Raw genomic sequence first — 72089 nt, forward strand, 5'->3', positions numbered from 1 at the left:
AATCATCAGTCGGTATCTAAGGATAGCACGGTATTCCACAGCCGACATGTGTTGCCCCAAGCCTTCAATAGGTGCGACAGACAGAAAGTCCTGAGCATGTGGGGCACGTAGACATTCAAACACAACTCTTTGCCGAGGGGATAAAACAAACTTCTCTTCAAACCTGTTGACAATTTCGCCATATAAGGCATTCGCCAGAATTTTTTGGGATTTAGGAGGGGCGGTGTCTTTAATGTAGAAACCGCCAATATCAAGGCCAGGAAGAGAACTATTCAAAAGGTCCAACGCACTCCTGTAATCGGAGTCTAAAACATCCCCACCACATTCTCGGAGTATGTGGTCTTGTAAACCCCAAGATTGGGCCCTTGAAGCCACGAAAGCATATGAAGAGGCATCCTCGGCCGTACAAATCCCTAAGCCTCCGAACCGGGTCGGGAGAGAAGCCACCCTCCACTGGAGATCTCCAAAAAAGGCACCCCCACAAACAACAATATCCTCTAGTGCTCCCCGGAGGCCTTCATCAAAAACAGAGACAGCTCCCCCGACCAAAGAAGGTTGACACGTTCGAAGACCAAAGAGTAATTTAGCAACACCCATACAAGAACGAAGCAAGAGGAGCTCGCTCTGAGGGTCCCGTAGGCGTTTAAGGCACCTCATCAGCTCGACTGCACAGTTCGCTCTTTTAAGAGCCATACTACTAATAAACTCTGCATCACGACTAACAGCACCCCCATGAGTTTCACACCCAGCACCGGCCTCCCAATCCCCCGAGGGAATAAGCCCTCCTGAACCTTTACACCATTGCAGGTTGGCCAGAAAACTCCATTTTTCTTTATATTAAGTTGAAGCCCTAAGGGAGGACCCTCAGCTCTGATGATATCTAAAGCATTAGCCACTTGGGTGGCATCTCCAATAATCGTTCCGTCATCTAGGTACCAGGCGTGAAATAGAAGTTTGCAGCGATCCTTTATTCGGTGAACAAGGGGGTGTAGAACAAGGGCAAAAAGGAGGGGCCCCAAGGGGTCCCCCTGCTGAACGCCAGTAGTAGACCAAATATACTCATCACCCACATATAATCTATCTGGTTGACCATATAAAAAATCAACCCACGTAGAAATAGAAGGACACATTTTCCTTACCTCGTACAGTAGGGCTGTCCTATCAACCAAATTAAAAGCGTTCGAAAAATCAACAGTAAGCATAGCAAGAGACCCATCTTGGTGGTACTCATTAAGGAACCTGTTCGCACTATGAAGAACGACCTCTGCCCCACATGGAATCCCTACCCCAAACTGGAAATCGCCAAGGTAATTGGCCATCTCCTTCCCAACACCTTTCATGCCCACCTTGGAGATCACCCTCCTCCAAATCGACCCAACAACGATAGGCCTAATCCCATTATCTGGTTTGAGAAGAGGTGTAAGAGGAGCAGAAGCAACAAACTCCGCCAGACTCCTCGGGCACCTCCCCCCCAAGCATAAATTAACCATAGCTGAAGTAGCCCTAAGCAGGCTACCAGCAATCACAGACCCCTCCCCACAAAAAGCATCTAAAAGATGTCGGGCCCTTAAGCCGCCTCTCCAGCATGACGTACCTTTGGGGAAAGATTTAATACACCCGAGCACACAATCGGACCCTACCACAAGAGGAGACTCAGAAGGCAAGGAAGCAGGCATGGAAGAAGGGGGCATACATGGGTGCTTAGCCACTAAAGCCTCCAGAGTATTCTTATTGAGAGGGGCGACCCCCGAGGAGCATAAAACCTTAATCGCTGCAGTGAAATGACCATCAGCAACTTTACGTAAACATTGTTTCACATTGGTCCCCCCCACACTCATTATCATTCTCAGTGCCCTTTTTGATTCCATCTGTAACCCCCCTCGCGGGTTGATCAAACAACGACTGGACAAGAGTGGCAAAACCCTCACGATCACCCCACTGAGCCAAAGACCGCTGGATGCTAAGGCATTGGCCCGTCTTCCTATTGCCCGACCTCTTGTACTGACGACCAACAGGCTTGAACACCCGCAAGGTGCAACGTGGTAATATCAATAGTCGAACCCATGCCTCAACAGAATCAGGCATAGCAACCACCTTGTCCAAAGCTGCAGTTAAGACTTGGGCAAATGCCATACGACAACTAAGTGGGATACTCTTAACAGTCTTGATGGGGAGAGAGAAAACACGGTCAAGCAAAGCAATATCTACACCCAACTCTTCCGACGAGGTATCAACGTTTTCAACACCGGGTCTAGTGATGCCAACAATAAAATCCTGTTCATCTCTCTCACCTGGCACAAACCGAATAACCTTATCCTCATGGTGGCACGCCCGACTGAAAGCACGAGGGCACATACACTCACCACATAACCATTGTCCGGACACCTTCAAAGCTTCACAAACAGAGGTAAAAAGATTAAGATCGTCAGCAATTGCACATCTCAAAGTATCTTTCCTCTTGTCTGAGCCCAAATGGTGACTCTTGATATGTGCCATTAACCCTGGGAATCCCTTAGCCCCCACCAAGCCATCGGGGCAACAATGAAACCGTCGGAAAGGACAAGGCCAGAAACCGCTACCATTAGAACCAACCATACCAAAGCTAGTAAGCGGAGTCGACACTTAGATAATGTCGGGTACGCCACCACCAATAAAGAAAACCCAACCCAAAAGGAATCGCAGCTGATGGGTCAAAAGGTAATTGAACCGCTACGCTAAAAAACCCCGAAGAAATCACCTAGGCATTTCGTCGAACACCTTGCGTGCGAAGAAGAAAAACAAAGATCGGTGCTTTAGATTTTGAGAAAGTGTCCATGAGTCACAACTTAAACAAGAAGAAAAAGCCATCAGATTATACAATTCAGCAAACCAGTTAAGGATAAGAAGTGAAAACTCATTCAGGCATTTTAACAAACACCTGGCGGACAACAAAAAATTCTGCAATTTCAAATAGTTTTAACAAAATAAACGAAACCCAATTGAGGAAATTCAATAAAGATTTGACTTACGCTATCAATAGCACCAATTTGAGGAGTTAATGTTGATTTTTCTACAAGAGTTTGACTGAAAAAGGTGAAATAGACGAAGAAACAGAACCTGGTTAGGTTACGAGCGATAAGAAATTGACTGAAAAAGGTGAACTTATTTAAAAGGTGAGCTTATTTATGATCAAACTGAAACGAAATTTGTGATATTGAAGGGAACCACGTTAGGATTTTGAAAGGTGAGCTTTATACCTATTGCAGTTTTGCTCGTAAAAATTACGTTTTGTCTCTATATTAGGTTCGAGACACTAGTATATACATACATACACACGTGTGAGATTCACCTATATGTTTATCTCCATTATAAAACTTGAGATAATATTATTTCAATGTATGTATCTCTTAAATTAAACAAAATACAATGTACATTTTGGAGGGAACATGTCACACAACATTTTGACATCAACCTAAAAGGGCCCAAAGGTGTAACTCCAGTTCCGATCATCTGCTCAACTTTTCTACAAATTTCACCACCGGCGATCTCATTTCCAGACGTATGCGTGATTTAATCTGGTCATTACGATGCTACACGAACTCCTACTGTCACTGTTAGGGTACACCGGTGACCTAGTTGTCGACGACAAAGAACACCGGTTATCCGTCGGCCTCTCTTCTGAAAACTCCATCGCCGATCAATGTACCTTCAAGCTTGCTTCCGACATATCTTTTATTCAGTCCAGCGAAAGGTATTTTGTAATTCTTTTCTATTATTCTTCTTAATTCTCGTTTGCCCCAAATATCTAGGGTTTTACAATTTCAATCTCATTTATAGTTTGTTTTTAAGTTAGGTGTTATAATATTTTTGGACGTGATTGTAATTATTTAATGAATGCTAATTCTACAGGCCATAACAAACTTAATTTAGAATTAGGGCTGTAAATTTATGTTTGGATTATGTTTTTTTCTTTTTGTTAATGTGTGGTGGGGATTATGAAATGTAGGGATATTATAGAGAAGACGATTACGTTAGGGTTTTACTATCGTGAACTTGATCGATTCGCTACAAAATCACGGAATTTAAGCTGGATAAGGTGTGGGAGTGAGCCTTCTAAGAAGAATCAGAGTGTTTATAGGAGGGCTATTGCAAATGGATTAGTGGAGGTTCTTTCAGTTTATAGATCTGCTGTTTTGCATGTGGAACAGAAGTTGCTATCCGATCATCTACCGATTTTAGCGACAGTTACCCAATCTCTGAACAAGGTAGACTTTTGAATTTCATGGTCTTTTTTGTTTTAGTTTCTTTTTCTGCTTATTAGGCTTGGTTTAAAAAAGCGCGCCTCAGGCGCAACAAGGCGCACACCCTAGGGCTTTTTCGCTCAGCGCCTAGAGTAACTACAGGAAGCCCCAAAAAGGCGCGCTTTTTTTGGGATTTTTTCTGGGCTTTTTTGGCCTGAGCCGTGCGCCTCTTGTACCCGATGCGTTTTTATGCATCTAACTGTTGTACCTTGGGTTTTTTTTGGCTTGTACATGTAGCTAAAATCATACAAAAACCTTACTTATTGCCTATGTTGTCAAAAGCGCAAAAAGCGCGCGCCTAGGCGCCCGGGCGCAGCGAGGCGCACCAATAGCGCCTGGTGGCAGCCTAGGCGCAAAAAGGTTTTTTTTTTGAAAAAAACGGCCTGAGGCGCAAAAAAGGCGCACAAAAACGGCCTGAGGCGCAAACAAAGGCGCACAAAAAACGGCCTGAGGCGCAGCGCAACAGAAAAAAAAAACGAAACTGAACCGAGTACGAATAAAAACTGCCTCACGCGGGCCCGGGCTTTTCGGAGCTGCATTCGTGTCCGCAGGTGCGGGCACGCATGAGTTCAACCAAATTCCAGCTCAGAAACTTAAAGCATAACATATTTTTTATATTTTTTTTCTAACTATTGCTACTAACTATTAGCTCCATGATCTTAAATGGCATGTATAATAGTTTTTTTAATTATATATGTGGAATCTTATTTATTTTCAAAGCATAACATATTTTTTATATTTTTTTTTCTCTATGTGCGCTTTTCTTAAAAAAGGCCACGCTTTTTTTGCGCCTTGCGCCTAGGCTCCGGGTGAGGCCGATGCGCCTCGCCTGCTCCTTGCGTCTTTGACAACATAGCTTATTGCTATATTTTGGGTAGGGAAAGCTAAAAACCTATGTGATAGATGTGGAATATATAAAAAATTTATATAATTAGCTTGCGCCTTGGGTACGAAAAGCCCGCCGCTTTTGCGCTTTGCGCTTCGCGACTTGATTTTAGACCTTGTTGCTTTTGTGTGTCTCTCGCTTTTTAAAACCAAGTTATTAGGAGATATATCGCAATTTGGATCGTGCATCAGTCATCACACCATCGTCACTATGTTTATTTCTGCATTAAGTTATGTTATTTGATGGTGCACTTCCACATTACTAAGTTTGATCATCTGTTGCATTAAAGCTTTCATGAAGTATTTCTTTTCCGTTTTGTGTTCTTTGAGCTCTAAACAATGGAAGGTTATTGTAGTTTTTTGTTCTTTTGCCACCTCTGTATGAGCTGATTCTAGAGATTGAACGTGACGGTATCTCTGGAGGGAAACTTCTTAATCTTCTACATAAACGCTGCCACTGTGGTGTGCCAGAGTTGCAAACATGCATTCAAAGGTTTTATTTTTAATCAATTACAGAGTTGATAACACAAGGGAAATAAATTATAAATATCTACTAACTTCATGAATTATTAAACACACAGACTTCTTTGGCACGGACACCAGGTCATGTATAATCAACTTGCTTCTTGGATGGTGTATGGAATTCTTCACGATCAATATGGAGAGTTTTTTATATGCAAGTATGAGTCATCTTTTTTTTCCTATGTACAATACGTTTGACAGCTGTCAGATGAGGATTTCTTTTTGTTCATTTTAATGTTTTTAGGCAAGAAGGAAACTCAGAGCGAGACTCATCAAATATGTCCGAAAAGTTAGCACGCATGTCGGTTAACGATGGCTCTTTAAGTGATTGGCACTTGGGATTTCACATCTCTCTGGTACTTAATATAGATATTGTTTCAGAAGCTGATTTTCATTTTCTATAGAACGTGTAGAAGTTTACTTTTTTTTTTTACTTTTATTTTTTTTTGTGTTATAGGATATGTTGCCAGAGTATATTCCAATGCACATCGCAGAATCCATCCTTTTTGCTGGAAAAGCAATTCGGGTTCTTCGTAATCCAAGTTCTGCATTCCGATCTGTAGATGCAAGACATAAAAAACTGATGGGTGACGAACTACTGCCACAATCAGAGGCTGATAAGATCGAATCGATGCTTATAAATCTTAAGGTCTTTACACTGCTATAAGTATTATTACTATTTCTTAATTCCATTTCCACCTTAATAAAAGTTTTGATTTGGGTAGGAATCATCTGAGTTCCATAAAAGATCATTTGAGGGTGCTGTTGATTCAATTAGGGCTATTGCAGCTAGTCATCTTTGGCAGGTAAAAATATTTGCATATTATTCTCATTTGTCTTTATATTCAAGTTCATTTAGTATCCTTTTAACCGTTTTAAATTCACACATGCAGCTTGTGGTTGTACGCGCTGATCTAAACGGCCATTTGAAGGCTATAAAAGATTACTTTCTTCTAGCAAAAGGTGATTTCTTTCAGGTAAACAGTGAGCAATTTTTGTTTATTGGCTTTTATTATATCTTTTTTTTGTGTAATTATGACAAGATTTTTTTAATTGTATAATAGACTTTTCTTGAAGAAAGCCGCCAGTTGATGCGTTTACCTCCTAGGCAATCAACTGCAGAAGCTGATCTTATGGTTCCATTCCGGCTGGTAATTTTATTCTGCTATTACTATATATATATTAATAATTAATATTAATAATTAATAAACGAATTGAAATGAATAGTGATTTTAATATTATAATTGAAATGAATAGTGATTTTAATATTATAATAAATATATAGTTTTTTTAACACTTTTATTATTTTCATATTATAATAATAGTTATTTTATTTACTTTTTAACTTTAATCCTTTTTTTAATTCATATTAGTATATTACATTGTTAGTATTTAGAAAAGTTGAGTGTATTAAAAGAAATATTTGCATACTTATCATGCAGGCTGTAACAAAGACTATCAGTGACGATGATAAATATTTTTCAAGAGTGATGTTACGGTAAATAACGTCACCTTGCATTTAGTAGTTCTCATATAGCTTTCAAATACTTATACGATTAAACCACTCTCAGGATGCCTGCAATCGGGGCCAACATTAAATCTTCCAAAGTCGATATACCAAAGTCCAAATATGCTGACGGTGATTCAAGTTTATCATCTGATTCTTCATCGGAAATGTCCCTTGACGGCTGGGACGGTATTGCCCTAGAATATTCCGTCGATTGGCCGTTACAGTTGTTCTTCACACAAGAAGTCCTCTCTAGGTAACCAATTGGCTCTGTAAATTACTCAAAATGTAATCTTTTGGTGATAAAGAATTTCAACGTTCTAGTAATGCATATGGACAGGTACTGTCGGATATTTCAGTATTTACTTCGGCTAAAGCGAACGCAAATGGAACTAGAGAAATCATGGGAATCTGTAATGCAACAAGACCACTCAAATTTTTCCAAACGTCACATTGAACGTGTAAACGGTTCAACATCTCAGCAGAGACGCCAATGCTTTAGACCTATGTGGCGGGTTAGAGAGCATATGGCCTTCTTGATTAGAAATCTTCAGTTCTATATCCAGGTAGGATTCATATAAACTCTCATAAGGGTCTCTTTGTATTATATATAAAAACAATATATAACAATATCCCTTGTTTATACCATAGTTATCAAATGCGCTAGGCGCACTCTAGGCGCATAGGCCTCGCCTGTCGCCTAGGCGAGAAGCGAAAAAAAAGCGCGGGCCTGAGGAAAATAAAGCGCAAGCAAATAAAAACATAAAAAAATAATATTATGTATTGAAAAAACACTTTCTTAAAATTCCTAAAGTATTCAAATACCATAATCCTTATAATAAAACCAAAATCATTATGAATCACCAAAATATTCCAAAACCAAATTGTTCAAACTTGAAAACAATTAAACAAATAAAGTTCAAAAAGTAAATTAAATCATAAATAATTTATATGAAGCAATGAGAATGGTTGAATATACTGCATAATCCTCATAAGGTCAAAATATACTTTGTAGTATTGCATGTTTTTCCCGCAAAAAAAAAAAAAAAATAGCAGAAGATTATGAACGTTGTTTTATCATATTAGGTTCTTATTTGAATAACAAGATATGATATCTCTAACTTTTTTAAATTTCAAATATATTTTTTTTTAAAGATGTATAAGATTTGATTTGATTGAGATATGATTTCCAGAAAATAGATAAATACCTATAAATATCATCTGGTATATGTGTATAAGAGATAGGATTTCAAAAAAAAAAATCACGGGGCTTTTTTTACCTAGGAGGGAAAAGCGCATACAGGTCGACTCGCCCAGAAATATCGCCTAGGCGGGAAAAGCGATCGCTTTTGATAACTCTGGTTTATACATTGTTTAATATATTTCTTTTGATATTTCATATACACATCATACAGACTAATCAAAGTAGAACTCATTAAAAAGATTAATGTAAGGGTGTAAGGAGTGGTTAAACACTTTGGAGTGGTAAACCAAAAAACCGACCAATTAGAGCGCGCCATGTCAATCAGTCAAAAATGTTTAAACTTTGCTGAAAAGTGTTGGCAATGGTTTAAACATTTGGTGAATTGGTAAACTTTTTAAATAAAAAAAAGGAAAAAAAATGTGATTGGTTGAGATTGGAATGGACCCCACCCCATACCCCCCTCTCTCTTTCCTTTCTCCTTTCCCGCATCGGTAAAGCTTCACCGATTTTATACCCATTTCGTCAAACACTTCATGTGGCAAAAGGTTGGCAATGGTTTGCCAAAGTTTACCGATCGGTAAAATGGCTTTACCGAAAGCCACTCCGTATCCCCTAAGTAAAAATGCATATTTTTACTGTCACGTGTGTTTTCTAGGTGGATGTGATAGAATCTCAATGGAATGTATTACAAACTCATATAGAAGAGTCACGTGATTTTGCTGAGTTAGTGGAATTCCATCAAGAGTGAGTGATTATTATCTTTTTTTTCTTTCATCTTGTAAATTGTGACGGGATACGTTCGGTAAAATTGGTATTTTTTTTTTTGAAATTTTGGTGCAGATATTTGTCGGCTTTGATATCACAATCGTTTCTGGATATCGGTTCAGTATCAAGGATATTGGATGGAATCATGAAGCTTTGCTTGCAGTTCTGCTGGAAGATTGAGAACCAGGAAACTAATGCTAGCACCAATGAACTTGAACGAATAACTGAGGTAATTTTACGTTATGCATTGGTTGTGGTGATCAGTTGAGCTGTTCATATTTAGTACCGTTTTTAGCATTTGCATCGAGGTAAGTTGGTGGTTTTCTTTGTTATCATTTTGCAGGAATTTAACAAGAAGTCCAATTCCTTGTACACTATATTGCGTAGCAGCCGGCTTGCTGGTAGTCAGCGGGCCCCGTTTCTTAGGCGTTTTCTTTTGCGTTTAAACTTCAATTCCTACTTTGAGGTAACAACTATTTATATAATTATGTATTTTAGTTACAATCCAGATTTTAGGTTTTTGACTTTTGCATCCAATGTCAATAGCAAACTGCACAAGGAGTTATGAATGTCATCAGGCCAACCCCAACTATCCCGCCACTGCAACGATAACTCGATCAGATTTTTGTAACATTTAATGCCGGAAAACTAGCCTCAGGCTGATTTTTCAGATATGTTGTTTTTTGTGCTCTGAGTGATTGTATTAAATTTGTTTGTAACCTGATATGTTTTTAATCGTACAAAATAGTGTGAATGTTTATGCATATTACGTAACAGAGATGATAAATGTCATCTATGGCGGTTGCAAAAATACAATAACCAAAAATACAATTTTTTGAATCGGTTAGAGCTCCTCAAATCCATCTTCATCGCCTTCTTCCTCCACTCGCTGAAATTCTCTCCTCCAAATCTCCATCTGTTAAGATTAAATAGTAATGTAAAACTTACATGCTTTTAGTGTTTGCATATTAAATTGAATTTAACTGTTATCCCACCTCATAATCAGAAAACCGTAGGTGTTCTGCAACAAAAAGCACGTAATCCGAGTCTCCAACTGCATGTTTTTGACCAAGGTTTTTTGCAACCTCATCATACCCTATCATTCGCACCCGAAAACCATAGCTCATGAAAATCTCATACATCCATTTCTCCACACTAGACTGCAATGAAGCCATTAAAAGTTAAAATGGTAAAGGTGGCAATTTTTACCAATTTACTCATGGGTCGATTTGGGCTATGCTTTATATCAGTTACATCAAAGAGTAAATTACTATTTTGACCCCTTAGGTTTGGTCCGTTTAACTATTTCGGCTCAAACATTTGTAACAGTTTTAGCCCCTAACGCTAACTATGTTATTTTATTTTGTTAAGTGTTAGGATATTTTAGTACATTTATGTCTCAGGGGTCGTTTATGTAGGTTATAATATTTATTTTAATATTTAAGAGACTATTTATGTAATTACTAAAATTAACAAAAACCAAACCACAATTTCATTCTCTCTACATAATGAGTTTTTTATTTGTACCAAACTTTTTTTTTGGATATAATGGTTCCATTGCCATTATCTGTTCATACTTGCCAAGTTACATCAAAACAGAGGGTAGATGGGCAACAAGCTGCGCCACCACCCCTTTCTGAATTTAGTTATTTTTATTTTTAAATTTTATTTTTTTATTATTTAGTTATTTTTACAATTATTATTTAATAAAACTCATTTTAAATATACAAGTAAATATATCTTTCCTAAATTTTTCTTTTATAAACGTCTTTTTTTGATCGTTCGTTTTTCAAACTTCTTTTTAAACCATTCATCTTTTTTTACTATATCACTTGTTTAAATCGTTCATCTGTTTAAAACCGTCCGTTTGTTTAAAAGTCGTTAATTTTTAAACCTTTTGTTTATTAAAATCGTTCGTTTTTTAAATCAATCATTTTTTTACTTGTTTTTAAACCTTCTGTTTTTTATAAACGTCTTTCTTAAAAAGTTTAAAAACGAAACCATTTAAAAAGCGAACATTTTAAGAAAGATGTTTATAAAAAAAGTTTATAAAAAAAGCTTCTAGAACATTTTAAGAAAGACGTTTATAAAAGAACGACAGGTTTAAAAACAAGTAAAAAATGATCGATTTAAGAAAAAACCAACGATTTTAGTAAACAAAAGGTTTAAAAAGTTAACATGCTTTAAACAAATGGACAATTTTAAAACAAATGATAATAAAAAAAGATGAATGGTTTAAAAAGAAGTTTGAAAAACGAACGATCATAAAAAGACGTTTATAAAAAAAGCTTTTACAAAAGACATATTTACTTATGTATTTAAAATGAGTTTTATGAAATAATAATCGTAGAAATAACTAAATAATAGAAACAAAATAATAATAAAAAGTTTAAAAAATAAATAGATTTTTTTTAATATAATAATAATCGTAAAAATAACTAAATAATAAAACAAAATTAACAATAAAAATGAAAATAAAAACATTTTTAATATATACAAATAAAAAAAAAAACTTATTTTATAGAGAATAAAGAATGAGATTGTTGTTTGGTTTTTGTTAATTTGAGCAATTACATAAATAGTCTCTTAAATATTAAAAGAAACATTATAACTTACATATACAACCCTTGAGACATAAAAGTACTAAAATACCCCTATACTTAACAAAATAAAGTAACAGAGTTAGTGTTATGGGCCAAGACTGTTACAAAATGCAACGTGAAGGTTTGATATGTCAAAAGATTCCTTTTTGGGCCGAATGAGTTAAACTGACTAAACCTCAAGGGCCAAAATAGTAATTGACTCTACGTCAGATAAAAAGTTTAACCAAAGGGGGTTAGAACGATTTGAAAGTTGCTTAAAGTCCATTTTCAAGGCATGCACAATCTTCTAATCACTTTGTTTACAGATTTCGGATTTTTATTGCAATCACATTGTTCTTGTACTCAACTTAGCATTAAAAAGTGTTTGTGGGTCAACCGGGCTGACCCAAATTAAAGAGTTACATGCTTCAATCAGTGGGTCAACAGGGCTGACCCAAGTTAAAGAGTTACATGCTTCAATCAGAACATGTGTTGACCGACCCATTACCCAACCTGCCAATCTTGTCACCTCTAAAAAATGTATAATAGAAATAGAGTATGTACTAACCTTGACCCCCACTTGGGTTTCAGTCAACCACATTGGAAGTTCACCCAAGAACAAACATCCCTTCATGGCTAAACTACTAACCATAAACAAAATCTCTTTAAAAGCAGCCAAATTTGTGATCGGGAACCCCTATAGACCAAACAAATAAGGAGTTTATCAGGGCAACTAATCTTTTTCAATTTTATAAGCTCGTTTACATGAAAATACACTCGTTATTCCATGTCTCATCTCCTTGATGTGATAAAAAAATCAAGAACGAAGAATGAATGAAAATATTACAAAAAATGTAGAAAAGATACGCTTGTTCACCTGGAACACCCATATACTTGGCCTGCTACCGTTAAATCCTTTATCACATAAAAGCTGTTGCATATCAGAGGACTCCAAAGGAACATGAAGATGCAAGCAGCTTCTTAGAATCTTAGCACCAACATCTAATAATTTCTTAAAAAACCTTCATAAGGTCATTTCAGTTAATAACATTCCGACTCAGGACATCTTTAACAATAATCTTTTATCAATAAGTCAAAAGTGTAAGCTCTAAGTATTCAATCTATACGGTGTTCAAACTAATTATTATGATTGATGTTGCAGCAATCAGCCTTTTTAGGTTTGGGTAAATGACCATGACTATAAGTTTTTAATCATTTTAGGGCTAAATAAAATAATCAAATTCAAAATGTAGTGAAATTTTCAATGAAAGTTATGAACCTTGGAGCTTTTGAGAAGCTGTATTAAAAACTGCTTGTGGTGATACATCAAAGATTACAGTTGAAGAAGGCCATTTGAGACGATAAGCCCTTGTATCCATTCCATCTGTAAATAAAACAACCTGCAGATACAATACAGGCCAGAAAGCTTCATAAATAATTCAGTAATTTAAGTATCAATTTTTAAGGGATTAAAAACACCTGTTTGGCTCCATCAACGCCCTTCGTTGCACTTAGCAACTGATCATCGATAAATCTAGTACCAACGCAGTAATGGTGCAGCTTCTGATTCCAGTTTTCATCTAACTCAAGGTCAGGAGGTGCAAAGCAGCCAGCATAGGGATCGACAAATAGAGGCTCTACATTACAAATCCAAAACTTAAACGAATTGAAACAAGGAGTTCGATAAAATAATTGTTCACAAGGTGTTCGATGAAATGCCAGAAAAAGAGGTGCGTGCGTGTTCACAAGGTGTTCGATGAAATGCCTGAAAGAGTTGTGTGTTACCTGATCGAAGGGATTCTTGGAAACGAAAGGAGGCGCGAGTGACAGCGGATTGGAAGTAAGGGTGGTGATGGTCATTGTCTTGGTGGAAGTGGGTTTTAGCTGTAATTTTGAAGCGGCAATTTCTGCTCTTTCTATGATTTGAAACAGGAAAGGGTGATTGAACGATGAGATGAATTGCTGGTGCTTGTACCATAAACGGTTTAATTTCCATGAGAGCTTGTTTCATCTATCTTCTGTTATCTGTTTGTTATTCTGATTAAACCCTTGTTATTATACATTAGATTTAGAGTAAACTGCTAAAATGATTAGATTTATAATCTACATAAGTTTATAATTAACAAATTCAAAAAATTAATGCAAGTCTAGAAAAATTATATACCTAAATAAGTTTATAATCTACATAAGTTTATAATTAACAAATTCAAAAAATTAATGCAAGTCTAGAAAAATTATATACCTAAATAAGTTTATAATTAACAAATTCAAAAAACTTGATTTTGGACTGATCTAGCAACTTGAATCAAACCTCAGGGACGAATTTAGCAGTTTTACCCATTCATTAACGGAGGTTCTAACGGTGTTAATTTATTGGACTGAAATAGCAACAGAAACTAGGCTCAGGGACTGTTTTAGCAAAAAAAGTTGATTTTGGACTGATCTAGCAATTTGAGTCAAACCACAGGGACGATTTTAGCAGTTTACTCTTAGATTTAATTATTCTAGGGTTATTATATCAAGATTCAATCATTCTAGCATTTTTAAACCCGCAAGGAAGCTTATTTGGCTAAACTAGCTTGATTGCGGTGTGTGTATGTAATGTATATATGTGTGTATGTTCGGGAGGCAAAAATGAAATTGCACTAATTTTAACATTATTTTATTAATTTCGTAAAAATAACTTTAAATGTTGCGGATGGTTAATCATGCATCATTTGGTGACGTTGATAGCCGAAAGACATGGGATACATGCACTAATCAGCCTTCGTATCGATTGCTATGTATCATATGTCTTATGTCCTAGGCTTGATACAAAACTACTATCGAGCCAGGTGCAGTCTTGCTATTCCTATGACGTAGAGACATACAAAATTATACAAATTAAGAGAAACTAGGGTTAAGACCCGACCGCGTTGCGGCACGGGTACATCGTAAACATTGAATGGATTAGTCCAAACGTTATATGATGCATTAACCATATGAAAACACACATTTCGACGTATCCAGTTGAACTCAATGTAACCTGTATAAACATTGTGATTTGGTCAAACGTAAAGTAAATGGAATTCATATCGAACAATCATAACGTATTATATGTGACCCAACTTATACAAAGAAAATGTAACAGGTATGAAGGAAAATATGCACATGTAATCGAAAGGGATTAATTAGAGTTTTCGAAAAAAGGGGAGAAAAAGAAACCATAATTTGACTCCACTCGGTTCGAAACAAACTTTACGAAACATACATAAAATAAACACGAAAACATATTATATTTGACCTGAATCATTTCCCAAAAAAGTTTACGTCGAAATGTCGAACAACTTGACTTTATACGAAAACGTACATAGAAATATGCACGTAAAAATGGTTTCTTTAAACGAAAACGTATTATATCTGACTTGACTCGTCAATAAAAAAAGTTTACGTCGGAATGTAGAAGAAATCATATTTACACATAATCGTACATAAAATATGCAGGTAAAAAATAGTTTTTAAGTAAAGGAAGTATAGGGGTAAACTGAAACAAAAAATTAGTAAAAAAATTTAATAGGTTAAAAACGTTCGTAAAACCGTGCCAAGTAGCACCAATGCCACAACCACATCGACTCTCAACATCGTAAAAATAAAAGAGATAAAATGATAAAAATTACACTGAACGAAAAGCAGACTAAAATCGTTGAACCACGCACACCCGTTACAGTGTCTTAATGCGAAGAAATTAACCAGAAACGTAAGACGTAGAAAATAATAACTTAGTTGATCTACGACCCGCCCGTTGCGGCAAACTTTTCAAAAGGGGAAAATGGACGAGTTGCGACGGGTCTGTCAAATATGAAAAAATATAGCAAAAACGTTGAACCTCACATGCATGCTACGACATGTTAACTCGCAAAATTTAGAATGAAACGTAAAACGAAAAACTTGCGAAAGATAAAAAGTATGGGGTACGAAAGTTGTAAATAATAAAGTGTTGTGTTAAATTATAAAAGATGGAAAACTTTGGGGTAAAAGTAAAAAAAATGAAAAGGGGTTAAAATGTAAAATATGAAATGTTTGGGTTAAATGTGAAAAACCTAGTATTTTTTTTTTGAAACACTCTCTAAGCACAAGATACAAGTCATGATGCACATATAAGTTGCTTATTTATATACGGAATAATGAGTCAACTTATGAAGGCATGAGTTAACTTGAGTCGAGAATAAGCTGAATAAGAGCTCGTATCTAATCTAAACTATATAATAAAAGAAACCAATAAGTGGACACATGTCATTCATTGGAGCCATCTATTTTTTAGTTTTTTCCTCTCTATCCTACTTAATTATAAATAATTAATATTAATTAAAAGATAATTATAAAATTAAATTTAATATAAATTTAAACAATTCGTATACGAGATAATATAATATTTTGAAATATTTATTAGATTTTAAAATTATTTATTCTGAAATTAACAAAAGACGTACACTAAATATAAATTAATATAATGTAAATGATTTATTCATTTTATAAAACTAAATTAGTTAAGGGTAGAACGTATTTCAAAAATGTTTATAAGTGGTAAACAAAAACATTAATCAATGTTTATTGGTTCTATATTTTTATTTTCGTGTTAAACTCTCAACTCAAATACGGTATTCACTATGTTTACGTGACATTTATAAGAACTATCACCGTAATCATCACATCCATCATATATCGAGTATATCTGTTAGTTTTCTAAAAAATATAATTTTTATTAGATTCATTCAACCCGTGTATTAAATGAGGTTTTTTAAAGATGTAATACTTTTATTATTTACTATACAAAATTACATTTATGGAACTCGTGTAATACACCGGGTTTCTAAAAATATAACTTTTTTTTATTATGTGGTATACAAAATTAGATTTTTCAGTTCGTATAATACACAGGGTATATAAAGATATAACAAGATATAATTTTTTATTGATTTGTATATAAAATTACACGTGCTCCCATACAATGCACGAGGTTCTTAAAAATGTAACCTTTTTCATTATTTAATATATAAAATTAAATTTACGTAACCCGTACAATACACAGGGTTCTTAAAGATAAAACTTTTTTTATTATTTAATATATAAAATTACATTTATTCAACTCATGTAATAAATGAGATTTTTAAAGATATATTATTTTATTATTTGATATACAAAACTACATTTAATTCAACCCGTGTATTACACGAGGTTCTAACCTAGTATGGTAGATATATAATTGATTATTGATTTAGGACAAGTACCATAACAAATGATACCCATCTATCTACTGGGCACTAAAATCCAATATGTTAATGCATTATTTTGTTTTTTAGACCGAGTAACTCAACCTTCTAAACTAGTTTATCTATTCATAAATCTATATATTTGTTCATCAGATAAGTTGGAGCCTCACCACTAAGGGTATGTTTGGCTAAGGTTTTTAAAACAATTTATTGACTTATTGGCTTTTTGAAAAGTTATAAGCTCTAAAAAGTCTGTTTGGCAATAATGTGTATGTGAGGAGAAAAGTGACTTTTCCAAAAAAATCACCACATCCTGACTTTTCCAAAAAATCATAAGCCCCTTTAAAAAGCTAAGCCAAACATGCCTTAAAGGAAGGTTTTTTTTTCCAAGAGCTTAGTTTTACTAAGCTAAAAGGCCTTTGAGACATTTTGTCAATATCATATTTGTTTATTGAATTTGTTAGGAAACTAGAGTTATTAGTAGGTGTGAGCAAAAGAAAAAATCTGACCCTATCCGACCATTACTCGACCTGACCTGAGAACCGATCAAACATAAAATACAGAATCGGTTCACTAACCTAAATATAGGGTCGGTTCCGATCCATAGGTCCAAGTTGGGTTTCACCATGAAAAGAACCAAGAACCGACCCGACCCGGCCCGATTTTATATGAAAAATTGGAACCGGTCTAAATACCTAGGTACTAGGTTTGGGTCGGGTTAGGTATATTTTCGGTTTGGTTCTCGGTTATTTTCGGTCCGGACCTAAACTTGCTCACCCCTAGTTATTAGTCGTAAATGTGTTAAGAAATATAAAAACTGGCACCGGTAAGTATTAGACTAGGTGTAACACACAATTTTACAACTATGTAGTCATGCACAACTATTTTAAAACTTGTAAGCTTAAAAAAAGGTTCAAATTGGTTAGGATCACATTGTTGGCACCCGCACCACTCCACCTCATTGCTACCATTAATGCGCCCACTCTATCGGCACCAATGCTGCCACTACACTAACGCTATTGTCATGTTTATCAACATTGTCGCCGTGTTTCAATATGAAGCAACTGAAGAAATGAAGAATGCAGAAATTGAGGTTGAAGATGAAAATGAGTAAATTACATTTTTTACCCCATGTGGTTATATCACTTTACTATATTAGCCTAAGATAAGATTTTTTAGCATATGTACCTCATGGTCTCTTTAACTAACTATTTTGGCCCCTGAGTCTAATCGAACACCAAACTCTGGTTAATTATTATTCACATGACAAGCACATGATGGCTAATATGGTAATCCCCCCCCCCCCCTACTAACACATATTAAAAACAAATTAATACTCATTTACACCACAAAACCCCTAAATTCCCATCATCTTCTCCAAGAAAACCCCCAAATCTGCGATTGGAATTCCATTCAGCAAACCACGAGATTAACGACGACGATCAAGCTTGACAACAATGGTGCTAACCCTGTGGTGGGTACGTGAGAAAAAGGAGCAGTTTGACCACTAGCCTCAAATCTCACCACTGCTTACAATCAGATCTGCATTTATTAATGATTTTTCAATGAATTTCTAGAATTAATAACGAGATGCACAAGCTCCGATTCAGAATAATGATACTACAGGTTATGGTGAATAAGCTGCTGACGTGGCACGACGCAGAACAAGTGCATTAACCGTTTAGCTGCGTGGCGGCCGGAGGAAGGATCGAAGATGGCGAGGTTGACGTAGGATTTAGAGTAGGCGGAGCGGAAGAGGCGTACGACTAGGGAGGAAGCTTCTGTACTTGTGCCAGCATTCGACGGCACTGGCGGACTTCAGGACAACAATTAGGGCAAGGAATTTGTCGTGTTGACTCTAGAAGATTATTATTGCGGTGCAGTTGGCAGGTTGAAGACGACATCGTTATGGTTTGTGAGGAGTGAGAATTCGAGGGATGATAGCTTGCCAATGAAGAAAGATGATTTGTGCATTAAATGCACTAACAATCATAAAAGGGAGAGGGGAAATTACCATATTAGCCATCATGTGTCTATGATGTGAGTAATAATTAACCAGAGTTTGGGGTTTGTTTAGATTCAGGAGTCAAAATAAGTTAGTTATAGAGACCATAGAGCACATATGTTAAAAAATCTTATTTTAGACTAATAAAATAAAAGTGATATATATAAGCACAGGGGCAAAAACATAATTTACTCAATGAAAATTTACCTTGGAAAAATATAGTCCTTTGTCGATCAAATAGACATCCAACATGAGTTAAAAAAACAGAAAAATGGACCAACCATTTTACGCCAACTATAATCTGATCATTAGATGCGACTCTCAACCGCTGCTACCACCACCTACATCCCACATCGCTGCACCTCCACTCTACCTTTGCCGCAAACTACCACTGCTGCAGAAACACCACCCACCATCACACCACCGCTGCCATCACATCTACATTCAACCGTTACCACCACCCACCAAATCATTTCACCACACTCAATCGTAATCAACAAATGTTCCATGTTCGACACATGTTCACTAAAACTTGTAAGTAATCAAATATGAGTAAAAAACATGAGAAGTCAAATGCAAAAAATGGTGAAAAGATGCATATCCCATGGATGTGAATTGTGAAATCAAGATCAGTGCAAAGGCACTCAAACTTCAAAACTCCACTACAATACAGTTCTGCATAATAAACCCCTAACCAAAATTCCAATATAACATAACCAAAAATAAAATCCAAGTCAAAAAACAAACACAAAACAAGCTCAACTGCCGATTCAATCTTCCTCTTCACCCTCATTCTCAGCAATGTTGAAGTAGCGCAACTCGTACACATTACGCTCCTTGTTAGACGCAATCACCCGAAGCCAATCCCTCACATTGTGCTTCTTCAAATACTTCTTCGTTAAATACTTCAAATACCTAAAAAATCACTAACTAATTAAAAACAAATAACATAATAACCTATTCTCAAGGGGTGAACAATAGCCGAACCATTAACCAAAATCAAAGACAAAACCAAATAAACCGAAAATTGGTTATCAGATATTTTTTGTACTATTGGTTAACCAAACTAAATCATTTAAATCTTTACATATTTCTAGCTTTTATACTTCCATCTCATGTGTTTATACCTCCATTTTATTTATTTATACATCAAATTCATATATTTATTCATCAAATTCATATATTTATTCATCAAATTCATGTATTTTACCTTCATTACATGTATTTCTAAACAAAAAGTTTAGCCAATGTTGGGTTTGGTTATTAACCAAAAACCAACAAATTAACCGAATAAACCAAACCGATTAACCAATGAGTAATGACATCGGTTACAAATAATGCTAATAACCGAACCAAAGAGTGCCCACACCTAATTCTCATCAATCATCCAAAACAATAGAACAACCAAACATTCAAAGTCAACTTAACATCAAAACGTACAAATGCGTCATGACAAACATTATAAACCATAAACAGTATGCGAATTGATTACCTTTTCGAGAAATTGCTATCGGCGGTAACAGAGATCTTGTTCTTTTCACGTGAAATAGTAACAGAGTCTCCGAGATTACCAGCTTTGCCACCAACCTTGATTCTCTCCTGAAGAAACTTCTCAAGTGATGCAATCTCCATGATCTTGTCTTCAACAGGCTTTCCGCAATCGATCACGAAGGTCGATTGCTTCTTCTTTCCGCCCTTTGCTCCTGCTACACGACTCATCTTGATCCTGATTGTGCAAGAAAACAATCAATCAGAATACTCAATTTAAAATATAAATGGAGAGTGTGGAATTTTGGAATTCATACCACCTAGATTCAAAGACTGCGGGAACTGCAACTAGGATGCGATGAGGTGGGAGAAGGTGAGTTTAGGGTTTTAAATTAGGTTATTCAGTGATTTGGATCGAGGCCCATTTGTGCTTTTTTCTGGACTTGGTTTTCAAAATGGGCCTAGAAAATGTTTAGCCCACGTTCGTTATAGACTGGGCTGTTATTGTTTTTCAGATTTTAGTTTTGGAAAATAGTTTTTCAGATTTTAGTTATCGAAGAAGATAGAGGTGCACAAACTGGTTAATTTCAATAACTGGTTATACCGGTTAATTTGACTTTTTGACTTTAACCGCTTAATGTTTTAACCCATTATTTTTTAACTAATCCAGTTAATTAGTTTAACCTGTTCGGTTAATAACCAGTTATTTTCGGTTAATTAACCGGTTTTTTGCTCCTTTTTTTGAATTTTTCGGTTTTTCTTTCTCTTAACCGATTCCTATACTAAATATCTCTAACCGGTTACTAACCTACAGTTAAAAATAACCACTAACCGATTACAATTTTGGTTAATAACCAGTTACGGTTAATTAACCGGTTATTTTTTGCACATCTAATCGAAGACATTGATGATTGATCTATACACACAAACATACATTGTAAAATTATTTCTTTTAGAAAGAAAATGTACGACAGTTATTTAAGTTAACATGACAGTGAAGATTGTTTCGGTTACAAAAGTGTAGTTATTTAAGTACACGTCTGATTTTGCATTTGATTTTGATCAAAAAGGGAGTTTCCATCAACTTTTTTTTAATCTTAAACTAGCAGTAAGATCCGTGTGCAAACACGGGTCGTTTCTTAGAAAACCATGCATAACATATTTTAATAGAAAGTATAAATAGGTGTATAGATATTGTAATCTTTCTTCTCTCTTCATCTCAATTTCTGAAATCAATTCATCTCAATTCTCAGATCCAACTCTCTCACTGAACCGTGTCATCTCTCACGGAACCAACCACTATCGTTTACACCAACATGCTTTCTGTTGTCAAAGGTTTGAAAGCCCACCATTAAATAATAATGGAAATTAATATATAATCATGGCTCTTAAAAACATGTCCTTGAATTTTACAGTCCTTTTAACTCGTTTGACCAAATACATACCAAATGCCTTCATTATTTCCTTAGCCAACAAACTAATTAAAAGTCTTCGGTAGTGTCCTGAATAAGTCAAGACAATAGTTGGTCATGATATTTAAAAAATCAAAAAAGATGAATAATCTTGATTTTAACTCACTCCAGGTCTTCCAGTTGCATGGCCTATTGGTACAGTTCGACATGACATTGCATACAAATGATTTAAACCACACGGCTGAAGCCTTGAGAGAATTAGCAGAATATCACATCTTCTAAATAAGTAAAAGTGATGTTTGAGCTTAAACCCCTTAAATTTTACCATGTTTACAACCACATCAACATTCGCCATCACTGGCTCATCAAAACCTTCGTCCACCTTTAATCCATCTTCCAAACCCAATGATTTCTTATCAACCGAAAAACAAAACCTGAAATAGAATCAAAACAAAATTTTGTACAAATCCAATTCCAACACATAAAAAATACCATAAATTATATTAATATATATGAATTCATAAAATGGAACTAAACAAAAAGAAAATAACAATACAAAAAATAGGTAGATAACATGCCTGTTGCGCCTCATCTACAGATCCCTTCTCTAATATGCATTCATTAGCCTGAAATAGAAACAAACCACGTAAATACAATAAAAAGACCGCCACCCTACTAAACGATATAGAAATCACACCAGTTGGTCTCTCATCAATGTCCTTCAATTCAATATAGTGGGGATGCCCGCACGTTGTAATGGTTCTCGATATACTTTTTAGCAGTATCAACCTTTTGCTTCCTCTTCTTCCAAAATCGAGTCATGAGCTTCCACTATGTCTTTTTGTTTCTCGCACTCCTAAACATCTCGCTCTTGTTAATCTATTCTCTAGTTGCAGAAGCTGCATACCAAACTCAGCTTTGGATCTTCCAGCTTTAGAAACCCTCAATCTTACGTGTATCCAGTTAGGTGACGGTATTGAGAAAAACCTCAACCTTTTTTTCCAAATGTGTGAACTTAAAAGATATCACTTTACATGAGTGAGTGTTCTATGAAAGGTTTGGAGGTTTTTAATGTTTGTGCTCCATACCTTTCTAGTTTCACAATCATAGAAGCATTTGTATTACCAAAGGTTTTTAACATGGTTACCCCTCAACTTGAGACTCTGACAGCATCAGCATCGGTCACCATTTGCTCAGAAGGACTGGCTTCATGCTCCAATTTTCTGTGTTTGTCTACAGAGGGCTTCAATGCTTTAGAGATAGTGAATATCTATATGTCAAATAGCAGGCTAAAAAAGGAAAGACATCTTCAAAAATCGAGTCATCTTCAAAAAAGTAAGATAAGTTTACCAGTTCCACCATCACCGACAATTACAAGCTTGAAACTCGGGTAATCAACAGTTTGCTGATTCGGCAGAGCCTAAAAACAACAAAATTAACAAACAATCAAAACGTTTTTCGATTAACACATCGAGAATTCACCGTTTTTCGTTACAAAAACAACAGAATATGAAACCGATCATTGAAAACAATGAAATAATAACAGCAATATAAGGATGAAATACATACCATACTGTATATGAGGGTAATGTTCTTCTTAAGCTCCGATTAAGCAAAAACATATACGCGTACATTGAATCCTCATACTTTCCAGTCCACCTGTAAACCAATTTGTATTAAAAACTCTTATGATTTAGAGCAATGAGAACATGTAGAAACTCTTTTAACCTCTGCTGGCCTGGTCCATTTTAACCTCTGTTGACTAACCCTTTTAACCTCTGTTGACTAACCTCTTTTTAACCTTTGTTGACTAACCCTTTTAACTTTGTTGACTAACCCTCTTTTAACCTTTGTTGACTAATCCGTTCTAACCTTTGTTGATGATCGGAGAGTCACGCTCCGGTCAAAGATAAAATTTATAGTCCCAAATTACCCTTAACAAATAGTTAGTGGTAGCAAGGGGTCGAACCACGAAGAGTCTGTGGTTTGTGGATAGATTCGATTGAATTATAAAAAGGTGTCACTATTATGAAGCTTGCTATTTTGGTTTTATGTATTTTTGTTGATTGAAAAGATTTGAATAAAAATGTCTAATGTTGTTGAATGGATTAACTACAAATGGTAAACAAATTGCAAAAAGTAAAATTGATTGCTTGAACAATAATAAGAAAACAAGGTTCACACCCGGTTTCAACAAATGCAAGACCTAGGGTTACTATGTATTTTAACTTGCTTTACTTGAAACAATTCATTAACGGGTTGCAATCACAAAGCTTAGGTGCCAATCGCTATCAACGTCGTAAACAACGGACCATGATGCACTTCGTTACTTTGGACTAACAAATTCTATCAAAAGACAAGGCATAAATACGTGTATTCGTTTCACAAAGTCAAATTTAATCATTCACTCGACAATTCATAAATTCAATACAAACATAGGACAATTGTCTAAAGATTCAAATGTAAATCAAGATGTCACAAAGCAAACATCAAAACATAATAACCCTAAGTCTTACAAAAGTCTACACCGAGGTGAAACCTCCACGAAATTAGCCGAGCATGATCGAAGAAACTTGATCACCGGATGTAGAAAGCTTGAATTGACTCATCATGAAGCTTGAAGATGGATGGATGGATGAAGGTTAGGGTTTTGGATGAGTGATGATGGTGAATGGATGATTGGATTGATGGATTGATGAAGCTAGGGTTTTGGATCAAGAAGATGATAGTGATTTTATTCTTGATTCGGGATGATGGAATGATGGTAGGTGGAATGGTTGGTGAAAAGATGATGATTATGGCTCCAAAGATGAGTATTCAAACTCCAAGCTAGTGTAACCCCCGTTTTTCGTTGGTGAGATCTCATAAAACTTGAACCTAACACTTGGGAACCAAAAATTCGCGATTGAAAGATCAGAGGACCGTCGCCGACGGCCAAGGGGTCCTTCGCCGACGGTGTGTGCATTTTCTGATTTCGTCCTATGCTTTAACTCGCTGTGTACGGTGATTCTGGCCGACGGACTTTCCAACGAGCGTCGCCGACGGCCCAGGAGGGCGTCGGCGACGGTGCTTGCATTTCCCACTTTCCGTTTTTCGCATATCTTGATCCGGGTTGACCCGTTTCGCGTCCCGATGGCTCGTTTTTCATTCCGGTGACCCGTAAAGCTCCCGAAAATCTACTTAAACTCTGTTAAACCTGTATAACACAAATTTAATTAAAAGTAGGCTATTCAAAATTAAAAGTTACGTAAAAACATTAACTTAAACTGTAACATTTGTGCTTGAAATCATTGTGAACAGTTCAGTTATCAATAAAACAAAGTTATTTGATCCCAATGTTTGTTTGGTTATGTTTTACATTTTTCATGTTTTGACTTTTGTTCGATTTTTAACTCTACATCACTTTCTGGAGAATTATACGCAAACTGGTGCGTAAACATACTCAGTTTAATGCGACAAATACTCCGGAACATCAACATATACGCAACATACCTTAAATAACCTTTACATAACTTAGAAATAAGTTTTGAAGGCTTTGGTATGGCAAAAACAAGTTAATTCGCTTACAAGGACTAAACTTGACAAACTGCGAAAGTATGACAATTTGAACTGTAACAGACATTCCGGAACATGACCATAAGTTAAACATACCATAAATATCCTCTCCATAGCTTAGAAATAGGCTTTGAGGTGTTCGGTGTGCTAAAATAAACTTTTGGGTCATTCAGGGACTAAAAGTGTCAAAAAGTGCATAAGTTTGCACTTTCGCGCATAACTTACGTTCTGAATACATCCGGACATCCGAAAATTTATGTAAGCATCATAATATTATGCCTTAGTGTTTGGCATGAGAAAAATCCATTCGTCGCGCATTTTGGATCGATTTTCGCGCTTATGCGCATTCCGTCGTAATTAAGCGAACATCGCGATCGTACGGCCAAACGAACCAACATCCGACATATTTTTGAGCATGTTTCATGTCCTCAATGTTTAGGCATCATTTTAGGGCCTTAAAGATGGCTTAACGGGCCTTGAACGTGTCGGAAATGGCCTTAAACCATAACAGGGACCTAAACTGTCATTTTTGAAACTTGGCTTCTGATCAGAACCTCCAGGCGACCCGCGTAAGCCTAGGGGCAACCTTTACGCGGGCTGCGTCAGCCCTGCAGATGCAGAAACTCGTTTTTCTTGCTGAAAATGGCCTTTCAAGCATCCAAGGGGCAATGCCTCTTCACAATCTCTGGGGTTGGGGTCACTTTTTGATACCACAACATTTTGACAAGTGTACGAATGAGATTGAGGCATGATATTCAAGAAACGATCCTAACGGTCTTGCTTTTCCTATAAATACCCCCCCTTTTGGTTAAACACCCACAAAATCTGATCTAAAGCTCTAAGTTGAGGCCTTTGCCTCATACCTGAGCTTCTGGATCGAGATTTGCTTTCGGGGACCCTTCGTAAGTGTTCTTTCGTTCTTTTATCGCTTTTCGAGTGCTAAAGTCAAACTTTGTTTGACTCTCTGCGTTGACCAGCTTATGGTCAACACGAAGTTCGTTGGAACTTCATAACGTGAGCGTGATCACGATGGTTATAGTCCATAGTGACTATACCTACTGATTACCACGTTATCTAGGCTCAGTGACGAGTCGTAGTTTCGGCCAAAATGCGCATTCTTGCGTATTTTGTAACCAAACTACTCGTGGGTATCAAAACCGTTTGTTTTGATACCAAACCTGTTTTCTAAACTTAGTTAAGCATGTTCTAACATGCTTAGCTCGTCACTTTTAGTATAGTGCTTATATAGGGTCGTAAGGTAAGCGATCTAAACAATCGCTTATACTTTCGAACCCGACCCATTTGGTCGATCGTTAGGATCCGACCAAACACATTAGGTGACCATAGCTGTATAGGGAATAACCTTCCGAGGTTATACCTTATGGTCACGACATTAGGCGTTCCAAACGCGTTTTACGGGAACGACGCGTTAAGGTAGCATAAGCTACCTAAACGGGTCGTAATGGGTCGTAAGCACTTAGGTTAGGTTTCATTTTAGTATGAAGGCTTTGTTAAACCATATTACACGAGTCTCCATACTCGTTTGGTTTACAAACCCTCATTCTATCCAAATCCTCCGATTTAGGTCCGGCATATTAACATAGTTACCTATATTAGGTGCCGTTTGATATCCGTGATCTCTAGCATTATTTGGTTGTTATACAAGGATTTCAAAGCAATCTCAGGTGAGTACATAGAACCCCCCTCTTTTACTGTTTTCCAAACTGTTTTGAGGTGGAACGCATGTGCCTACTTGTTACTTTCATGCTTTCATATCATATGCTTGTTATGTTCAATAGTACATTTATAGTACACGATTTCATTACATTCTATGCTATGTATGCCCATTGTGTGCGTACTTTGTACATTATTTTACATTACATTACATTTTATGCTATGTATGCCCATTGTGTGCGTACTTAGTACATTATTTTACATTACATTTTATGCTATGTATGCCCATTGTGTGCATACTTAGTACAATTATTCATCACATGCTCACATTTTGGTATTGTAGGATCGTTTGTTGACCCGAACGAGTCGTTCAGAGATTGTCTCTTGCGTTTCAGATGCGGAATAATAAGAAATGCAAGTAGATATAGCTTGTTCTTCCTTCTAACTGCTTGTTTTATTGATTTGAAACGTTTTACAGCTCAATCTTCACACCGGCAGAGCTTCGGCGTGGAATTCGACAACTACTCTACTGAACCGCTCAAGACTACATCTATATATAGGCAGTTGGGTCCGCTTATGTGTCATATAACCATAAGAGCGGACCAGACAAGTTCACATAAGCGGACCAGCCTGACAAATAAGCGAACCTAGCAACTCAAGACCCTATAAGCGAACCTCACTCATAAAACCTATACAGACTCCTGTTTTCTCGTAAAACGTGCCCTATGCTATACAATACGATATAAGACCTGATCCTAGACACCTAGACGCAATCAACAGATGTAGTGCACTAACAGCACTTGTAGGATCGTTTGTTGACCCGAACGAGTCGTTCAGAGGTTGTCTCTTGCGTTTCAGATGCGGAATAATAAGAAATGCAAGTAGATATAGCTTGTTCTTCCTTCTAACTGCTTGTTTTATTGATTTGAAACGTTTTACAGCTCAATCTTCACACCGGCAGAGCTTCGGCGTGGAATTCGACAACTACTCTTGAGCGAACCAACAATAATTTGGAGCGGACCTGTCTTGACAGATAAGCGGACCGAGATGATCAAATAAGCGATCCTGATATGTACTCTTGAGCGAACCAGAAATGAATTTGAAGCGGACCAAGCTACTAATTTCGAGCGAACCAGAAGAGAATCGGTACGAATGAGCGAACCAGCGATACCAAAACTGGATCTAAGAGCGATCCTTGATGACGTCAGAACGAGCGAACCATATACCGAACATGTTTTGACCTATTTTTAAGCTGTATTTTGACCTGAAACTTTCAAGGGTTTGACTTTGTATGATTATACACAATCTGTGAGCTTTTGAGCGAATTTCAACCGTGAAATATCCTGGAAATGAGAAAAGAAGGTGTAGAAGTGAGAAGAAATGATGAAATCCGGCTATAATCTGCAGAAAACCTCCTCCCAAGCTCTGATACCACTTGTAGGATCGTTTGTTGACCCGAACGAGTCGTTCAGAGGTTGTCTCTTGCGTTTCAGATGCGGAATAATAAGAAATGAAAGTAGATATAGCTTGTTCTTCCTTCTAACTGCTTGTTTTATTGATTTGAAACGTTTTACAGCTCAATCTTCACACCGGCAGAGCTTCGGCGTGGAATTCGACAACTACTCTACTGAATCGCTCAAGACTACATCTATATATAGGCAGTTGGGTCTGCTTATGTGTCATATGACCATAAGAGCGGACCAGACAAGTTCACATAAGCGGACCAGCCTGACAAATAAGCGAACCTAGCAACTCAAGACCCTATAAGCGAACCTCACTCATAAAACCTATACAGACTCCAGTTTTCTCGTAAAACGTGCCCTATGCTATACAATACGATATAAGACCTGATCCTAGACACCTAGACGCAATCAACAGATGTAGTGCACTAACAGGTATGACATTTGGTTTGTTCAAATGATACAATGTACATTCATTAACATTAGCTACGCCACTCGTTAGTAGGTAATGGTACCATAGGACTTGACAACTCCCATTCCTGAAATCCCGGGTTTGTTTGGATTGGAAGGAATGACCGAATTCAATAAACAATAACACATATAGACCTTTAATTTGTTTAAAGGTCTATCACCACAGTCACAAAGGCTTGAATGTATGAATTTTCACAATACCGCATAAATGTTTATATCAGTATAGCATGCAATTGTTCCACAAAACATAACTTTGACTTAAACTATGTTTAATTCAATACCCTGTTTTTGTGCATTTTTACCTATGGCCTAGTTGATATATTTCACATGCCATACATGATATTTTGGATACACATTATATGATTTACATTAAACATAAACAATTTGACATTGATATACACATTTGGTGGTTTACATTAGACAAGAACATTTTGATATGGTTTACACAATAACACTTGACAATTGATTTATACATGAACAACTTACATGGTGGTTGGTTTGGGTAAATGGTTTGAGTAACGTGGCGTATGTAATATGATACAAACATGGTGGATACGCCGCTGGTACTTCCTATATATAAATGTTTGTATAATATTACCTATCGTAGCATTATTTAAATCATTTCAGTATAGACATATTACATTTTATACAAATAACATCTTCTTCACAAGACATTTTTTTACAAACACCTTATCTTATACAAACTCATTTTTACTCTCATTTAACCTTACATTTCATTTATACATATCATCTGATCTTATCGTTTTTCATATGATTTATAAGACAAAGCAAATTACAAGGTTCATGACTAAACATTTTCACAAACATAAGTCATCAATTCTATTTTCACAAAACCTATGTATCTCACAGGCATTTTAATGCTGACGTACCTACTTTCACATGTGTTTTCAGGAGCTGTCGCTTAGGATGATGATTGTGATACTAGGGCGGACCTGTGCCTTAGAGACATAAAACGAAGATAGACTTAGTTTAATTATGTTATAAACTCTTTATTTCCTGTTTGAAGACAATGTAACACATTTGTTTGATAAATAAAATATAACTTTGTATGCCATGGTTGTGAAACAAATAATTCTGTCTCAACACTCCCCGACGTTTCCGTCGTGGTTGCATGTTATACGCGGTCGGGGTGTGACAGAAGAGTTGGTATCAGAGCAAATGGTTATAGGGAATTAGGTTATTAGTAATACTTTGACCTAGACTATAACTTTCTAGGACCCTAACACAAGTCATCTTGTGTTTAGATTTTAAAACATACACTTCACCTATCCTTAGGTGATAACCACAATGAGAACATCGATTCCGAATCCGCTTTGAAAATTAATCATCTGTTCTAGGATGATTGATTACTAGGTTTTGAACCCTCTGTTATATGGTTTTGAACCCCTTTGAATTTTCAAAAATCTCGTCAAGGTTTTCGGGTTTTAATAATGTGAACACGTGCGAACTGGAAGAGTGAATGCCTGTACCCTGAGTTTTCTGTCTAAGGCTAGAGTGTTCGTACAAATCCACATAATCGGACCAGTTACTCTTACCTGGGAACTCTTGGGGTGAGTGTTCACTTATAGGCGAACATGTCTTCGCGATACATTATTTTTGACCCATTTACTTTGACTAGACATTGCGTGTCGCTCGTTTTCTTTGCGATGCGTAACCATCTCATTCTCTTCATCCAATCATCTCACTCGTTTCCTTTCATGTTTTCCTCTTTTAGAATGCCTCCTTGACGCGAAAACCAGATAGCGACTGCCGAACTGGCAGAAATTATTGCACAGCAAATGGCTGCTCAATTCCCAAATCTCTTTGCTCAATGGAGCCAAGCCAACAACAACAACAATGCTCCATGGAATTTCAAGAGTTTTAACTCGGCTAAACCACTCAAGTTTAGTGGTTCCGAAGGAGCAACTGGGCTTCTTCAATGGTTCGAGAGCATTGAGAATACATTCTGTCACGTGCAGTGTCCTGACAATCGCAAGGTCGAGTTTTCTTCGAGTGTGTTTCAGAAGAGGGCTCTTACGTGGTGGAACGGGGTTATGAGGGATCGCGGTGCAGAAGTTGCTCTAGCTCAGACATGGGCTGAACTTAGGGCACTAATGATGAGAGAGTTCTGTCCTCGTCATGAGCAGCGAGCTTTGGAGAAAGAGTTTGATGACTTAAAACAATACAGTGGCGAGCACCGGGCATATACTGATAGGTTTGAGGAGTTGAGTCTGCTTTGCCCGACAATGGTTGCCCCACTCGACTAGGCCATCGAAAGGTACACTGACGGCCTACTTGACTCGGTACAAGACATCATTACTGGTAGTAACCCTACCACACTCCGTCAGGCGATCGAGTTAGCAGCGACACTGACTGAGTCGCAGATTCGAAAGGGAAAGCTGCACAAAAAGGGTGACAAGGGTAGGAAGCAGGCAGCTGACAAAGAAGATAGCAAGAAAGGTCAAAACAAGAAGGGAAAGGATTATGGATCCTCAAGGGGGTCAAGGAAGCGTAAGGCTTCCCAAAACTTTGCTGTCACTGCCCAGGTTAACCAGGCAGCTCCCAACCAACCCGCACAGCCTCCAGCGAAGAAACCTTATGCAGGGAATGCACCTTTGTGCAATAGATGCAACGGTCACCATCAGCCGCAATTTCTGTGCCGTATCTGTACTAACCGTGGGAAACCAGGTCATCTTGCTGGTGTTTGTCGTTTTGCTCAGAATCAGGCAGTTCAGAACCCGGTTCAACAAGTTGCTCAGCCTCTTGCTCAGCAACAAGGTCAAGCTGCACGACCTCATTTTCCTCCTGGTTCGTGCTACAATTGTGGGGATCTGACCCACTACAGAAACCGGTGCCCAAGGCTAGCCAACCAGAATCAGAATCAGGCTCAGGCTCGAGGTCGAGTCTTCAACATGAACGCACAAGAGGCACAAGCAGATGATAATGTGGTGAACGGTACGTTCTTTATTAATAATCAGCCAGCATCTGTTCTTTTTGATTCGGGTGCCGATAAGAGTTTTGTGTCGTTATCTTTTGAACCATTGCTTCGCGTGTCTAGAACGAAACTAGGTAAACCATTGATAGTAGAAGTGGCGAGCAGTGAACCCATTGTTCTTAATTTTGTTCTCCGCAACTGCCAATTGAACCTTAACAACCATCTTTTTCCTATTGACCTCACGCCTATGCAACTTGGAAGCTTCGACGTTATTGTGGGTATGGATTGGTTAGCCAAGCATCGCGCAGAGGTAATTTGTTTCGACAGGCGAGATCCTACAAGTTCGTGGTGAGAAACCTGCTGGTGGTCTAAAACTCATGTCTTGTTTTAAAGCTCGAAAGTATCTGCGAAAGAACTATGTGGCATTTCTGGCACATGTTGTAGCAGATAAGGGCAAAGGTAAATCTATTCAAGATATTCCTGTTGTTCGCGATTATTCTGAGGTATTCCCTGAGGATTTACCTGGTCTACCCCCAGCACGCCAAGTCGAGTTCCGTATTGATCTCGTACCTGGTGCAAATCCCATTGCCAGAGCTCCATATCGTCTTGCACCATCTGAGATGCAAGAGTTGTCTAAGCAACTTCAGGAACTCTCTGACAAAGGCTTTATCCGTCCTAGCTTTTCACCTTGGGGTGCTCCCGGTCTCTTTGTAAAGAAGAAGGATGGATCTTTTAGGATGTGTATCGATTATCGTGAGCTTAACAATCTTACTATCAAGAATCGATATCCCCTACCTCGCATCGATGATCTCTTTGATCAATTGCAAGGCGCTTCTTATTTTTCAAAGATTGATCTGCGATCTGGATATCATCAACTTCGCGTGCATGAAGAAGATATTCCCAAGACAGCGTTCCACACTCGTTATGGGCATTATGAGTTCACAGTCATGCCATTTGGTTTGACTAATGCTCCTGCTGTTTTCATGGACTTGATGAATAGGGTCTGCAAGCCTTATTTGGATAAGTTCATCATCGTTTTCATTTATGACATTTTGATATATTCTAAGACGCGAGCTGATCATGAGCAACATCTTCGTCTTACTTTGGAACTCCTAAAGAAAGAGCAACTTTTCGCCAAATTCTCCAAGTGTGAATTCTGGCTTAAAGAGGTTCAATTCTTAGGACATATTGTCAACGAACAAGGTATTCATGTAGATCCCTTCAAGATCAGTGCGATTAAGGATTGGGATACACCTACTACTCCTACTGAAGTGCGTTCTTTTCTTGGTCTAGCGGGTTATTATCGCCGTTTCATTGAAAATTTCTCGAAGATTGCAGTTCCTCTAACTGCTCTAACTCAAAAGAACAAGCCATTTGATTGGGGATTCAAGCAAGAGGAAGCGTTTCTGACTTTCAAACAAAAACTTTGCGACGCGTCTGTTCTAACCTTGCCCGAGGGCAATGATGATTTCGTCGTTTATTGCGATGCATCTAAATTAGGTCTTGGCTGTCCTGATGCAAAGAAACAAAGTCATAGCATACGCATCGAGGCAGTTGAAGATACATGAGAAGAACTACACCACTCATGATCTTGAGTTGGGTGCAGTTGTCTTCGCTCTTAAGATTTGGAGACACTATTTGTACGGTACAAAATGTGTGGTTTTCACAGACCACAAAAGTCTTCAGCATATCTTCAATCAGAAAGAACTCAACATGAGGCAACGACGTTGGGTGGAGCTTCTAAACGACTATGACTGCGAAATTCGCTACCATCCTGGTAAGGCGAACGTCGTAGCCGACGCTTTGAGTCGCAAGGAACGTACTAAGCTTCATTGTGTTCGTGTTCAATCTGATATTCAAGCTCAAACCGATATACAAGCCCGTATTTCTCAGGCTCAACAAGCTTGTGTTTCACAAGGTTTGATGGATAAGGAATTTCCTTACCACATAACACCTGCTCTTGAACTGAAGGACGATGGATCGTATTACTTCATGGACCGTTTGTGGGTCCCGAGCCAAGATAACCTTCGTACCTTGCTTATGGATGAAGCCCATAAGTCTCGTTATTCTGTTCATCCTGGCTTAGATAAGATGTATAAGGATCTTCGTATTCAGTAGTGGTGGCCTGGTATGAAGAAAGACATCGCCTTATATGTATCAAAATGCCTTACTTGTCTTAAGGTTAAGGCTGAACATCAGCGTCCTTCTGGTTTATTGGAGCAACCAGAGATCCCAGTTTGGAAATGGGAAAACATTACTATGGATCTCATTACCAAACTTCCGCGCACAAAGAAAGGTCACGATGCCATCTGGGTAGTCGTTGATCGTCTTACTAAGACAGCGCATTTCTTGCCAATCCGTGAGGATTTTCGGGCTTGCTAAAATCTATGTGGATGAAATTGTAGCTCGACATGGTGTTCCTTTGAACATCATTTCTGACAGAGATGCTCGTTTCACTTCTCATTTTTGGAGAACCATGCAATCTGCTATGGGGACCCAACTTAATCTTAGCACAGCTTATCATCCGCAAACGGATGGTCAATCTGAAAGAATAATCGAGACTCTGGAGGATATGCTTAGAGCTTGTGTGATCGATTTTGGTGGTAGTTGGGATTCACATCTTCCGTTAATTGAATTCTCCTACAACAACAGTTATCACTCTAGCATCAACATGGCTCCTTTCGAGGCTCTCTATGGTCGAAAATGTCGTTCACCAGTCTGCTGGAATGAGGTCGGCGAGGCTCAACTTACTGGACCTGCCCTCATTTTAGAGACAACAGATAAGGTAAAGAAAGTTCGTGATAACCTTTAGACAGCTAGAAGCCGTCAAAAGTGTTACGCGGACCTAAAACGCAAGCCCTTGGATTTTCAAGTCGGTGATCGTGTATTACTTAAGGTCTCACCTTGGAAAGGTGTGATCAGATTCGGAAAGAAAGGAAAACTTGCACCTAGATACGTTGGACCATTCAAGATCGTCGAAAGAATCGGTAAGGTAGCCTACAGACTTGAGTTACCTCCTGAACTTGGAAATGTTCATCCAACCTTTCACGTATCCAATCTCAAGAGGTGTTTAGCTGTTGAAAACCTCCACATACCGCTTAACGAAATTCGTGTTGATAAAACACGGAAATTTGTTGAGAAACCGGTGGAAATCATGGAACGTGAAGTCAAGTGGCTTAAACACAAGTGCATTCCTTTGGTCAAGGTTCGCTGGGAATCTAAACGTGGAGCCGAGTTTACTTGGGAACGCGAAGATCAAATGAAGGCAAAGTATCCGCATCTTTTTCCACGAGTTTCCTCTAAATAAATTTCGGGACGAAATTTCCACAAGTAGGGGAGACTGTAACATTTGTGCTTGAAATCATTGTGAACAGTTCAGTTATCAATAAAACAAAGTTATTTGATCCCAATGTTTGTTTGGTTATGTTTTACATTTTTCATGTTTTGACTTTTGTTCGATTTTTAACTCTACATCACTTTCTGGAGAATTATACGCAAACTGGTGCGTAAACGTACTCAGTTTAATGCGATAAATACTCCGGAACATCAACATATACGCAATATACCTTAAATAACCTTTACATAACTTAGAAATAAGTTTTGAAGGCTTTGGTATGGCAAAAACAAGTTAATTCGCTTACAGGAACTAAACTTGACAAACTGCGAAAGTATGCCAATTTGAACTGTAACAGACATTCCGGAACATGACCATAAGTTAAACATACCATAAATATCCTCTCCATAGCTTAGAAATAGGCTTTGAGGTGTTCGGTGTGCTAAAATAAACTTTTGGGTCATTCAGGGACTAAAAGTGTCAAAAAGTGCATAAGTTTGCACTTTCGCGCATAACTTACGTTCTGAATACATCCGGACATCCGAAAATTTATGTAAGCATCATAATATTATGCCTTAGTGTTTGGCATGAGAAAAATCCATTCGTCGCGCATTTTGGATCGATTTTCGCGCTTATGCGCATTCCGTCGTAATTAAGCGAACATCGCGATCGTACGGCCAAACAAACCAACATCTGACATATTTTTGAGCATGTTTCATGTCCTCAATGTTTAGGCATCATTTTAGGGCCTTAAAGATGGCTTAACGGGCCTTGAACGTGTCGAAAATGGCCTTAAACCAAAACAGGGACCTAAACTGTCATTTTTGAAACTTGGCTTCTGATCAGAACCTCCAGGCGACCCGCGTAAGCCTAGGGGCAACCTTTACGCGGGCCGCGTCAGCCCTGCAGATGCAGAAACTCGTTTTTCTTGCTGAAAATTGTCACACCCCCAAAATCCACACGCGGAGTATCACCGCTTGGGAGCGTGACTGACCAGGATCAAGCCACCAATCATATTGAACATGCATTTAATATTAAGTAAAATAACTGAAAACCATCCATTCAATACAAAAGGTGATCAAACAAATCATCGTTTCAAAATGTAGCGGAAGCATAGTAAATAAACCAGTAGTAGTTAACAGTTTTAAGTGTCATAATAGCTCAACAGAAAAGCCACGATCCTTGTCCACAACGACCCGCTTCTCCAGTGCAAGCTCCAAGTACCTAACGATCTGCAAGGCATGTAACAGAATGATCAACAAACTAGTTGAGCGAGTTCACAGTTAATAGTTTAGTTTGGGTAACAATGCGTTCGTTCAATTAAGTCTCATATCGTATCAGTTCCATCGCGGCCTCACAGGCATGTGTGCGAAGATTAGGTTTATTAATTCGCGACCATAGTCTTTACCGACCAGGGTGTGTGCGAAGGCAATTTATCAGTTCGTTCGCGACCATAGTCTTTACCGACCAGGGTGTGTGCGAAGGCAGTTGAGTAGTTCGTTCGCGACCATAGTCTTTACCAACCAGGGTGTGTGCGAAGGCAGTTCGACAAGTATCATTTAAGCATGCACAAATAATCATCCAACCCATTCCCACCCTGGGAACCCATGCCTTGGCTGTGTGAACTCACCTTGGTTTGCTCGGTATGCTAGATTATGCACTCACAAGTAATTAATCACGTCCTATTGTATGCACGTAACAAATTAGTTCATGTTCACAATGATACGCATGCAATTTAATGTTCACATAACAGTCAGTTTGCATATCGGCACAACACGTATTGTTTCACATTTAATCATCAGCTAGTGCGCACGAATACAAATGTTAACATTCATCACTAAGCATGGCATGTCAAATAAATCAAGCATACATTCCAACATTCAAAGTATGTTCATAATTATATATCTTTCGATCCACCCTTATCTTTCGGTATATTAGTGATCTTTCGATACACAGTTATCACAGTTATCCTTCGGACCGAATGTTATGTTTCGAACCAAAGTCATCTTTCGACCAACTGTCATCTTTCGGTCAACCTAATTATGTTTCGGTCAATGCTATCCTTCGGTCAATGCTACTATGGTTCGGTCAAAGCTATCCTTCGGTCAACACTACTATGGTTCGACTAACAAGCATCTTTCGACAACAACTATGTTTCGAGTAGCAAGTATCTTTCGATACATATCAGTTACGTTTGATCACAATCAGTTACGGATATCACGCAGTCAATTACAGAAACAGAAACCCTAATCATCTACAGCCGTCATCATCATTAACAAGCACATTTCATCAGTTACATTATACAGAAGGCACAAGATCATCTACGACAGTTACTATCATTCCCAGAAATCATTTAACGGTAACAGAATCAATCATCAACCAATCCGAATCGTCATCTATGTGTCATGTAAACATAATCATCATTCGGTTCAACTATCTAACATACATATCCGGTTATCATAACCGATCCATAAAATATTATCATTGAACATCATCAAAACAGATCCGATAATCATACATATCCGATTAACATACAACAATATATTGCAAGACAATAGATTAATCATGAAATCAAAGCATCGTGAAATCAAAGCATCGTAGACAACACCACACACTAACCGGAAATCTGGATTACGGAATGAAATCCTTCGAACAGAGGATGGGTCTGCTATGCCCTCACACACACACACAATAGAACTAGGGTTTTTGAAACTAACTGATGACTTACATGCATTCTCGTATTTAAACGTATCACAGAAATGGGCCAAGCCCATTAGAAAGGCTGGGCCGAAAGATGTCGAAGGATAGGGTCCTTGGTCGAAGGATATGTTTCGAGATCCTTCGGACCGAAAGTTGATCCTTCGAATCGAAGGATATGTTTCGAGATCCTTCGAACTGTGGGTCATGTTTCGTGGTCTAGATTAAGTATTTTAATAATAATTCTAACATTATTTTCTACCACAGCAAGTAGTCACATATAGGCAAAAATGACAATACGTTACATTAAAACACAACTCGTACAATTTCAAGTCCACAATCCAAGCAACTAAACAGTCAAAGTCAACGCGCATTTAATGCGAAAGTGAAAGTCAGAAACTCGAGTTGTCACATTATCCCCAACTTAAAAGAAATTTCGTCCCGAAATTTGGTTCGCACTCACTGAGGAAGCTAGGTAAGTTACATCGTTCACTGGTTTTCCTGGGGTGTCACATCATCCCCCCGTTGATTTGGAATTTCGTCCCGAAATTCAGTAGTAGTAGCTTCAGCCTCAGAAGTGGATGCATTGGTTTCGAATAGCTGGGGGTACTTTTCCTTCATCTGGTCTTCGCGTTCCCAGGTATACTCTGGGCCACGCTGGGAGTTCCAACGAACTCGAACAAGAGGGATTCTCTTGTGTTTGAGGACCTTAACATCCCGGTCCGTGATTTCAACTGGTTCCTCGACGAACTGCAACCGCTCGTCGATAGTGAGTTCCTTAAAAGGAACTATAAGGGTCTCATCTGACAGGCACTTCTTCAGATTTGACACGTGAAATACATTGTGAACTGCACCGAGTTCAGCTGGTAGGTTTAATCTGTAGGCTACTTTGCCAATCTTTTCTAAGATTTCAAATGGTCCGACGTACCGCGGATTCAGTTTGCCTCTTTTACCAAATCGAACCACACCCTTCCAGGGTGAAACCTTCAATAAAACCCGGTCCCCGACCTCAAATTCCAATGGCTTTCTACGCTTGTCCGCGTAGGCTTTCTGACGGTCGCGTGCTGCCGCCATGCGTTGCCGTATCTGTGCTATCTTTTCTGTGGCGTCCACTACAATGTCTGGACCCGTAATTTGACTATCCCCCACCTCTGCCCAACAGAGAGGTGACCGGCATTTACGTCCGTACAATGCCTCGAATGGAGCGGCTTGAATGCTGGTATGGTAACTGTTATTGTATGAAAACTCCACTAAAGGGAGGTGTTTTTCCCAGCCGTTGCCGAAATCGATAACGCACGCTCGAAGCATGTCTTCTAGAGTTTGGATAGTTCGCTCAGACTGCCCATCCGTCTGAGGGTGATATGCTGTGCTCATGTCTAATCGTGAGCCGAAGGATTTGTGCATCGCTTGCCAAAGCTCTGACGTGAATCGTGCATCGCGATCCGAAATAATAGAAGTGGGCACTCCGTGCCTTGAAACAACTTCTTTCAAGTAGATGTCTGCTAGGGTAGAAAACTTATCCGTTTCTTTGATAGCCAAGAAGTGAGCAGACTTTGTGAGTCGATCAACGATTACCCAAATAGTGTCATTCCCACGCTGGGATCTTGGTAAGCCCGTAACGAAATCCATGGAAATTTCTTCCCATTTCCACTGCGGTATCTTGGGCTGCTGAAGTAGACCAGCTGGTTTCTGATATTCAACCTTGACTCTCGCACAGGTTAAGCATTTGCCAACATAGGTGGCGATGTGGGCCTTCATACTAGGCCACCAATAAGTAGTACTGATGTCGTGGTACATTTTATCCGACCCTGGATGTACCGAATAGCGAGACTTGTGAGCTTCATCCATTACAAGTTCGCGTAAACCGCCATAAAGTGGAACCCAAATACGCCCCGTTACGTAGTAGGCGCCGTCTTCCCTTTGTTCCATGCGTTGCCTTGAGCCGCGTAAGGCTTCAGCTTTGACGTTTTCGGGTTTCAGTGCTTCTAACTGAGCAGCTCGTATCTGTGCAGGAAGACTGGACTGAATAGTAAGCTGTAGCGCTCGCACGCGCTTAGGTAGAGTGTCTTTCCGACTGAGGGCATCAGCCACAACATTGGCCTTGCCTGGATGATACTTGATGGCGCATTCGTAGTCGTTCAGAAGTTCAACCCATCTCCGTTGACGCATATTCAAATCCTTTTGCTTAAGAATATGCTCGAGACTCCTGTGATCGGTGTAAATCGTGCACCTGGTACCGTACAGGTAGTGTCGCCATATCTTAAGCGCGAAAACAACAGCTCCCAGCTCTAAATCGTGCGTCGTGTAGTTTCGTTCATGAACCTTGAGTTGCCGCGAAGCGTAGGCAATAACTTTATCCCGCTGCATCAATACACAACCCAGCCCCTGTATCGATGCGTCACAGTAAACCACGAAGTCATCTGTGCCCTCTGGCAATGAGAGAATAGGTGCGCTGCAAAGCCTATCTTTTAAGTACTGAAAAGCGGTCTCTTGCGTATTACCCCATCTGTAAACGACACCTTTCTGTGTTAGCATAGTAAGTGGTTGCGCGATCTTGGAGAAGTCTTTAATAAATCGCCTGTAATAACCCGCCAAACCCAAGAATTGGCGTATTTCTGTCGGTGTACGCGGTGCTGGCCAGTTTCTGATCGAATCAACCTTGGATGGATCAACATGAATCCCATCCTTGTTCACCACATGGCCTAAGAAGTGGACTTCACGAAGCCAGAAGTCGCATTTTGAAAACTTTGCGTACAGTTGCTCCTTTCGAAGAAGTTCCAAGATAAGGCGTAAGTGCTGCTCGTGCTCCTCCTGACTCTTGGAGTAAATCAAAATGTCGTCGATGAAGACGATAACAAACTTGTCTAGATAAGGTTTACACACCCTGTTCATAAGATCCATGAAGACTGCTGGCGCGTTCGTAAGCCCGAATGGCATGACAAGAAACTCGTAATGACCGTAGCGAGTTCTGAAAGCGGTTTTGGAGACGTCCTCATCCCGGACTCTCAGCTGATGATACCCTGACCTTAAATCAATCTTGGAATAGTAACACGACCCTTGCAACTGGTCGAATAGGTCATCTATGCGTGGAAGAGGGTAACGGTTCTTCACCGTCACCTTATTGAGTTCGCGGTAGTCGATGCACATCCTGAACGTACCGTCTTTCTTCTTTACAAATAACACTGGAGCTCCCCAAGGTGAAGAGCTTGGACGAATAAAGCCCTTTTCCAAGAGCTCTTGTAGCTGCTTCGACAGTTCTTCCAGTTCGGTTGGAGCTAAACGATACGGTGCGCGGGCTATTGGTGCTGCTCCAGGAGCTAATTCAATCTGAAACTCGACTTGGCGATGAGGAGGTAAACCAGGTAAATCTTCAGGAAACACTTGAGGAAAATCACGCACAACTGGTATATCCTCCAGCTTCTTTTCCTTTGCTGATGCGTCAGTGACAAGTGCCAGAATGGCAGTATGTCCCTTTCGTAAACATTTCTGCGCCTTTAAGTAAGAGATGATGCCAACCACAGCACCACTCTTGTCACCTTGTACTTCGAGAGGTTCCTGACTGGAGCGAGGAATACGAATAACTTTTTCTTTGCATAAGATCTCCGCATGATGTTGGGATAGCCAATCCATACCGATGACGACGTCAAAACTACCCAAAACTATGGGTATGAGATCAATCGAGAAAGTCTGATCCGCTAGAACAATACTACAACCCTTGACTACGTGAGCGGCTTCTACACTTCTACCATTGGCTAGTTCTACGACGTGTTTGGTGTCTAGGGGTGTTGGTGTACGTTTTAATAATTTACTCATTTTCAATGACATATAACTTGTATCAGCACCCGAATCAAATAAGACAGTAACATAAATATCGTCGAGAAGAAACTTACCCATAACCACATTGGGATCATTCACTGCATCTCCTCGACCCAACACAAAAGCACGACCACGAGCTTCATTGCCGTTGTTGTTGTTGTTTCCCCCGTTGTTGTTGTTACCATTACCCTGATTGTTGTTATTTCCGTTGCCCTGGTTGTTGTTGTTGTTGTTGCGATTCTGGTTCAACTGAGGGCAATCGCGTTTGTAATGACCTTCAGCCCCACACTGGAAACATCCCCGATTTCCACGCTGTGGCTGCTGCTGCTGATTCTGTGGAGCTGGCGGTGGGAGTTGCTGGTTCTGGTTTACTGGTCGCGCGCTTCTACAATCTTTGGCCTCATGGCCCATCTTGTGGCATCTTTGACAGCGATCTTTCCGACACCTTCCACTGTGGTGTTTGTTGCACCTGTTGCACCACGGATGATTTCCCTGATAACCACGTTGTCCCTGACTTCCCGATGATTGCTGACTCGGACTCTGGTAATCGTTGGTGCGACGTTGCTGAGTTTGGGACTGAGCAGACACCGATCCCCTGCTGGAATCCCCATCCCATTTTCTCTTGTTGTCGCTGGGTGTAGCAGAAGTAGCAGCTGGAGTGACTGTAGCAGTAGCGCCGACACGCTTTGGCAGTTTATTCTGATCCACTGCCTGATCGGTGATGCGATGAGCGAGACGCTGTATTTCCTGGATATTGTTGAGATTAGCCGAGGTAACGTGGCTCTGTATTTCTGGTGCCAAACCTTTGAGGTACAACTCAATACGCTTGTATGGAGGGTCCACCATAGTTGGACATAACACAGCCAACTCATTTGATCTCTTGGTGTAAGCTTCGATTTCCGAACCAACCATTTTCAAGTTATACAACTCGTCCTCCAACTTGTGAATGTCTTCTCTAGTGCAGTATTCCCTCTTGATCAGTTCTTTGAAGTCATTCCAGGGTGTGGCGTTAGCAGCTGCCAACCCTAAGATCTGCACTTGTGCGTTCCACCAAGTGAGCGCAATCCCTTCAAGTGTGCCAGTGGCGAACTTCACCCTGCGAGCCTCAGGGCATTCACACATTTCGAAAACCGACTCGAGCTTTTCAAACCAGTGGAGGAGTCCAACTGCTCCTTCCGTGCCACTGAACGAGCTAGGACGACATTCCATGAAATTCTTGAAGGTGCACCCAGGTTGTTGCTGAGCGGGTTGACCTATTGTGTACGAATAGGGCAAAGTTAAGTACGAGAATTAATGTAGGATCTAAAGATCCTAGTGTCTATACTGCAGGGTATACTACCTGCTTGGGCGGCTGCAACTGCCGCAGCAACGAGAGCCTCTAGCTGGGCTTGAGTCATGGTAATTCGTGCGGCCATTGATCTTCACATCAAAGGCAACATAAGTGAGAAAGGTTCGCGTATAGTGCGATGACAGAAGAGTGTAAGCACATAAGTATTCTCATGCAATGACAAGTTGTGAGCAAAGTAATGTAAGCATACTACGAGCAAAGTTCTATGCAAATTCTAGCATGTAGGCAATAAACATAAACCTTATTACCTAAGAAGTTGAGTCTTGCACGTGGAGCGAAGCGTCGTTGTGGATCGTTGAGAGCACTGTTCTGGTTATAGTCTGGTTTTAATAAAAACGTTTTTCCATATTAAAACCAAGTTCTCTATAACCAATGGCTCTGATACCAATCTGTCACACCCCCAAAATCCACACGCGGAGTATCACCGCTTGGGAGCGTGACTGACCAGGATCAAGCCACCAATCATATTGAACATGCATTTAATATTAAGTAAAATAACTGAAAACCATCCATTCAATACAAAAGGTGATCAAACAAATCATCGTTTCAAAATGTAGCGGAAGCATAGTAAATAAACCAGTAGTAGTTAACAGTTTTAAGTGTCATAATAGCTCAACAGAAAAGCCACGATCCTTGTCCACAACGACCCGCTTCTCCAGTGCAAGCTCCAAGTACCTAACGATCTGCAAGGCATGTAACAGAATGATCAACAAACTAGTTGAGCGAGTTCACAGTTAATAGTTTAGTTTGGGTAACAATGCGTTCGTTCAATTAAGTCTCATATCGTATCAGTTCCATCGCGGCCTCACAGGCATGTGTGCGAAGATTAGGTTTATTAATTCGCGACCATAGTCTTTACCGACCAGGGTGTGTGCGAAGGCAATTTATCAGTTCGTTCGCGACCATAGTCTTTACCGACCAGGGTGTGTGCGAAGGCAGTTGAGTAGTTCGTTCGCGACCATAGTCTTTACCAACCAGGGTGTGTGCGAAGGCAGTTCGACAAGTATCATTTAAGCATGCACAAATAATCATCCAACCCATTCCCACCCTGGGAACCCATGCCTTGGCTGTGTGAACTCACCTTGGTTTGCTCGGTATGCTAGATTATGCACTCACAAGTAATTAATCACGTCCTATTGTATGCACGTAACAAATTAGTTCATGTTCACAATGATACGCATGCAATTTAATGTTCACATAACAGTCAGTTTGCATATCGGCACAACACGTATTGTTTCACATTTAATCATCAGCTAGTGCGCACGAATACAAATGTTAACATTCATCACTAAGCATGGCATGTCAAATAAATCAAGCATACATTCCAACATTCAAAGTATGTTCATAATTATATATCTTTCGATCCACCCTTATCTTTCGGTACATTAGTGATCTTTCGATACACAGTTATCACAGTTATCCTTCGGACCGAATGTTATGTTTCGAACCAAAGTCATCTTTCGACCAACTGTCATCTTTCGGTCAACCTAATTATGTTTCGGTCAATGCTATCCTTCGGTCAATGCTACTATGGTTCGGTCAAAGCTATCCTTCGGTCAACACTACTATGGTTCGACTAACAAGCATCTTTCGACAACAACTATGTTTCGAGTAGCAAGTATCTTTCGATACATATCAGTTACGTTTGATCACAATCAGTTACGGATATCACGCAGTCAATTACAGAAACAGAAACCCTAATCATCTACAGCCGTCATCATCATTAACAAGCACATTTCATCAGTTACATTATACAGAAGGCACAAGATCATCTACGACAGTTACTATCATTCCCAGAAATCATTTAACGGTAACAGAATCAATCATCAACCAATCCGAATCGTCATCTATGTGTCATGTAAACATAATCATCATTCGGTTCAACTATCTAACATACATATCCGGTTATCATAACCGATCCATAAAATATTATCATTGAACATCATCAAAACAGATCCGATAATCATACATATCCGATTAACATACAACAATATATTGCAAGACAATAGATTAATCATGAAATCAAAGCATCGTGAAATCAAAGCATCGTAGACAACACCACACACTAACCGGAAATCTGGATTACGGAATGAAATCCTTCGAACAGAGGATGGGTCTGCTATGCCCTCACACACACACAATAGAACTAGGGTTTTTGAAACTAACTGATGACTTACATGCATTCTCGTATTTAAACGTATCACAGAAATGGGCCAAGCCCATTAGAAAGGCTGGGCCGAAAGATGTCGAAGGATAGGGTCCTTGGTCGAAGGATATGTTTCGAGATCCTTCGGACCGAAAGTTGATCCTTCGAATCGAAGGATATGTTTCGAGATCCTTCGAACTGTGGGTCATGTTTCGTGGTCTAGATTAAGTATTTTAATAATAATTCTAACATTATTTTCTACCACAGCAAGTAATCACATATAGGCAAAAATGACAATACGTTACATTAAAACACAACTCGTACAATTTCAAGTCCACAATCCAAGCAACTAAACAGTCAAAGTCAACGCGCATTTAATGCGAAAGTGAAAGTCAGAAACTCGAGTTGTCACAAAAATGGCCTTTCAAGCATCCAAGGGGCAATGCCTCTTCACAATCTCTGGGGTTGGGGTCACTTTTTGATACCACAACATTTTGACAAGTGTACGAATGAGATCGAGGCACGATATTCAAGAAACGATCCTAACGGTCTTGCTTTTCCTATAAATACCCCCCCTTTTGGTTAAAAACCCACAAAATCTGATCTAAAGCTCTAAGTTGAGGCCTTTGCTTCATACCTGAGCTCCTGGATCGAGATTTGCTTTCGGGGACCCTTCGTAAGTGTTCTTTCGTTCTTTTATCGCTTTTCGAGTGCTAAAGTCAAACTTTGTTTGACTCTCTGCGTTGACCAGCTTATGGTCAACACGAAGTTCGTTGGAACTTCATAACGTGAGCGTGATCACGATGGTTATAGTCCATAGTGACTATACCTACTGATTACCACGTTATCTAGGCTCAGTGACGAGTCGTAGTTTCGGCCAAAATGCGCATTCTTGCGTATTTTGTAGCCAAACTACTCGTGGGTATCAAAACCGTTTGTTTTGATACCAAACCTGTTTTCTAAACTTAGTTAAGCATGTTCTAACATGCTTAGCTCGTCACTTTTAGTATAGTGCTTATATAGGGTCGTAAGGTAAGCAATCTAAACAATCGCTTATACTTTCGAACCCGGCCCATTTGGTCGATCGTTAGGATCCGACTAAACACATTAGGTGACCATAGCTGTATAGGGAATAACCTTCCGAGGTTATACCTTATGGTCACGACGTTAGGTGTTCCAAACGCGTTTTACGCGAACGACGCGTTAAGGTAGCATAAGCTACCTAAACGGGTCGTAATGGGTCGTAAGCACTTAGGTTAGGTTTCATTTTAGTATGAAGGCTTTGTTAAACCATATTACACGAGTCTCCATACTCGTTTGGTTTACAAACCCTCATTCTATCCAAATCCTCCGATTTAGGTCCGGTATATTAACATAGTTACCTATATTAGGTGCCGTTTGATATCCGTGATCTCTAGCATTATTTGGTTGTTATACAAGGATTTCAAAGCAATCTCAGGTGAGTACATAGAACCCCCCTCTTTTACTGTTTTCCAAACTGTTTTGGGGTGGAACGCATGTGCCTACTTGTTACTTTCATGCTTTCATATCATATGCTTGTTATGTTCAATAGTACATTTATAGTACACGATTTCATTACATTCTATGCTATGTATGCCCATTGTGTGCGTACTTAGTACATTATTTTACATTACATTTTATGCTATGTATGCCCATTGTGTGCGTACTTAGTACATTATTTTACATTACATTTTATGCTATGTATGCCCATTGTGTGCATACTTAGTACAATTATTCATCACATGCTCACATTTTGGTATGACATTTGGTTTGTTCAAATGATATAATGTACATTCATTAACATTAGCTACGCCACTCGTTAGTAGGTAATGGTACCATAAGACTTGACAACTCCCATTCCTGAAATCCCGGGTTTGTTTGGATTGGAAGGAATGACCGAATTCGATAAACAATAAACATATAGACCTTTAATTTGTTTAAAGGTCTAACACCACAGTCACAAAGGCTTGGATGTATGAATTTTCACAATACCGCATAAATCTTTGTATCAGTATAGCATGCAATTGTTCCACAAAACATAACTTTGACTTAAACTATGTTTAATTCAATACCCTGTTTTTGTGCATTTTTACCTATGGCCTAGTTGATATATTTCACATGCCATACATGATATTTTGGATACACATTATATGATTTACATTAAACATAAACAATTTGACATTGATATACACATTTGGTGGTTTACATTAGACAAGAACATTTTGATATGGTTGATGCGTGTCAGTGTGTATATAATTTAGATGAGTAATTAAGCCCTTTTTACACTTTTAGCCAAGTTTTAAATTTATAAAACACGATATTCACTAACACTAAACACACATATGGGCAAGTGCACCCATCGTGGACGTAGTATAGTGTTGGTAAGATACCGAGGTCGTCCAAGGACACAAGAGCTTTTAATACCGGTTTATCCTCAACGTCTAACCAAATCAAAAAGTTAGAAAAGTGTTTTAAACTAAGAAAAATAAAAACTAACTAAATGCTGAAAAATAAAATAAAATAAAAACAGATAGACAAGATGAATCACTTGGATCCGACACGTGTATTAGTATAACCTTTGATTATTTTCGCACTTTTGCACTTGTTTAAGAGATTATCTTAGTTATTGTAGTAGGCCCCTCTTTTGAAGGCGACGTTACCCTCAACCCAGTAGTTTGAGTCAGCAAGGATACAATCCTAAAGGGTCGGATTATTGAAAGATAATGAATTAAGTTATTAATGCAAATTATGGTAGGCCCCGCTTTTGGCGGTGACGTTACCCTCGGCTAAGTAGTCTGAGTCAGCAGGGATACAGTCCTAAATAGCCGGGTTATAGTATTAATAGTAGTTAGCTTATGAGGGGGTCAAAGAGTTTGGATCCCCGCCATCCAATACCTATGGGCATTGAAGGAGATCCTACTAAATTTGACCCAGGTCCCAAGCAGGACCTCTAAACGCTGAACAAGGGCAAGACCCTTACCAAACCGTTCCCTTAACCCCCGACCAGGTAGCCAACATACCTCCATATAGACCGTGGAGATATGAATGGTGAAAATCTTTTATTTTATATAGACAGTAAAATAATGCCAAGACACCACGGACAAACGATAAGGAAAGATCACCTTCAACATAAGTAACTAGTTATTAAAGTCATTAATACAAAACCAAATAAAAAGTGCAAAAGATTAAAAATAAAAAGTATTATACTAAACACTTGTCTTCACCAAGTGATGTAAGAGACTTAGGCAAACATGGCCTTGATTGTCAAGAACTCTTACGATCAATCTTGGATCCCGAGACGACTCACACACTCTACGATGGACAATGGATGATGGTGGTGGATGATGGTGATATGGTGGTGGTGGGTGGTGGATGAAGTGTGAGAGAGGTGGTGTGCCAAGGGATGAGAGAGAATGAAACCAAGCTCCTCTATTTATAGGCTGGACAGAACGCTGGACACGGCCCCGTGTCCGCTGGACACGGCCCCGTGCCCGTCTGACACTCTCTCTCTTCATTAATTGTAATTGCGAATTACAATTAATGCGCCTGCTGTACTTTCAACACGCCCCCGTGCTCGCTGGACACGGCCCCGTGCCCAGCAATGGAAGCTTCTACTGGTTTGTCTTATCTGCTGCTTCCTGGGCACGCCCCCGTGTTCGCTGGACACGGGGCGTGTTCAGACTCTATTTTCTTCTCTTTGTCTTGGGAGGTGCCGTTGAGGGTTCGGGCAGTCCACTTTTGTTCCTTTTCTTGTATTTATGGTAGAATTAGTGGTCTTTTTGCTTCTTTCGTGATTTTGAGCTCATTTCATCCTGAAAATACAAAAGGAAGACAAAAACACTCTTTTTCCAACATTAGTACTTAAAAAGGGTTAGTTTTATGCCTTAATTGATGTGTTTTATATGTTGCATTTTACACACATCAAATACCCCCACACTTGAACTTTTGCTTGTCCTCAAGCAAAACTCTTTTAATGTGGCTTACACTCCCAAATGGAATAGGTAGAAGAGAAGTTTTTTTAGCTTGTCCTAGAGTGTCGGGAATCCAAGGTTTGTATAGGTTTTATTTTTATTTTATTTACAATCATATTCGTCATGATTTATTTTGAACTTTTCATAAGATAAACTATTTATTTGGGCATAACATGCCTTATCAAAATTCCATTTATATACAAGTTCACATACCTCACGGGAGATCACTCAATCACTCGGCCGAAGGTGTATATTTAAGTGAATCGCTCGAGAGCGGCACGGACTTACGTTTTCCATAGGCTTGCCAAGCGATCAATCCTCCTCCTTTTTAACTTTTTACCTTTGTAAATATCAAGAGGACTTTTGGGGTGAAGGCTTGGGTTTAAAGGTGGGTGGTTGGTTAGTGGTTAGTAAAAAGGGCGAAAATCATAACAAGTGTCGGTTTTCATAAAATACCTTATTTTTAGTGACATTTATTTTTGAAGTATTTCTCCAAACAAGCTTTTGTAGCTTTTATTTGTTTTTGACTTCATTATTCATATTTTTATTTATTTTTTTTTATTTTTTTTATTTTATTTATTTTTTTTTCGTCACGTAAAGGGTATGTTTATGAAAAACCGAGCTTGTTACTAAAATAAGGGTGAAAAAATGAAAAAGGTTTTTGGTGGGTAAAAAAAATTGTTTTGGGGGTAATGAAATGAAAGGTTTAGGCTCAAAGGGGTTTTTCTAGGGGGATTTTGGGTAGGTAAAAAAAATGAAAAATAATGGTTTTGAAAGAAAAATAGTTAGTCCTAATGCCTCCATCATTTACTTACTTGGGTTTAAGTTGGTAAGGACCGGGAATGTATCGTCGTGGCAAGTTCTAGATTTGTAAAGACCGAGCGGCTATTCACACAAGAAACGAAAAATGAGCATTTAATCTAAATATGTATATTTTTATGCTCAATAAAGGCTCAAAACTCACTTTTGTGGGAATGGGTTTTTAATGTGACCAAGCATATATAATCGAATTTTTAACTAGACTTGTTATACCGTTTCATAATTTTCTTATGTTAGTTCTTTTTATCACGACGCTATCGGTTGTAAAATAAAAAAAATATAACCCTTTTATAACTTGTTATTCCCAACTTAAACTAAGACAAGTAAATAAAAAAAATGAAAAAGTTTTTGAAAAAAAATTTGGGGTGTTTAGCGGTTCCAATAGAGTTTTGTGTAAGGCTTGTTTTAGGATTTTGCAAAATTTCAAGGTTTTAGCATTCCCCCCACACTTAAATTACACATTGTCCTCAATGTGTCCAAAAATAAAGTTTTTGGTTGATTAGAATATGTAAAAGTGTGTTTAAAAACAAAGATTTGTGTTACTGGTGTTCTGGACACGGCCCCGTGTCCATTGGACACGGCCCCGTGGTGAACTGCCAGTAACGAAAAACTTACAGAAGGTGGACACGGGGGCGTGTTGGGTGAACACGGCCACGTGTCCGGCAAAAATCTGCAGGTCAGTAGCCAAACAGCAGAACTGGGAGATGGGCACGGGGGCGTGTCGGCTGGACACGTCCCCGTGTGGACAGTCTGTTAGCCACAAAAATAGGTTTTTCCCCCGGTTTCTTCATCCTAGGGCTGCAAGTGCCAATGTTTAGCACTCTAACCCTTGCATTGCACCTGTTCAATCATTCAATACCATCCAACCAAGCACGAACCATCCTAATCTTACCATTGTCACATATTATCCAAACATAAAGTAAAAACAAAATAAAGATAAAAAGAAAAGAGTTAAGGAAAGTAAATTGTTTGACAAATGGCACGCAGGCCATGAATTGTTCGATGGATAAGAAGGGTAATCAAACCTGTGGGCTCATCACCAGCTAGCCCCTTGTTCCTCCCAGCTTCCTACTCCATATCTTCATCACTATCTCCACCTCCGCCTCCCTGCCTTGCCATGTACTCCCGGATGCTACCGATATCATCTTGTATATCGTTGACGCTGCGTTCGATAGCTCCAACCCGGAGGTGTGTGTTGTTGGCGAGGTTGTAGGTGTTCCTGGTGCAAATGAGGTTTTCCTGCAAAAGATCATGTAAACTTTGGAAATTAGGAAAACCGCCTCCTTGAGAGGAGGATTGACCCGGATCGCCTTGGGGAGGGTATTGATAATGTGGAGGTGGTGCATGAAGAACTAGAGCCTCTTGTGGGTTCCATGCGTAGCCCTGTGTCCTCTGAAAGCTCACCGTCCCGTCCTCCGCTTCATAGAGCAAGTTCATGGCTCGGCAGATATGATAATCAACTCGTCCCGACCATGGACTCCTTTCGAAGGACTTCGGGATATTCGTGAAGTGCTTGAAAAGACGGTACACCCATCCCCCGAAGAAGATTGGTGTAGGAGCAGAGGCAAGGCGGTTCAAGTGCATGTTCCGCAGTAGGAGGTAAGGAACATCGAGAGGCTTCCGGTTGTGGATGCAGTGAAGGACAACCAAATCTTTTAACCCAACAACGCCACTACTGTCATGGCGTTGGCTCAGCGAGTACGTGAGGAGCCTGTGGATGTAGCGGTATAACGGGTCCCTCAGTTTGGTGCTCTTTGTGCTGCTTGGGTTGTAGATCCCTTCACCGATTTGAGCCCATGCGGCTTGGCGTTCAGTTGCGTCCAAGTCTCGCAATCCCCCGGTATTCTCTTCATTCCCCGCTTCTTTATCTTTGTACAGCCCAATGATTGATCCGAACTGCGCCATGGAGGTTCTATAGGTCGTTCCTCCACATCGAAATTCGACCGCCTCGTGATCAAACGGTTCGCATCTCGAGTTGAAGACGAACGTACTATAGAACTCCATTGTGCATTGATGGACTGACCGAAGTCGGGCAGTCAATGCGACGTGCAGTGGACCCGTCACTATGTTGTTGAAGCGGTCCAGTTGGTTTACCATTGTCAGCAAATCAGTACATGCCCGCCTTGGATACTCTTCGGGCCTTGTTTGCAGGACCTCGTAGCGAGCCCTGGCGTCAAGTTCGCTGGCATTAAACCGTGTGAATTTAGACATCTGAAAATAATACAGCAAAAGTTAGTGCGAAACATTGGTAATTCAGGTTGAAAACTGCAAACAGTGGGCTGGACACGGCCCCGTGTTCAGCGGACACGGCCCCGTGTCCAGGCGTCTGTAACACCTAATTTTCATTTTTTCGTCCCGGTTTCGAAAACCTGAAAATTTTTAGCCTAGTAGCAGCGGTTTCCCCCGAAAATGAAACCCTAAGTGTCATTTTTCCAAAATCAAACCATTTACCCTTTCAATTTTGTGTTTTTCGGTTCAAGAACAAGGGTTTGTGTTTGTAGTTGGAAATCGGACAAATCTATCAACAATACATGTCTATTTACTTCCTACTACTCTACTCTAAACTACTACTAACAATTTTCATCAAAAATTTTGAGTTCGATCCGGATGAACATGAAGAACCCTAGATTTCCCCCAATTTTTGATGTTTTAACTACATGCAAGTAACTAATCTAACTACTAAGAAGGATAGAATCATACCTTGACGTCGTTAGGTTCGTTGGTGACGTTCGAAATTTGCAGAAAATCGCCTCTAACCAGAGAGTTTTCGGCGAAACGGGGCGTGTGGAATGGTGTAACTGATAGAAAAAGAGGGTTTTATCCCGACAGTCGCCTCGACACGGCCCCGTGTCCAGCGGACACGGCCCCGTGCCGGGTGAAGTTTTTGAAATTTTTTTTTTTTTTTACGTGTTCGTGTGCATGCCCCTTATTTCCGAAAAAATGGTTAGATGATTTTACCGGTTTTGAACGTATACTTACCTGTAACATGTCGGGTATGAGTTTATTCGTTGACCGTTTGAAGTGCGATTTCCTCTTCCTCATCCTCAATGGATCCTCTGTAGAGTTTCAGCCGTTGGCCATTGACTTTAAATGGTGTCCCATTTCGAGTTTTAATTTCTACTGCACCGTGTGGAAAAACATGGGTGACTGAAAAAGGTCCCGACCACCTAGACTTTAACTTACCAGGAAACAATCGAAGTCGCGAATTAAACAATAGAACTTGGTCTCCAACCCGAAATTCATTAGATTTAATATATTTATCATGCAAATTTTTCATTCTTTCTTTATAAATTTCGGAGTTAGAATATGCATAATTCCTAAGTTCTTCTAATTCGTTTATTTGACAAAATCGATTTTTACCGGCAACTTCTAAGTCTAAGTTTACGTTTTTTATTGCCCAGTAGGCTTTGTGAGCGATTTCTACTGGCAAGTGACAACTTTTTCCATAGACGAGTTTATATGGGGTTGTGCCTATAGTGGTTTTATAAGCGGTTCGAAAAGCCCATAAAGCGTCGTCTAGTTTGTCGGCCCATTCTTTTTTATTTATTCCTACGGTTTTCTCAAGTATTCGTTTTAAACCTCGATTAGTCACTTCGGCTTGCCCATTTGTTTGAGGATGATATGCTGTTGAGACCCGGTGATAGACCCCATACCTTGTTAATATTTTTTCGAGTTGATGATTGCAAAAATGGGTACCTCTATCACTTATTAATGCTTTTGGTGTCCCGAAACGAGAGAACAACTTTTTCAGGAATTTTACCACTACTCTTCCATCATTTGTTGGAAGAGCCTCGGCCTCTGCCCATTTAGACAAGTAATCGACTGCCACAAGTATATATTTGTTTCCCTTTGAAGGTGGGAAGGGTCCCATGAAATCGAGTCCCCACACATCAAAGATTTCACAAACGAGAATGCCATTTTGAGGCATTTCATTTTTGGAAGAAATATTACCTGATCTTTGGCAGGCATCACATGTCTTTACAAGGTTTTGTGCATCCTTGTAAATGGTCGGCCAGTAGAATCCCGAATCAAATACCTTTCTTGCGGTACTTGCGGCACCATGATGTCCTCCGTATGGACCTTCATGACAATGACGGAGTATTCTTCGTGCTTCATTACCATGGACACACCTTCGGATGAGTTGGTCGGCACACATTTTGAAAAGATAGGGGTCTTCCCAAAAGTAATGCTTTACATCAGCAAAGAATTTTTTTCTTTGATGATGTGGCCATCCTTTGGTGACTATACCGCTGGCTAAGAAATTAGCGTAGTCGGCATACCATGGTTCTTGTCTGCTTTCCATCATTTCCAGGGACTCTGTGGGAAATTTTTCGTTGATTTGCTCGTCCCTGGTTGTTTCCAAAGCTGGGTCTTCTAAGCGTGAGAGATGATCCGCAGCAGTGTTTTCTGCTCCTCTTTTGTCCTTGATTTCAATGTCGAATTCTTGGAGGAGTAGAATCCACCTTATCAAACGGGGTTTTGCGTCTTGCTTCTTGAAGAGGTACCTGATGGCTGCATGGTCTGTATAAACTATTGTTTTAGAAAGAACAAGATAAGAACGAAATTTATCAAAAGCAAATACCACCGCTAGTAACTCTTTCTCAGTAGTTGTATAATTTTCTTGTGCATCATTTAGAGTTTTACTAGCATAATAAATTGGGTGGAAATGTTTTTCTTTTCTTTGTCCCAAGACTGCTCCAACAGCAAAGTCGCTTGCATCGCACATGATTTCGAAAGGAAATTTCCAATCTGGTGCTATCATGATAGGTGCATTGACTAGCATTTCCTTGAGGGTTAGAAATGCTTGATTGCATTCCTTGTCAAAGATGAAGGGTGCATCTTTTTCAAGCAATTTTGTTAGAGGTCTTGAAATTTTTGAAAAGTCCTTGATAAACCTTCTATAGAATCCGGCATGCCCTAGGAAACTTCTGATGGCTCGCACGGAGGATGGAGGAGGTAATCGAGAAATAGTCTCTATTTTTGCTCGATCAAATTCCATTCCTTCGCTTGAGATTTTATGCCCGAGTACTATTCCCTCTGTTACCATGAAATGGCATTTTTCCCAGTTAAGGGCGAGATTAGTCTCCTCACATCGGGATAGCATTCGTTCAAGATTATCGAGGCATTGATCATATGAGTCTCCAAAGATGGAAAAGTCATCCATGAAGACTTCCATGGTTTTTTCAATCATATCATGGAAAATGGCGACCATACAACGTTGGAATGTTGCAGGTGCATTACATAGACCGAATGGCATGCGTCGATATGCAAAAGTTCCGTAGGGGCATGTGAAAGTTGTTTTCTCTTGGTCTTCTGGTGCTATCGGTATTTGAAAGTAACCTGAAAAACCATCTAAGAAACAATAAAATTTATGACCGGATAATCTTTCTAACATTTGATCAATGAAGGGTAAAGGAAAGTGGTCTTTCCTTGTTGCTTCATTTAATCTCCTATAATCTATACAGACTCTCCATCCTGTGACGGTTCTCGTGGGTATTAATTCATTTTTCTCGTTAGTTATTACCGTCATACCTCCTTTCTTTGGGACTACTTGGACGGGACTTACCCACGGGCTATCGGAGATAGGGTAGATTAGTCCGGCGTCGAGTAGTTTGATGACTTCATTTTTAACCACTTCTTGAACATTGGGGTTCACTCTTCGTTGTGGTTGAATCACCGTTTTGTAGTCATCATTCATTAGAATTTTGTGCGTGCACATGGAAGGACTTATTCCTTTAATATCTACAAGCTTCCAAGCGATCGCATTTTTGTGTTTTTTAAGTAGGTTAACTAATTTTTCTTTTTCTATGCTAGTTAATTTAGACGAAATAATTACAGGTAAACTACCATCTTTGCCTAGAAAAGCATATTCCAAACCTTTAGGGAGTTCTTTGAGCTCAATGGGTGGGTCTTTAGGAGACACCTTATTTTGTGGCTCGTCTAGATCAAGAACTTTAAAAGTTTGTTCTATGGCTACCTCTTCATCGACAAAGTGGTCTTCTTCGTCGGTTGTATCGGGCGGCTCAGCTTCATCTTCAATTAGGGGGTCATTATTGCCAAAAGGATATTTCATTGAGCGCTCAAGATCTATGCTCCTTTTGAATGCCCCTAATTGAAGAGGTAGATTGTTGAATTTCCGGTTTTTCAAAGCTTTGTGAGTTTGTACAAAAGGTTTTCCCAAGACTAGGGGGGCATCATCTAAGATGACGAAGTCGGTTGGGATTACCATTTGATTCGTTTTAACCAAAACATCTTCAACTACACCGATTGATTTCATTACTTTTCGGTCGGATAGAAAAATGGGTATTTGAAGTGGGGTAAAATCACTAATACTTAACTTTTCAAAAATGTAGTTAGGCATTATGTTAACACAAAGATCTTTATCAATAGTGATATTGCTAATAAACGAATTTTGAAAGAAACATGGAACCGGTGTGATGTTAATTTCAAAAGGATCTTCTTTTATTAGCGAGGTTTGATCATTAGTTAACTTAACACTTACTAAGTCATTGATTTTAGCATTAGTGTTTAACTCTTTTAAAAACTTGGCATGAGGGGTTATTAAACAATGATTTTCGAAAGTAGGTGACAAGAGAATAATTTCCTCAAAATTAGACTCTTCTTGAATTTTAACATTATCGGACTCACCATTTTCGTTGTTTAACTCATGTGTCTGTTTTTCACTTTCTTGTTCTTCCATTTTTACACTTTCAACTATCTCTACGTTATTATCATTTTTTAACTCTTCTCTTGCGCGGGATTCCTCTTCCCTTGCGCGAGATTCTTTTATGCAACGTTCGATAGTTTTAAGTTGTTCTATTATCCTATTAGTTACTTCGGTGAGATTGAAAGAATTTGGATCCTCAAAGCTTGAATCCGGTTGTTCGATCCTTGGTTCCTCATAGTACTCATATGAAGTAGATGGTTCGCACCATTGTTCTTCATTGTAAGTGTATGATGGATAAGGGTCGAAACTTTGTTCTTCATAGTACTCATATGAGGTGGGTTGTTCACGCCATGGTTCCTCATAATAAGAATATGAAGGTGGTGGCTCATATCTTGAGTCCTCAAAGTATGAGTATGAAGGCTCATACCTTGGTTCGTCAAAATATGAGTATGAGGGAGGAGGTTCATACCTTGGGTCTTCATAGGATGTGTATGAAGTTGATGGCTCGTACCTGGGCTCCTCATAATGGTTGTATGAATTGGATGGTTGATATGAAGTATCATATTGAACCGAGCGTGCGTTACGACAATTAGTGCAATAATTACCTCTATAATCATCCTCATCATAGGTGTAGTTGTAACCTCTTGAGTATTGATCCATAGGAATCACTCAACAGATCACAACTGAGTCTCGGGACCAGAAAACAAAAATAAGACGGAAATAGAAGCTGGACACGGCCCCGTGTTGAGTGAACACGGCCCCGTGTTCAGGGACTGTATCTGGGCGTTTTAATTAAATTTACTGGTCACGTTGAGCACGGGGGCGTGTTCAGCGAGCACGGCCCCGTGTTCAGACTCTGTATCTGGGTATCTACTCTAAAATATGCAGCACGGGGGCGTGTTCAGCGAGCACGGCCCTGTGTTCAGGCTACTGTAAATGCAAAACTAAACTAAAATGCAGAAAAATGCGCGCGTTTTGAAAAGGTTTTGAAAAACTGATTAGGCCGTCGATTTTAAGCTTTCTTAAAATCCTTGTGTCCCCGGCAGCGGCGCCAAAAACTTGATGCGTGTCAGTGTGTATATAATTTAGATGAGTAATTAAGCCCTTTTTACACTTTTAGCCAAGTTTTAAATTTATAAAACACGATATTCACTAACACTAAACACACATATGGGCAAGTGCACCCATCGTGGACGTAGTATAGTGTTGGTAAGATACCGAGGTCGTCCAAGGACACAAGAGCTTTTAATACCGGTTTATCCTCAACGTCTAACCAAATCAAAAAGTTAGAAAAGTGTTTTAAACTAAGAAAAATAAAAACTAACTAAATGCTGAAAAATAAAATAAAATAAAAACAGATAGACAAGATGAATCACTTGGATCCGACACGTGTATTAGTATAACCTTTGATTATTTTCGCACTTTTGCACTTGTTTAAGAGATTATCTTAGTTATTGTAGTAGGCCCCTCTTTTGAAGGCGACGTTACCCTCAACCCAGTAGTTTGAGTCAGCAAGGATACAATCCTAAAGGGTCGGATTATTGAAAGATAATGAATTAAGTTATTAATGCAAATTATGGTAGGCCCCGCTTTTGGCGGTGACGTTACCCTCGGCTAAGTAGTCTGAGTCAGCAGGGATACAGTCCTAAATAGCCGGGTTATAGTATTAATAGTAGTTAGCTTATGAGGGGGTCAAAGAGTTTGGATCCCCGCCATCCAATACCTATGGGCATTGAAGGAGATCCTACTAAATTTGACCCAGGTCCCAAGCAGGACCTCTAAACGCTGAACAAGGGCAAGACCCTTACCAAACCGTTCCCTTAACCCCCGACCAGGTAGCCAACATACCTCCATATAGACCGTGGAGATATGAATGGTGAAAATCTTTTATTTTATATAGACAGTAAAATAATGCCAAGACACCACGGACAAACGATAAGGAAAGATCACCTTCAACATAAGTAACTAGTTATTAAAGTCATTAATACAAAACCAAATAAAAAGTGCAAAAGATTAAAAATAAAAAGTATTATACTAAACACTTGTCTTCACCAAGTGATGTAAGAGACTTAGGCAAACATGGCCTTGATTGTCAAGAACTCTTACGATCAATCTTGGATCCCGAGACGACTCACACACTCTACGATGGACAATGGATGATGGTGGTGGATGATGGTGATATGGTGGTGGTGGGTGGTGGATGAAGTGTGAGAGAGGTGGTGTGCCAAGGGATGAGAGAGAATGAAACCAAGCTCCTCTATTTATAGGCTGGACAGAACGCTGGACACGGCCCCGTGTCCGCTGGACACGGCCCCGTGCCCGTCTGACACTCTCTCTCTTCATTAATTGTAATTGCGAATTACAATTAATGCGCCTGCTGTACTTTCAACACGCCCCCGTGCTCGCTGGACACGGCCCCGTGCCCAGCAATGGAAGCTTCTACTGGTTTGTCTTATCTGCTGCTTCCTGGGCACGCCCCCGTGTTCGCTGGACACGGGGCGTGTTCAGACTCTGTTTTCTTCTCTTTGTCTTGGGAGGTGCCGTTGAGGGTTCGGGCAGTCCACTTTTGTTCCTTTTCTTGTATTTATGGTAGAATTAGTGGTCTTTTTGCTTCTTTCGTGATTTTGAGCTCATTTCATCCTGAAAATACAAAAGGAAGACAAAAACACTCTTTTTCCAACATTAGTACTTAAAAAGGGTTAGTTTTATGCCTTAATTGATGTGTTTTATATGTTGCATTTTACACACATCAATGGTTTACACAATAACACTTGACAATTGATTTATACATGAACAACTTACATGGTGGTTGGTTTGGGTAAATGGTTTGAGTAACGTGGCGTATGTAATATGATACAAACATGGTGGATACGCCGCTGGTACTTCCTATATATAAATGTTTGTATAATATTACCTATCGTAGCATTATTTAAATCATTTCAGTATAGACATATTACATTTTATTCAAATAACATCTTCTTCACAAGACATTGTTTTACAAACAACTTATCTTATACAAACTCATTTTTACTCTCATTTAACCTTACATTTCATTTATACATATCATCTGATCTTATCGTTTTTCATATGATTTATAAGACAAAGCAAATTACAAGGTTCATGACTAAACATTTTCACAAACATAAGTCATCAATTCTATTTTCACAAAACCTATGTATCTCACAGGCATTTTTATGCTGACGTACCTACTTTCACATGTGTTTTCAGGAGCTGTCGCTTAGGATGATGATTGTGATACTAGGGCGGACCTGTGCCTTAGAGACATAAAACGAAGATACACTTAGTTTAATTATGTTATAAACTCTTTATTTCCTGTTTGAAGACAATGTAACACGTTTGTTTGATAAATAAAATATAACTTTGTATGCCATGGTTGTGAAACAAATAATTCTGTCTCAACACTCCCCGACGTTTCCGACGCGGTTGCATGTTATACGCGGTCGGGGTGTGACATAAACATTAACGAGCACCGTTATTCGACCACGCATCACATCCCCACACTTGTCTTTTGCTTGCCCTCAAGCAAATCTGTTTTTCACTTTCACGCGGGTCGAACAATGAATACACTCCCCATTCCCGAGACGAAGGTTAAGGTCCAATGTCATGCTAAAGTTCAAACTCTTTACAATTTTCGATATATCTAACGGTAATGTGATTTCACATACACAAATGGTTACCCAAGATTAACCCGCCTGTGAAACCAACAATTCAAGCACATCCCTCACAATGTTCTCTCCACTCGGCTTGTAAATTGGCTAATATTCATAATGTATTAGCACTTCAAAGATTATTCACTCAAAACCGATTAGAACACATACCCGCATAAGCTTGCAACTCAATCATTCTCCACCATTGATCACGAACACTAAGCACAAGTCATAAGGTCTTTATAAGGGTTGTAACGGGGCTAGGCTAAGGGTAGGAATCAGGATATTTTAAAGTGGCTAAGGCGATGAAAATTCGATTTTTATTACAAATGACTATTCTAACAAAACTAACTATAAACACCAATTATGGGGCAACAACTTTTTCGCCTTTTATTCAATCAACTACTAACACTTCTTTTTGTGTTTTTCTCAATGCTTTTTTTTAATTCTTTTTCATAACATTTTCTGATTTTTTTTTGCAAACAATTAAAAGCAACTATACAAATACGACTCCTATAATCGAATTTTCATCACATGGTTTAAAAAGAAAAGGTTTAATGGTTATGGGCTATAGGGTGGTCAAACGAAAGGTTTAGGCTTAAAATGGGCGACTAGGGGATTGGTTTGGGTAAGGATAGATAAATGGTTTTAAGAGAAAAGGTTTACCTAATGCCTTAATCATTCTCGTGCTTGTATTCGGTCTATAGTCTCAAACGTATCAAAAGTTGCAAGTTCTACAATATATGACTAATGGTCCACTCAAACAAAGAAACATAAGTATGTAATCTATGATATAAAAGTGGCTCAAAACCTCACATATCTAAAAAGGTATGATATGTGACATGCATAAAATATTAGTTTCTTAGGCGGATTATTCCCAAATAACCACCCGCTAAATACTCGTCATGCTATTAACTTGAACTTGACCATGACAAAGGACCAAATGGGTTGTGACATCCCTCGTTGACTTAGTTACTTGTGCTTTTAAGATCGCTTTTGAAACAAGATGTTTTGAAAATTTTTTGAAATTTTCCCCCATCCCCACACTTGAGGTAAACATTGTCCTCAATGTGTAGTGTTTAAATGAACGGGTCAAAATCGAAAATTTTTACTACTCCCCCATCCCCACACTTGAACTACATATTGTCCTCAATGTGTAAGAACTAGAGTATTAAACGCACAAGGGATGTGACACGGCTAATTCCCCCAAAATTTCACCCCGGAAAAATAATATACAATTTACATTCCACTTATTTGCTAACTAAAAATCAGAAGTAAAAAGAAACATATGCACCTAATTTCTGAGCTCATTCCTCGTGTGCTCCTCTTCTCTTCATGAAAGTGGTTGTCCCACGAACCCAATATACCTACAAATCTTAACCCTTGTGTAGAAGCATGCTTCTGACAACCATCAAAATTTGTTAGTTACCTAGTTCTACCACTTTTATGAAATTATTACCAAGTCATACCTTATTTTACTTTGATTTATGTGGAAAATAATTTACAACAACAACAAACCTAACTCACTTTCGTAGGATCACGGTTGCATTTAGCTTATGCAACAAGCCCTTTTAAACCCCCCAATAGCTTGGGAGGACGAGAGGTCTCGTGAGGGTTATATAGGGAACACACACACAATGTTCATTTAACTAGGCAAAAATTTAAATTAAACGAAACAAAAATAACGAAAACAAAATAATATACAACAACAAAAACATACCTTGCCTCTACCGTTGATATCTCTCGTTAGGGTTCACTGGCGGGTTCGGCTGGTATGGATAACCAGTGAGGGCCTCAAACATATCCCTGTAGTTATCTAGTGGGCTCGACTCTCCTTGAGGTGGCGGTTGGTAAGGAATCGGAATGAAACTAGAGCCGACTGCCTCGGGCCAATGAGGGGTGGATCGGATGGGCCTTGCGGATGAGGAAAGTTGGGGTAATCGGTCCACCCCGAGTGTTCGGCATACGGGAGACCGGCTTGATAGTCTCTTTGATGGCGCTCCTGATCGTGGAGTATCTAGGCGTTATTAATCGCCATTTGGTTAGAGACAGCCAAAGCTCTCCATCGTCTTTGTTCAAATTCCATTTGTGCATATTGACGCCTAGCCTCGTTTTCCTCCCACGCCCGTCTGTGGGCCCTTTCATCCTCTTGCAACTGTAACAAGCGTTCCATTTGTGACTGTTGTAACGCTTGTTGCAGTTGTTGTTCCTCCATCTGTTTCTCCACCCTCTCGCGAAAGGATGTTTGGAAACCCCATTGCTCTTGCGAGTACACCCCTTGAATGTAATTCCTTTGGTAACCCCCTTGGTTACCACTTTGACGATTGTTTTACGAGGACCCACCTTGACCTCCTTGATTACCCGATTGAAAATTCGGGTTCATTTGATTCGAGGCATTACCATACCAGAAATTAGGGTGATTTCTCAAGCCCGGATGGTAAGTGTTGGAGTTCATGTCATATTGCTTTCGATCCCCATACACTTGGTTTATCTCCTCGGTGTAGTCATTCGACCCCGTTGGACATTGCTCGGTTGTATGCCCAATATCCCCACAGTCTTCACACACCGCAAATTGTACCGCGTTCACTTCCTTCTTCTTCATGCGAGCCATTTCCCGTTCTAAGGTAGAAATTCGATCCTTAGAATCAAGATCGGGAAGCGACCGGGAAATGGGATGTTTTTTTAGCTCTATCGGCCGATTCTTTCTCTTTTGATCGTTTACTCATCCGCTCCAAAAACTCCCAATCATCATCTTCGTGATTGTTCAAGAGAGTCCCATTGCTCGTTGATTCAAGGCGGTTCCATGTGTTGTCGTCTAGACCCCGTACAAAACACTTGACTAACTCCCACTTCTCTATTTGATGATGTGGGCACTTTCGCCTCAACTCCTTAAATCTTGTGAATGCTTCATGTAACGGTTCACCCGATAGTTGGCGAAAAGACCTAATTTCATCACGAGCATCATCGGACTTTGCCATCGAATAGTATTCATCAAGGAAGGCTTGTTGCATTTCTCCCCATGTGCGAATGCTATTGGCCGGAAGTGTAAGGAACCATTGCTTCGCTTTGTCCTTTAATGAAAATTGAAATAGTCGAAGCTTGACTTCCTCCAATGCGAAATTGTGCCCTCCGATTGTGTTACATATAGAGGAGAATTCCGCTAAGTGCGTGTACGGTTCGTCGTTAGACCTTCCATTGAAATGAGGAAGTATGTTGATGTAATGGGGTTTACAATCAAACATCCTCCTTTCACAAACAATTGGTGAATCATTCTCGGTGACCACCGGCCTAAAATGGTCATTCACTCCCCGTGGAGGTTGTTAACGACGATGTGTACCGTTAACTTCTTGTCAATCGGTCTTCGGTTGTCCCTTCTATCACCTCCCCTATCACCTCTTCTTTCATCCCTTTGATTTCTACCTTGGTTACCCCTTTGGTTACCCCCTCCCACGAAACGAGGAATCCGGTTAGGGTTAGCATTGTTGTTGTTGTTGTAAAACCCATCATTCCGGTTCCGTTGATAATTGTTTCGTGGTTGACGGTTGTTCTCGTAACCATCATTTCTTCCATCCCCATACCCATAATCATCATCCCCAACATAGTTGGCGTTTTGGTAGCCAAATTCCTCATCTTCATACCTTCTCGCATTTTAGCCATTACACCGATTCACGTACCCCTAATCTTCGTCATCATTAACTCGATCATCATTGTAGCCCCCGTCATCCGAATTTTCCATATGAACACTCACATGCTCCGGCGATTGATAACCGGGAACACTATAAGGTTCGTCATCGGGAATGGCATTCCTCAAGTCGTCTATGTTGAAAATGGGGTCTTCGTTCGCGGGATCGCCATGACCTTGGTTGTCACGACCCCCGACCCGGTTTTACCCGTTTCAGGAGCCGCGGGACAGAAATCCTGCGGTATTTAAATTTTAGGCGACAGCGGAAGTCTTGTAAAACAGGATCTTCCAATAATTTAAACTGCCCGTTTTATAACTTTTAGGGATAAATTCCCGTAATTTACAATAATGTGATTTCCCAGGGAAATCTTTATTTTTCAAAACATGTTTCTTTTATTTATTTACACTGAGCCACTTTTCTAAGCTGGGAGTGCTTCACGGCACTTCTCTTTCTTTGCTCACAACATATCACCTGAAACATGTTTGAAAAAGGTTTTATCAGCGGGGAAATACTGAGTGAATCATTCATTTTACTAAAACGACACATTAGTTATAATTCACAGAATTAAGAGCAATTACAATGTTTCTGATTATCAAACCAACTACCCACGGTACTTTATCACTCGACCCACTGGCCCACCTGTCCAGTGGTGTCTGTGATTATGGTCATATCACCCATTGGCTGCCCCAATGTTGAAGATTATCAAGTAATGTATACAAAACCCCACATACCGGCTGTAACTTGGTGATTACAAAGACTTAATCCCTGTAATTATAACTTTGAGAATAATTTGGAGTTTTGTAAAATAGTTGATAAAAAGAGAATGACTCACATTGCAGATTTAACGAGCAGAGTTTAAGCCTTACTGATTTGCCTGTGATTGACCTAATTTAATTAACAATGCACACACAAACGGGTTAGTAACTAATTCAGCAGTTACGTCAATTCACGAGATTAAACCCTCACAACAATTAATAAGTGCAATACTTAATAATTCAATGGATTCACAACGAATGACAGAGCATAGTCCGAATTCGAACAGCACTCAAACATTCAAGTCGAAATCACAATGAATAACAAAGTATCAGCTCAATTTGAGCAGCACTCAGACAATCGTTGGATAGTTATAATCGATCGGACGTTGAATCGTAATAGCGATCGAGTTATTACCCTGATTGCGGCAGCACTTCATGATCGTGTGTGTTTAATTATACTGTAACTGATCTAATTTGACGTACACAGAGAGTTTGTGCGTCGTTTCAACTTCTTCAGGCAAGTCCCAATGTCTGCTATTTATAGTAATTTTTGAGACTTGCTTACGGACCGTAAACCCTTTCCCTTGCGGTCCGTAAGCTAAGCAGTCTAATTCATAGGTTGCCTAGGCTCGGGACTAGCTTTGGTGATTCAAAAATTGGGCCAATCAGAACATAGCAACGTTTAATTTAGATAATTATTCAACTAGGGTTTGCCCCCCTTGAGTTTTAGGGGTCCTGATCCTGTTTCCGATTGTTCTGAAAATTTTAGGGCCAATGCAGAATTACTTGGGTGTCTCAATTAGGATTTTCATATTGACTAATTATTGTCCTAATTATTGATTTTAGTGACAGTTGTTACATCCTCCCCACCTTGAGAAAAATCTCGTCCTCAAGATTTACTGAAATAGATGAGGGTATTTTCTCTTCATTTCTGATTCCAGTTCCCAAGTATATTCTGGTCCTCTCCTGGATTCCCATTTGACTTTCACTAGTACGAGTCGCTTGTGTTTGAGAAATTTGATCTTCCGGTCTTCTATTTGTAGGGGTTTCTCTACGAATTTCAGTTTTTCATTTACCTCTATATCTTGAAGAGGTACTACCAGGGATTCGTCTGATAGACATTTCTTGAGATTGGATACATGAAACACATCATGTACTCCAGCTAATTCTTCTGGTAGTTGTAAACGATAAGCTACTGGTCCTATTCGTTGGATCACTGGGAATGGTCCAACATATCTTGGACTCAGTTTTCCTTTCTTACCAAATCGTACTACTCCTTTCCAAGGAGAAACTTTCAAAAGTACTTTGTCTTCTACCTGAAATTCTAGTGGTTTGCGGCGATTGTCAGCATAGCTCTTCTGACGATCTCTAGCTGTCTTCAATCTTTCCTTAATTTGTGTTATTTTGTCAGTGGTTTCTTGTACGATTTCTGGACCTGATAATTGACTTTCTCCTATTTCTGCCCAACAAACGGGAGTTCTGCACTTGCGTCCATATAGTGCTTCGAATGGAGCAGCTTCGATGCTCGAATGATAACTATTGTTATAGGAGAATTCAATTAATGGCAAATGGCTATCCCAATTACCACCAAAGTCAATTACACATGCTCGGAGCATGTCTTCCATTGTTTGTATCGTCCTTTCACTTTGCCCGTCCGTTTGAGGATGATATGCGGTACTTAAATTGAGTCGAGTTCCCATTGCCTCCTGGAAACTTGTCCAGAAACGGGAAGTGAAACGACTATCTCTATCTGATACGATGGAGAGTGGGACTCCATGTAAGGATACTACTTCATCTACATACAACCTGGCTAACCTTTCCATGCTAAAGGTTTCCTTCATTGGTAGAAAATGAGCTGATTTGGTTAATCGATCCACAATCACCCAAATAGCATCATTACCTTTTCTGGTTTTGGGTAACTTAGTAACAAAGTCCATTGTTATGAGTTCCCATTTACATACAGGCATTTCTAATTGTTGTAGTAGTCCTGAAGGTTTCTGGTGTTCTGCCTTAACTTGTGAACAAGTAAGACACTTGGTTACATATTCAGCTATGTCCTTTTTCATTCCTATCCACCAGAAATTATTTCTTAAATCTTGGTACATCTTATTGTTTCCTGGATGTACAGTATATCTAGATTTATGAGCTTCTTCTAAAATTTTATTTCTTAATTCTCCCTGCTTAGGTACCCAAATTCGTTTCTTGTGGAATCTCCATATTCCATCCTTTCCTTGTTCTAGTTCCTTTAGGTAACCTTTCATTCCTTCGGCATCCTCCTTGATTGCCGTTTCCTGAATGTTTTTCAATTGTTCCATTAAGTCTAATTGTAGATTTAACCTAAGAGCACGGACTCGCTTTTGCTTTTCATGATACTTACGACATAAGGCATCTGCGACTACGTTTGCCTTTCCTTCGTGATATTGAATATCACATTTGTAATCGTTTAGGATTTCCATCCACCTTCTTTGCCTCATATTTAACTCTTTTTGCCCAAATATATACCTTAAACTTTTATGATCTGTATAGATAGTAAACTTACTTCTATACAGATAATGTCTCCAAATTTTAAGGGCAAAAATTATGGCTCCTAACTCTAGGTCATGAGTTGTATAATTTTCTTTGTGCTTTTTCAATTGCCTAGAGGCATATGCAATTACCTTCTTGCGTTGCATCAATACACACCCGTATCCTAATTTTGAAGCATCACAGTATACTTCAAAGTCTTCTGTTCCTTCGGGTAAAGCTAAGATTGGAGCATTCGTCAATTTGTGCTTTAGAATCTTAAAAGCTTCCTCTTGTCTAGGTCCCCATTCAAACTTAGTTGCCTTACAGGTTAGCTTAGTCAAAGGTACAGCTATCCTAGAGAAATCTTTAATAAATCGTCTATAGTATCCAGCTAATCCTAGAAAACTTCTAACTTCGATAGCCGTTCGTGGAACCTTCCAATTGGTGATTGCTTCTATTTTAGCAGGATCTACGTGAATTCCTTCGTGATTCACCATATGACCTAAAAATTGTACTTCCTGCAGCCAGAATTCACACTTCGAGAGTTTGGCATAAAGCTTTTTCTTTCTTAACAAGGTTAAGAGTGCATGCAGGTGCCTACAATGTTCTTCCTGACTTTTGGAATAAATGAGTATATCGTCAATGAACACGATTACAAATTTATCCAAGTATGGTTTATAGATTCTATTCATCATGTCCATAAATGCTGCTGGAGCATTTGTTAATCCAAAGGGCATGACTGTAAACTCATAATGACCATACCTAGTTCTGAAAGCAGTTTTAGGTATGTCCTCCTCTTGTACTCTCAACTGGTGGTATCCGGATCTTAAGTCTATCTTAGAGAAATACCTAGCTCCTTGTAATTGATCAAAAAGATCATCAATCCTAGGTAGTGGGTATCTATTCTTAATTGTAACCTTATTCAATTCCCTATAATCGATACACATTCTCATCAACCCATCTTTCTTTTTCACAAACAACACGGGTGCACCCCAAGGGGATGAACTAGGTTGTATAAATCCTTTGCTTAGTAATTCATCTAACTGCTTTTTCAATTCTAGCATTTCAGTAGGTGCTAATCGATAAGGTGCCTTAGCTATTGGTGTAGTACCTGGAATTAGATGAATTCTAAATTCTACTTCCCTATCCGGTGGTAACCCAGGTAATTCTTCTGGAAAGACATCTGGGTATTCTGAAGCTATAGGGATGTCATGAATTTCCTTACTTTTAGTGTTAATGATTACAGAAATCATATACACCATTTCTTGTTTCCTTGAATAACTAGCCAATTTCATTACTGAAATGAACTTCAGTGGCTTTCGAGGTCTATTTCCTGTAATTAAGATTACTTCTCTTGTGGGGGTACGGATTTCTACGGAATTCTTATCACATAGGATTCGAGCATGGTTGGCGACTAACCAATCCATTCCTAATACTACATCAAATCCGGCTAGATTCATAGGTAATAGGTTTGCAGAAAACTTATGGCCTAACAGTTCTATCTTTCCTTCTTGCAATACTTTGTCTATGTTGACAGAATTTCCATCTGCCGTTTCAACTGTAAAAATTTGCCTAAGGGTAATTAAGGGTAGGTTAAGAGCTTGGCAGAATGAAGTATTGATGAAACTTTGGTTTGCACCAGAGTCAAATAATACTTTTGCATAGACGTTATGTACTAAGAACGTACCCGCTATCACATCTGGAATGAGTTCGGCTTCTTGAGTGGTCAGTTGGAATGCACGAGCATTCTTCTTAGTTGCCCCTTCAGCTTGCTTGCCTTTATTATCTGCGGCTTTAACCAATTTAGGGCATTCTGTTTTGTAATGTCCGGTTTCTCCACAGTTATAGCAGACTATGGCTTTCTTTTTGCAGTTATCTTCACTATGTCCTACTGATTTGCAAAAATTGCAGGTTATATTGCATCTTCCAAAATGCTTTCTCTTGCAATTTCTGCAGAATGGCGGGGTTGAGGATTGCCCTGTTCCTCTTCTTTTAAAGCGGTTATTATTACCCGTACGAAATCCCTGGGTAATCTTCTGAGCCAATTCCTTCTTTCGATCTTCTTCTCTTGTGCGCACCAGTTCATCGGTTAAGGTGTTGGCTAACTCTATAGCATCGTCAATAGTGCGTGGTCTTGCAGCTTTAACGATGTTACGGATTTCTCCGATTAATCCCCAAATATAACGGGAAATGAGTACCGGTTCTGGCGAAGCCAGGTTAGGTACCACTCTCGCATATTCGAAGAATGTCGAAGTATATCCTCGACAGTCGACGCTTATCATACGATGACTCAGGAACTTGTTTGCCATTTGTTCCTTTTCGTATTCGGGACAGAATTTTCTTTCGACAAGACTCTTAAATTCGTCCCAATTCATCGCATAGGCCACTCTTCTTCCTTGTGCTTGTAGCACCGTGTTCCACCATTCTAGCGCCCCTTCTTTGAACAAGTTTGACGCATACATCACTTGATCTTCTTCAGCACATTTACTTATTGCAATTACTGCTTCGGTTTTCTCTAACCAACGCAGTGTTGCAGTTGCCCCTTCATTACCTGCAAATTCTGCTGGTTTACAGGCAAGAAATTCTTTGTAAGTGCAACCAGGTGTTGCAGCTTTCCTTTTCGTAGGGAGTGGGGCCTGTTGCGGATCATGAGTGTCATGATTGCCGCCTCCATTTATGCTATTACTGCCGTTATCTTCCGAAATGCGTTTACTAGGAATTAATTGTTGCGGTTTGGCAGGTTTCTGAGCAGCAGCCATAATTTCTGGAATAACATTGGCTATCCCTTGAGTAATGATATTTTCAATATCCTGTCTAGTCATGTATTGGTTTTCCTGATTTTGCTCAGATTGATTTCCTTCATTAACTGGTTCATTACTAGCATTTTCCATCTGCTAATTTATATTGATAGGAATTATTAGTATCTAATTATTGGTAACAAAATCAGCACAGATAAACACATAGATTATTACAACATACAAATATAACCAAAATTGTCGATGCCTCGACTTCTGTTTTGTTTTATATATTATACCTGCTTCAATACACACTGGTTATCTTACATTGTTTTATTGCCCATTTTACAAAGTTAGTTTTACTGTATTAGTTATAATACAAACAAACTTTTCCAAACCCTCCCCACTATTCTTGGATCAACTGGCAGTTCAGTAGTGACGTTCCCTTTCGTCATACTTCCAGGAAATCTGTTCCCCAATTTCCCTGATCCTATTCCCAGTGCCTATCTGTTCTTCACCAAACTGATGCAGTTCAACTAAATTTTCATAGCTCATTGGCGGATTAGGGATAGGTTCTGGATCAAACTGCGGGAGAAAACTATAGGGACTATTGACTATATTTTGGAATTGCCAGTCATTGGTCCACCATTCTTCCATTTGGCCTAATGGTCGTGTGTGGACTAGTGGGTCTGGAATCACTGGTTCTAGGTTTATTGGGAGTTGGGCTGTAGCAGGATAAGAGAAGAGATTATTGTTGACAGGCTCTATGACATCACAATTGGCCAGTAGACGGTCTATTTCATCCTGGAATGTGATCTCCTCCGGCTGTTTAGAGCTTTCTCCGATCTCTATTCCCTTTTGCTTTAGGTCTATCCCTATTTCTGTTCCTGCTGTTTTGGAACTTTCTTCGGTTTCTATTTCCTTTCCCTTGCTCACACTTACAGGCTTTTCTATTTTAGGGAGTCTCCTAGTTGCGGGTTTCCTTCTACGCACTTTTCTCCACCCTACATATCTTCTCCTCTTTTTAGGTTTTGCTTTTTCAAGCGGTGGAGCTTGGAATTCCAGAGGTTCCTCTATGTCAGCAATGTAACCAGTGAAGTTGTGGGAGACTTCAATTGGCACAGGATAGAGGTTGAGGTTCTGAAACGCCTCAGATAGCTCACTCATGTTGTGTAGCATATATATGCAAAAATGCACAAAATGTTAAGTTAAAACTTTGGAACAAAGTTTAACAAATAAACATTTTTATTGCACACCAATTTGTACAACATAACAGCAAACAGAACACACTCAGATTTATTTATTTATTTACTGGGAAATACTTATTTCTAGATTTAGAGTTTAAAGATTTGCATTTTCTACTACGGTAGCGAGCAGATACAGATTTGCCCATTTTTCATCTAGGTTATTTTCCCCTGGTGGATTATTGCTAATTTCATGAATCTCCGGGTTAAACCTCACCCTCTTAGTTTGGGGTTTCTTTTTCTCTTGACCCTTCCTAATAATCAAATTCCTTTTCTCCGGGGTAAGTGGGTTTTCATAATTTGCCTTACGGACAAAGATTCCTTCTTCTATATCTGAGGAATATTTGGAAGAAGAAGTTCCCTTTTCTTTAGGTGTACTATCTAATTTGCGGTAGATAGCAGAAATCTTTTGTTTACCCATACTGTAATTTTAACAATTAATAAGTTAATGCACATATATTCACAGAATGACAATTAAAATTTTCCTAATTTTTTTTTCAATAGGCTTAAATCAATTTAGAACAGTGAGCTTAATCAGTAAGCTTAAAACAGTGGCTCTGATACCACCTTATTTCTGTGACGGCCCCCGACCCGGTTTTACCCGTTTCAGGAGCCGCGGGACAGAAATCCTGCGGTATTTAAATTTTAGGCGACAGCGGAAGTCTTGTAAAACAGGATCTTTCAAT

General features: G+C 39.2%; 3 protein-coding genes across 5 annotated transcripts; 1 reads left to right on the forward strand and 2 right to left on the reverse strand.

Annotated features, from left to right (window-relative positions):
* The first annotated feature begins 3382 nt into the window (after nt 1-3382).
* LOC110937022 (gamma-tubulin complex component 4 homolog) lies at nt 3383-9937 on the forward strand. Its single transcript, XM_022179430.2, has 16 exons — nt 3383-3730; nt 3986-4244; nt 5522-5658; nt 5747-5845; nt 5932-6043; nt 6145-6336; nt 6413-6493; nt 6581-6664; nt 6752-6838; nt 7130-7185; nt 7259-7450; nt 7535-7760; nt 9054-9142; nt 9239-9392; nt 9507-9629; nt 9710-9937. Exons 1-16 carry the CDS (start codon nt 3567-3569, stop codon nt 9773-9775), a joined length of 2121 nt encoding a protein of 706 aa, XP_022035122.1. The 5' UTR covers nt 3383-3566; the 3' UTR covers nt 9776-9937.
* LOC110937023 (putative S-adenosyl-L-methionine-dependent methyltransferase MMAR_0539) lies at nt 9843-13800 on the reverse strand. Of its 2 annotated transcripts, none has more exons than XM_022179432.2 (7): nt 13531-13800; nt 13225-13382; nt 13025-13145; nt 12623-12660; nt 12314-12442; nt 10159-10323; nt 9843-10079 (listed from the first exon to the last, which is right to left on the reverse strand). In XM_022179432.2, exons 1-7 carry the CDS (start codon nt 13754-13756, stop codon nt 10008-10010), a joined length of 909 nt encoding a protein of 302 aa, XP_022035124.1. In that variant the 5' UTR covers nt 13757-13800; the 3' UTR covers nt 9843-10007. The 2 variants fall into 2 exon arrangements, with proteins under 2 accessions (XP_022035124.1, XP_022035123.1); XM_022179431.2 differs by having other exon boundaries at nt 12623-12747; nt 13531-13799.
* Nucleotides 13801-19573: 5773 nt separating this feature from the next.
* On the reverse strand, nt 19574-20940 carry LOC110937024 (60S ribosomal protein L22-2). Of its 2 annotated transcripts, none has more exons than XM_022179433.2 (3): nt 20805-20940; nt 20492-20725; nt 19574-19914 (listed from the first exon to the last, which is right to left on the reverse strand). In XM_022179433.2, exons 2-3 carry the CDS (start codon nt 20716-20718, stop codon nt 19770-19772), a joined length of 372 nt encoding a protein of 123 aa, XP_022035125.1. In that variant the 5' UTR covers nt 20719-20725; nt 20805-20940; the 3' UTR covers nt 19574-19769. The 2 variants fall into 2 exon arrangements, with proteins under 2 accessions (XP_022035125.1, XP_022035126.1); XM_022179434.2 differs by having other exon boundaries at nt 20808-20904.
* Nucleotides 20941-72089: the final 51149 nt, after the last annotated feature.

The sequence above is a fragment of the Helianthus annuus genome, chromosome 4 (genome assembly GCF_002127325.2).
Source record: "Helianthus annuus cultivar XRQ/B chromosome 4, HanXRQr2.0-SUNRISE, whole genome shotgun sequence".
NCBI classification, from domain to species: Eukaryota; Viridiplantae; Streptophyta; class Magnoliopsida; order Asterales; family Asteraceae; genus Helianthus; species Helianthus annuus.

Excerpts from the sequence above, each read along its gene's own strand:
- LOC110937024 (XM_022179433.2), bottom strand. The coding sequence starts at position 20,718 with ATGAGTCGTGTAGCAGGAGCAAAGGGCGGAAAGAAGAAGCAATCGACC. Across the intron at positions 19,915-20,491 it reads GATAGCAATTTCTCGAAAAG|GTATTTGAAGTATTTAACGA; the intron begins GTAATCAATTCG and ends GTGATTTTTTAG.
- LOC110937022 (XM_022179430.2), top strand. The coding sequence starts at position 3,567 with ATGCTACACGAACTCCTACTGTCACTGTTAGGGTACACCGGTGACCTA. Across the intron at positions 5,659-5,746 it reads TTGCAAACATGCATTCAAAG|ACTTCTTTGGCACGGACACC; the intron begins GTTTTATTTTTA and ends TTAAACACACAG. Across the intron at positions 6,665-6,751 it reads CAAAAGGTGATTTCTTTCAG|ACTTTTCTTGAAGAAAGCCG; the intron begins GTAAACAGTGAG and ends ATTGTATAATAG.
- LOC110937023 (XM_022179431.2), bottom strand. The coding sequence starts at position 13,756 with ATGAAACAAGCTCTCATGGAAATTAAACCGTTTATGGTACAAGCACCA. Across the intron at positions 13,146-13,224 it reads GCGTTGATGGAGCCAAACAG|GTTGTTTTATTTACAGATGG; the intron begins GTGTTTTTAATC and ends TTGTATCTGCAG. Across the intron at positions 12,443-12,622 it reads CAAGTATATGGGTGTTCCAG|GGGTTCCCGATCACAAATTT; the intron begins GTGAACAAGCGT and ends TTTGGTCTATAG.